The sequence below is a fragment of the Epinephelus fuscoguttatus genome, linkage group LG6 (assembly GCF_011397635.1).
Source record: "Epinephelus fuscoguttatus linkage group LG6, E.fuscoguttatus.final_Chr_v1".
In the NCBI taxonomy this organism is placed as follows: Eukaryota; Metazoa; Chordata; class Actinopteri; order Perciformes; family Serranidae; genus Epinephelus; species Epinephelus fuscoguttatus.
The window spans coordinates 3,611,730-3,682,329 of NC_064757.1; the positions used below are offsets into that span (position 1 = coordinate 3,611,730).

The 70,600-nt window shown below is 41.8% G+C and overlaps 3 protein-coding genes across 8 annotated transcripts; 2 read left to right on the forward strand and 1 right to left on the reverse strand.

Annotated features, from left to right (window-relative positions):
• Nucleotides 1-29,571: 29,571 nt before the first annotated feature.
• Nucleotides 29,572-57,314, forward strand: LOC125890251 (uncharacterized). 2 transcript variants are annotated; one of them, XR_007449520.1, is made up of 5 exons: nucleotides 29,572-29,638; nucleotides 39,338-39,373; nucleotides 39,869-40,007; nucleotides 54,529-56,989; nucleotides 57,168-57,314. XR_007449520.1 is itself a non-coding variant. In XM_049578804.1 (4 exons), exon 4 carries the CDS (start codon nucleotides 55,337-55,339, stop codon nucleotides 56,759-56,761), a length of 1,425 nt encoding a protein of 474 aa, XP_049434761.1. In that variant the 5' UTR covers nucleotides 29,572-29,638; nucleotides 39,338-39,373; nucleotides 39,869-40,007; nucleotides 54,529-55,336; the 3' UTR covers nucleotides 56,762-57,314. The 2 variants fall into 2 exon arrangements, 1 of the variants encoding a protein (XP_049434761.1); XM_049578804.1 differs by having other exon boundaries at nucleotides 54,529-57,314.
• Nucleotides 42,552-46,819, forward strand: LOC125890278 (uncharacterized). 4 transcript variants are annotated; one of them, XM_049578845.1, is made up of 5 exons: nucleotides 43,108-43,447; nucleotides 43,976-44,021; nucleotides 44,107-44,198; nucleotides 45,078-45,354; nucleotides 46,135-46,819. In XM_049578845.1, exons 3-5 carry the CDS (start codon nucleotides 44,110-44,112, stop codon nucleotides 46,348-46,350), a joined length of 582 nt encoding a protein of 193 aa, XP_049434802.1. In that variant the 5' UTR covers nucleotides 43,108-43,447; nucleotides 43,976-44,021; nucleotides 44,107-44,109; the 3' UTR covers nucleotides 46,351-46,819. The 4 variants fall into 4 exon arrangements, with proteins under 4 accessions (XP_049434804.1, XP_049434800.1, XP_049434802.1 ...); XM_049578847.1 differs by lacking the exons at nucleotides 43,108-43,447; nucleotides 43,976-44,021 and adding an exon at nucleotides 42,552-42,607 and having other exon boundaries at nucleotides 45,683-46,819; XM_049578843.1 differs by lacking the exons at nucleotides 43,108-43,447; nucleotides 43,976-44,021 and adding an exon at nucleotides 42,552-42,607.
• On the reverse strand, nucleotides 47,090-52,925 carry LOC125890240 (uncharacterized). 2 transcript variants are annotated; one of them, XM_049578781.1, is made up of 13 exons: nucleotides 52,886-52,925; nucleotides 51,734-51,921; nucleotides 51,192-51,411; nucleotides 50,082-50,193; nucleotides 49,783-49,867; nucleotides 49,539-49,645; nucleotides 49,250-49,447; nucleotides 49,071-49,157; nucleotides 48,672-48,925; nucleotides 48,400-48,528; nucleotides 48,164-48,304; nucleotides 47,932-48,052; nucleotides 47,090-47,613 (listed from the first exon to the last, which is right to left on the reverse strand). In XM_049578781.1, exons 1-13 carry the CDS (start codon nucleotides 52,919-52,921, stop codon nucleotides 47,396-47,398), a joined length of 1,896 nt encoding a protein of 631 aa, XP_049434738.1. In that variant the 5' UTR covers nucleotides 52,922-52,925; the 3' UTR covers nucleotides 47,090-47,395. The 2 variants fall into 2 exon arrangements, with proteins under 2 accessions (XP_049434738.1, XP_049434739.1); XM_049578782.1 differs by lacking the exons at nucleotides 51,192-51,411; nucleotides 51,734-51,921; nucleotides 52,886-52,925 and adding exons at nucleotides 50,274-50,542; nucleotides 50,764-50,829.
• Nucleotides 57,315-70,600: the final 13,286 nt, after the last annotated feature.

Sequence of the window (70,600 nt, forward strand, 5' to 3'; positions counted from 1 at the left end):
CAGATACAAATACGGATACAGATAATGATGTCTCTGCGCATCCCTAGTGGGAGGGAGTTCCAGAGGGTGGGGGCAGCAACAGAGAAAGCTCTGTCCCCCCAGGTGCGACGGTTGGTCCTAGGTATGGTGGGGAGGTTGGCGTCAGAGGTGCGGAGGGTGCAGGAAGGGGTGTAGAGGTGGAGAAGTCTTTAAGGTAGGAGGGGGCCTGGTTGTTAAGTGGGTGAGTAGGAGGATTTTTGATTTTGAATTGGATACGGTAAAGAACAGGAAGCCAGTGTAGGTTCTGGAGGACAGAGGGGATGTGGTCACAGGATATACTGAAGTTCACTGAGGAGATTGGAGGTTGTGTCGTAGAGGATACTGTTGCAGTAGTCGATACGAGATGTAATAAAAGCATGAATGAAGGTTTCAGCTGCAGGAAAGGAGAGAGAGGGGCGAAGGTGGGCAATGTTTTTGAGATGGTGGAATGCTGATTTGGTGACTTGCTTGATGTGTTGGTTGAAGGAGAGATTGCTGTCAAAGATGACTCCAAGGTTGCAGCAGTGGGGGGAGAGGGTGGCATTGTCGATAGAGAGATGGAAGTCTTTGGCTGTCAGGGTGAGGGAATTTAGACCAATTATGAGTAAGTCTGATTTGTCATAGTTGAGTTTGAGGAGATTTGTTTGCATCCAGTGTCTGATATCAGAGAGACAGTTTGAGAGGGTGGAGTGGGTCTGAGAGGTGATGGATTTGGTAGAAATGTTGAGCTGGATGTCATTAGCATAACAGTGAAAATGAAGGCCGTGACAACGGATGATTGATCTGAGGAGGGTGGGGGGGTTGCGGTAGAGGATGAAGAGGCGAGGACCAAGCACCGAACCCTGGGGGAGACCTTGGGACAAGGGGGCAGTCAAGGAGGAGCAGTTGTTGATGAAGATGAATTGCTTCCTCAGAGGAGTAGCTACTGAGGAACTAATGAGGAACTAACTATTGGTTAATGGTCAGTTCTTCATTAACTCATGATCAAATTTCACAGAGGGGTTAATCACGACTTAATAATTAGTGAACTAGTTACTAACCCGTCCATTAGTTAACCTTTTTATGTCCTAAAGTGACACATAATAAGTAGTCTTTCATTACTTCATCATCATCTTTACAATTAGTTCCTTAACAAATAAAATCACAGACAGCAGGATTCTTGAGAAGAGTTTAATTAATTATTTTCAGACCACATACACATTAATATGACCATCCATGTTATTCTGTACAAGGTGCTGACACACCAAACCGACATCAAAGAACTAGCGGCAACGAAAGCCAACTGTTGCATCGTCTACGTCACCTCACGTCACCCTGTGTCAATTGCATTTGAACACACCACAAAGACTACACCCAACGCTTGAAACTGTTACTCATTTATTTTGACACTGCCCCAATGTCAAAAGACTCTGGAGTGATATTTGTAATTTTACTGCGAACAATATTAAAAAATAATTTAAGCTGTTTTGGAGGGATGTGCTGTTTGGACTTTTTGACTTTAAAAGAAATATGGCAAAACCCAATGAAAGATTTATTATTAATCTCATCTTACTTTTGGCAAGATTTCACATTCACAAATGTAAGTTTACACATAGAAAACATTTTATATTTTTAATATTTTCTTGTAAACTCTTATTCCCCCTGGCATATGTGATATATGACATATATGTGTAATGTTGAAGATCTGCATTCTGTAAACTTCCTGTCTTAAATAAAGTTGTGGGGGAAAAAAAGAAGACTACATCCGACGGCCAAGTAGCACGTACGTTCTGCGCCTGCGTGAAAGGAAATAATGCAAAAAGGGAAACCGGAAGTCCGTTGAATGCATGAGATCAACAAAGAAGCGCGGAGTGACAGAGTGATACATCCTGTCAGCCGAGGGGTTTCCTATCTGTGCAGCCGAGCACCGCAGCACCTCCACGGACTATCACATCCAGACGGTCCCGGTGTTTCCTCCGCAGGCTCCACTTCACTCAGCTGCTCGACAAACCCGCTGCTTCTTCCCACGTTAACCTGAATAACAGGTTGGATCCAAACGGAGAGCCGGGGCTAACGTTAGCTGGGAAGCTAGCGGAGGCTAACTGGCTGTGCTTCCCTCCGGTCATGCTGCGGCTAACGCTCCGCTAGCCGCTCCCAGCTAGCTCCGGTTTGTTATTGAGGTTAAAGTGGGAAGAAGCAGCGGATCTGTCAGGCAGCTGAGTGAAGTGGAGCCTGAGGAGGAAGCACCGGTTAGCCCCGGTTTCACTACAGGCAGATTCACTCGCTACAGGGAAGAGGATATAACACCTGAACAGCCAATCAGAGTGATCTCTCTCACCGACAAGCTCCGCCGCCGATTCAGCATGCTCAATCGGCCGAAAATTTGGAATGAATGATGAACTAACTATTAGTTCTTCAGTAAGTCCTGATCAAATTTCAGAGGAGTAGTTACTCAGGAACTAATGAGGAACTAACTGTTACTTAATCATTACCTACCTTTTTTGTGTACCCTAAAGTAAAGTGAGACATCAAAATGAGTAAGTAATGATTCAGTACTCATTACCTACTCATTTTGATGTCTCACTTTAAAATGAGTAGGTAATGATTACTGAATCATTACCTAATCATTAGTTACTCTTTTTGTGTTTCATTTTGATGTCTCACTTTACTTTAGGGTACACAAAAAGAGTAACAAATGAGTAGGTAATGATTACTGAATCATTACCTAATCATTAGTTACTCTTTTTGTGTTTCATTTTGATGTCTCACTTTACTTTAGGGTACACAAAAAGAGTAACAAATGAGTAGGTAATGATTACTGAATCATTACCTACTCATTTTGATGTCTCACTTTACTTTAGGGTACACAAAAAGAGTAACTAATGAGTAGGTAATGATTCAGTAATCATTACCTAATCATTTTGATGTCTCACTTTACGTTAGGGTACACAAAAAGAGTAACTAATGATTAGGTAATGAGTAGGTAATGAGTACTGAATCATTACCTACTCATTTTGATGTCTCACTTTACTTTAGGGTACACAAAAAGAGTAACTAATGAGTAGGTAATGATTAAGTAATAGTTAGTTCCTCATTAGTTCCTCAGTAACTACTACTCTGAACTTTGATTAGGAGTTAATGAAGAACTTGCCATTAACTAATAGTTAGTTCCTCATTCATTCCAAATTTGTTTCAATTTTGTGCACCTCAAACACCTGTACTGTGAACAATGGTGTGATCAGTATACAGTACTTTACACGCAGCCCCCATGATAAATTCTTTTTAGCCTACCTAAAATGTGACACACTATCATATTTATTTCTAAGGCATCATCGTACAGAATAACATGGACGGTCATATTAATGTGTATGTGGTCTGAAAATAATGAATAAAACTCTTCTCAAGAATCCTGCCGTCTGTGATTTTTTAAGGAACTAATTGTAAAGATGATGATGAAGTAATGAAAGACTACTCATTATGTGTCACTTTACTTTAGGACATAAAAAGGTTAACTAATGGACAGGTTATTGAGTAATGATTCTGCACTGATGAAGTAACTAGTACAAGAACTGACCATTAACTAATAGTTAGTTCCTCATTTGTTCCTCAGTAACTACTCCTCTGAAATTTGATCAGGGGTTACTGAAGAACTGACCATTAACTAATAATTAGTTCCTCATTAGTTCCTCAGTAACTACTCTAATTTTGTGTAGCTTAGTTCCTCAGTAACTACTCATTAGTTCCTCATTAGTTCCTTATTAACTACTCTAATTTTGTGTAGCTTAGTTCCTCAGTAACTACTCTAATTTTGTGTACCTTAGTTCCTCATTATCTACTCATTAGTTCCTCAGTAACTACTCATTAGTTCCTCATTAGTTCCTCAGTAACTACTCTAATTTTGTGTAGCTTAGTTCCTCATTAGTTCCTCATTGGTTCCTCATTAGTTCCTCAGTAACTACTCATTAGTTCCTCAGTAACTACTCTAATTTTGTGTAGCTTAGTTCCTCAGTAACTACTCATTGGTTCCTCATTAGTTCCTCAGTAACTACTCTAATTTTGTGTACCTTAGTTCCTCATTAGTTCCTCATTGGTTCCTCATTAGTTCCTCAGTAACTACTTATTAGTTCCTCATTAGTTCCTCATTAACTACTCTAATTTTGTGTACCTTATTGTAACTTATAAGTGTTACCGTTATTGATGCTGTCAGGGTTGTGTCCAGGTTTCTTGATGATGGGGGTTACAGCAGCCAGTTTCAGTGATGAGGGAACAGTGGAAAAGTTGAGGGAGGAATTGATAATATATCAATCCCTGAGATAATTGGGGAGATGGTGGGGAAGCAGTGTTTTAACAAAGGAGGATGGGATGGGATCTAGGATGCAGGTGGAGGATTTCATGGTTGAGATTATTCTGGACAAATCAGCTGGGGAGATGGGTGAAAATCTAGAGAGTGGAGAGGTGATAAAAGGAGCAGGGGGAGGGAGGAGGAATGGGTGACGGGGGAAGAGGATAGGTAAGGTAAGTGTAGATGATATCAATTTTGGATTGGAAGAAAGGGAGGAAAGATGAAAAAAAGTGTTTCCTTTATCAAAGAAGCAAATGACAACATTTATCATGTATATCATATATTATTATGTATCTGTGCAAAGTCACTACAGAGATGCCTCCACATTCCTCTACTGAAGGGGGTGATGTCTGTGAACTTTGCTGAAATCTGAGATTAAAATGTACCCGTGCAACATAAATTTAGTATGTCAAAAATCTGAAAGCCAATCACTGTATAATATGGAAATGCTGGCAAAGAAATCTGAAATCTCTAGTGCAGAGCGGCCTTTTATACCTAATATAAAGAGTTTTCTTCAAGACTGTAGATGAGATGGGTGAACTCAACACAACACACTAGATAAAGTAGTTATATGAAGAATAAACACTTGTAATTTTGCCCATTTTCACATCTGTCCAAACACTGTGTGAAGAAATTAGGTACAGATGGGACAATGTAAAACTACATAACAAAAACAAAAACAAAAACTGCAGATGCAGGATTTCTAAATCCACACATTGGAGAGGAGTTCCAATGTTTGTCTTAAGTTCCCAACAGCACTTAATTTGAAACATGCAGCAGCCTTTGAGAAGACAGTTGGAGAAAGACTGACAGACAGACTGGCAGGAAGGAATGACAGCTTGTTTGATTATGGAGAAGCTGAAAGGGCCACTGCAGACCAGCCTGTCAAATATGTTGTTGTTCTGTTGCATGTAGCTTTTCTTCACCCTGGAAGCATTTCCTGATGTACTGTTTTTGGGCTACACACTGTCTAACACTCCTTCAGTTACAATACATGGCAGCTCCCCAGCTCCACAGTATACTGATGGACACTAGTACCATCTCAGCTCAAACATATGATGAATTACAGGAGCATATAAAAGGCATCTTGCAGGTTGTAGACCCCAGTAAATCAATGCATGGGGAAATTATTTAGAATCTAGATTTTAAGAAGAAAAATACATCTATTTTTACAGTAATACCTGGGGTCATTTTTGTTTTCCATTTTTGTTAGATTTTATTTTCCACAACCAAAAGGACAGATTGCACATGATGCCCAACCTACCTACTAGATGTCAAAAGGATCAGGAACAGAGAAGGGTTAGAAGAAATAATGGACATGGACTAGAGATTGACTTGCGGTGTGAAAAGAACCAGAAGAGAAGTGGGCAGGGGTTTTGTCAAATGACCTGTGTTAGCTAATGATAGCTATGTATTCAATCTATTCACATTCCAACTTTGTGAAGTTTACAATCACATATCAGGCAGCAAGGTGGTCCAGTGGTTAGCTTTGTCGCCTTACAGCAAGAGAGTTACTGGTTCGAACCCTGGTTGGAGGGTTCGAATATGGGGTGGCTTCCTCCCACAGTCCAAAGACATGCAGGTTAGGTTAATTGGTGACTCTAAACTGGGTGTATGTAATGAATGTAAGTGTGAATGGTTGTCTGTCTCTATGTGTTAGCCCTGTGATAATCTGGCAACCTGGGATAGGCTCCAGCTCAAATGAATGAATGAATATCAGGCTTTAGCAAATTAGTACTAGTCGTCTAAGACTGGCAGGAGTATAGGTACTTAGATACTGCCATGTGTCAGTTGTGTCTTGTGAAAATAACAAAGCACCAATAACAGAGCCATTAAATGCACAATCAAAACATTCATTAGGGAGAGGCTGGGGAATATTCTGAGCTGAGGCTTACCAGTTGGAGAGGTCAAGTAGAACAGGGAATGGGAGGTATCCCAAAGAACAGTCACCCCAAATCAATCACACACACACACATACACACACACACACACACACACACACACACACACACACACATACATGCACATGAACGATCAAGTGCAGGGGGTGGACAGATGAGCACAGCACACACATGAAGGTACAACCACCACCAGAAGAAACCAGCCCGCTGCACTTCAGGCTCTTAGCTTCAGAAAAGGATGAGGACAGGCTACAATCAATAGGGCTCCACTCAAACAAACAAACCAAACATCCATGTAGCAGTGGCCTAATGCTGAAACACTGGTTATCAGCAGTTAAAAAAGGCCCCCTGCCAGTGGTGTAACAGAACTCTAAACAAAGCAAAACATTAAAAAAAAAACCCTCCCCAAATGAGCAATATTCATTTTGCGTCAGATGGTCATACACTTAATGGTGCTTATTCTGCTAGTAAAAAGGGGCGATTTGGGCATGCATTTGGCATCAGGTGAGAGCTAAGAGGGAAACTACCTGTCTTTAAGACTAGCTAGTAATTGACAAAGCAGAACAAGACAACACCACATAGACCAAACATTAATCTCTGTTCTGCTACACAAGGATTTAGGGTGCTGTACCACAGGGATGAGGGAGAAAGAGAGAGAGAGAGAGAGAGTGGTAACATACATAACTGCACTGCACGTTGTACAGAAGCAGAGTCAACTGACATAAAACATCTTAAATCCTGCATTAACATTTTGTTGTTCTTAACTGATGACTTATTTTACAATGGAGTCCTTTGGCAGCTGAGCCAATTGAGAGCATGCATGTCCAAGACTTCCACTGGCTAAGCCAGCTGAATTCTTGGTGCTGACGTATTGCGGTAAGCAAGTTGTGTCATTTCCGGTGTTTCTGTGACAGCGTCTCTGTACTGCTCTGGTGGATTCTACTAGCCTGCTTTCTCACTTCAGTTGCTTTAACATTGCTTTAACGTCTACTTCAAGTCTTAACCCACACTGGTTCTGTTTAAGCACTTAATGTTATAGCTCTCCTCCTTTCTACGACTTTCTCGCTAATCTCTTAGCTGTTGTTTGCACGTTACCAGCCTTGGTAGCTACATTAGCTTTACAGTTAGCGATGGCTTCTCCCTCTGCTCTCTCTTGCTCGGTGTGCCAAATGTTCAGTTATGCCTCTGCCTCCTTTAGCGACAGTGGTAATTGTAATAAGTGTAGCTTATTTGCTGCGTTGGAGGCGAGGCTTAGTGAATTAGAAGCGCGGCTCCGCACCATGGAAAACCATTCAGTAGCTGCGGTAGTTAGCCAGCCCCCTGTAGCCGGTGCGGAGCCACATAGCATAGCCTTAGCTTCTGCTAACTGTCCTCCGGTAACTCCCGTTCAGCCGGGAGGTTGGGTTACGGTTCGCCAGAAGCACAGCTCTAAGCCGAAGCCCACGGCTCACCACCAGCCTGTTCACGTTTCCGACCGCTTTTTCCCACTCAGCGACACACCTGCTGAGGAGAAAACTCTGGTTATTGGCAGCTCTATTCTGAGGAACGTGAAGTTAGCAACACCAGCGGCCATAGTCAAATGTATCCCTGGGGCCAGAGCGGGCGACACTGAATCAAATTTAAAACTGCTGGCTAAAGCTAAACGTAGATTCAGTAAGATTGTTATTCACGTCGGCGGCAATGACACCCGGTTACGCCAATTGGAGGTCACTAAAATTAATATTGCCTCGGTGTGAATATGCAAAAACGATGTCGGACTCCATAGTTTTCTCTGGACCCCTCCAAAATCTGACCAGTGATGACATGTTTAGCCGCATGTCATCATTTAATCGCTGGCTGTCCAGGTGGTGTCCAGCAAACGATGTGGGTTTTGTTAATAATTGGCAAACTTTCTGGGGAAAACCTGGTCTTATTAGGAGAGACGGCATTCATCCCACTTTGGATGGAGCTGCTCTCATTTCTAAGAACCTGGCAAACTTTATTAGTAATTTAAATCCCTGACAACCCAGAGTTGAGACCAGGACTCGGAGACGCAGTGCTATACGCCTCTCTGAGCTTCTAGTTCAGTTACCCAGCCATAGTTTTCATAGTTTTATACAAACAGTGTCTGTCCCCCGACCACCTAAATTATTTAAATCTAAAATTAAACAAAGAGGAGTTGTGCATAACAACCTCATAAAAATTAAAACCTCTTCTGTGACAGAAAGACAAAACAGGAGAATTAAATGCGGACTGTTAAATATCAGGTCTCTATCGTCTAAAGCAGTGTTAGTAAACGAATTAATATCAGATTATCATATTGATTTACTCAGTCTCACTGAAACCTGGCTGTGTCAAGATGAATATGTCAGTCTAAATGAATCCACTCCTCCAAGTCATAGTAATACCCACATTCCTCGAGGCAGCGGCCGAGGAGGGGGAGTTGCAGCCATTTTTAACTCTAGTCTGTTAATCAGCCCTAAACCTAAACTAGATTATAATTCATTTGAAAGCCTTGTTCTTAGTCTTTTACATCCGACCTGGAAAACCTTGCAGCCACTTTTATTTGTTATAGTGTACCGTGCTCCTGGCCCGTATTCTGAATTTGTATCTGAATTCTCAGAGTTTTTATCCAGTTTAGTTCTTAAATCAGATAAAGTTATTATTGTAGGCGATTTTAACATTCATGTCGACGTTGATAATGACTCCCTGGCTACCGCGTTTATCTCATTATTAGACTCCATTGGCTTCAGTCAGGGTGTACATGAACCCACTCATTGTTTTAACCATACCCTCGATCTAGTTCTGACGTATGGAATTGAAATTGATAACCTAAAAGTCTTTCCACAGAATCCCTCGCTATCGGATCATTATCTGATTACTTTTGATTTCTTTTTACTCGATCACACGCCACTCAGCAACAGTTACTATACTAGATGTTTATCAGATAGTGCTGTCGCAAAATTTAGGAAAAGATTACTCCGTCGTTATATTCAATACCAAGTCACTCATTAACAGAGGTTTGCCGTACCGACTTTGATCATTTTGTCGATAGAGCCGTAGGCTCGCGAACAACGCTTGACTCTGTAGCTCCTCTTAAAAAGAAGTTAAAAAAGCAAAGAAAATTCGCTCCTTGGTATAACTCTCAAACCCGTAAGTTAAAACAAATATCGCGAAAGTTTGAAAGGAATTGGCGATTAACCAAACTGGAAGAATCTCGTTTAATCTGGGCAGACAGTCTCAAAACATATGAGAGGGGCCTCCGCAATGCCAGAGCAAACTATTTCTCAGCATTAATAGAAGACAATAAGAACAACCCCAGGTTTCTTTTCAGCACTGTAGCCAGGCTGACTGAGAGTCAAAGCTCTATTGAGCCTTGTATTCCTTTAGCCCTTAGCAGTAATGATTTTATGAGCTTTTTTAATGACAAAATTCTAACTATTAGACGCAAAATTCATGACCTCCTGTCCTCAGATAGTACCTATCTAACCTCAAACACAGCTGTAAAACCTAATATATATTTAGATTGCTTCTCCCCAATTTCTCTTCAAGAATTGACCGCATTGATTTCTTCATCCAAATCATCAACGTGTCTCTTAGACCCCATCCCAACTAGGCTACTTAAGGAGGTCTTTCCTTTAGTTAACACTCATATATTAGATATGATCAATATATCCTTATTAACAGGCTATGTACCACAGTCTTTTAAGGTAGCTGTAATTCAACCTCTACTAAAAAAGCCCACCCTGGATCCAGAGGTGTTAGCCAACTATAGACCAATATCTAATCTTCCCTTTATGTCAAAGATCCTTGAGAAAGTAGTCGCAGACCAGCTGTGTGATTTTCTCCATGATAACAATTTATTTGAGGAATTTCAGTCAGGATTTAGAATGCATCATAGCATTGAGACAGCACTAGTTAAAATTACAAATGACCTTCTGATTGCTTCAGACAAAGGACTTGTCTCTGTACTTGTCTCTGTACTTGTCTCTGTTCTCTGTAAAACAAGTACAGAGACAAGTCCTTTGTCTCTGTACTAAGATCTAATAAAACAAGTACAGAGACAAAGGACTTGTCTCTGTACTTGTTTTATTAGATCTTAGTGCGGCGTTTGACACAATTGACCATCAAATTCTACTGCAGAGACTGGATCACTTAATTGGCCTAAAAGGTTCTGCACTAAGCTGGTTTAGATCTTATTTATCTGATCGTTTTCAGTTTGTTCACGTTCATAATGAGTCATCCTTACGTACCAAAGTTTGTTTTGGAGTTCCGCAAGGTTCTGTGCTCGGACCAATCCTATTTACTCTATATATGCTTCCTTTAGGTAACATCATTAGAAATCACTCTATAAATTTCAATTGTTATGCGGATGATACTCAGTTGTATTTATCGATGAAGCCAGAAGAAAGTAATCAATTAACTAAACTCCATAATTGCCTGAAGGACATAAAAACTTGGATGAGCACCAATTTCCTGATGTTAAATTCAGACAAAACTGAAGTTATTGTTCTTGGCCCCAAACAACTCAGAGACTCTTTATCTGATGACATAGTTTCTCTTGATGGCATTGCTCTGGCCTCTAGCACTACCGTAAGAAACCTCGGAGTAATATTTGATGAAGATTTGTCTTTTAATTCTCATTTAAAACAAACCTCACGGACTGCATTTTTTCATCTGCGTAATATTGCGAAAATTAGGCCTATCCTGACCCGAAAAGATGCAGAAAAATTGGTCCATGCTTTTGTTACCTCTAGGCTGGATTACTGTAACTCTCTGTTATCAGGTAGCTCTAGTAAGTCCTTAAAAACTCTCCAGCTAATTCAGAATGCAGCAGCACATGTACTAACAGGAACTAAGAAACAAGATCATATTTCTCCTGTTTTAGCTTCTCTGCACTGGCTCCCTGTAAAATCCAGAATTGAAGTTAAAATCCTACTGTTAACTTATAAAGCTCTAAATGGTCAAGCTCTGTCATATCTTAGAGAGCTCATAGTGCCATATTATCCCACCAGAACACTGCGCTCTGAGAACGCAGGGTTACTCGTGGTCCCTAAAGTCTCCAAAAGTAGATCAGGAGCCAGAGCCTTCAGCTATCAGGCTCCTCTCCTGTGGAATCATCTTCCTGTTACGGTCCGGGAGGCAGACACTGTCTCCACATTTAAGACTAGACTTAAGACTTTCCTCTTTGATAAAGCTTATAGTTAGGGCTGGTTCAGGCTTGCCCTGTACCAGCCCCTAGTTAGGCTGACTTAGGCCTAGTCTGCCGGAGGACCCCCCTATAATACACCGGGCACCTTCTCTTCTTCTTCTTCTCTCTCTCTCTCTCTCTCTCTCTCTCGTATTCTATTACTGCATCTTGCTAACTCGGCCATTCTGGATGTCACTAACTTGGCTTCTTCTCCGGAGCCTTTGTGCTCCACTGTCTCTCAGATTAACTCATATCACAGCGGTGCCTAGACAGCGTGACGTGTGTGGTTGTGCTGCTGCCGTGGTCCTGCCAGATGCCTCCTGCTGCTGCTGCCATCATTAGTCATTAGTCATACTTCTACTGTTATTATACACATATGACTATTGTCACACATGTATACTGCCAGATATTAATACATACTTTCAACATATTGTACCACAGTAGCCAGAACTATAACTATAATATTATTACTTTCAATAATGTTGTTGTAAGCTACTGTCATTACCTGCATCTCTCTCTCTCTCTCTCTCTCTCTCTCTCTCTCTCTCTGTCTCATTGTGTCATGTGGATTACTGTTAATTTATTATGCTGATCTGTTCTGTATGACATCTATTGCACGTCTGTCCGTCCTGAAAGAGGGATCCCTCCTCAGTTGCTCTTCCTGAGGTTTCTACCGTTTTTTTTCCCTGTTAAAGGTTTTTTTTGGGGGAGTTTTTCCTTATCTGCTGCGAGGGTCATAAGGACAGAGGGATGTCGTATGCTGTAAAGCCCTGTGAGGCAAATTGTGATTTGTGATATTGGGCTGTATAAATAAAATTGAATTGAATTGAATTGAATTCCTGTTGTCTCCCCACACACCTGAATGGCATACAATAAGATAAATCATGTGGTTCTCGGTTTTCCAAATATTATTGCACCAAAACAAGGCTAACATGCTAATTTAGCATTTGCTAATTAGTACTAAGAACAAAGTTGAGCTGAGGCCAGTGGGACTGTACCTGCCCCCCCTGTAATCTGATTGGCCACCCATCTGCCCCTCCAATTGTCATTGACTCGTGGTAATGCCAGTCATTGTGTAAAGCTCATTACCACCGCAGCATGTTAAAACAGAAGCAAAGCTGAAACTTTGTGTGACTGGGCTGTGTTCTGAACACATGAAGGCTTTTATTTTGGAAAAAGGACAAAGGAAGTGGCTCCGCTAATGAACTTGTGTAACATCATCAGTCTGCGGTGGTGTGTCTTGTCACTCTGCAGTTACACCTCCAAAACACTAGTTGGCGGTGGAGGTTTCTCTGAAGTGCTGTGAAGTATAGGCTAGTTGATTCAAAACACATTAAATATGGCTTAATAGTGACAATTTGAAAAACAAGAACACAAATTGGCTTCACTATAATTCGCAGCATTCACTGACCTTCATTATCTGGACACATTTTCCAAACAAATAAAACATGCTAACATTAATAGCACAAGCCTATGGCATTTTACATTGTATAAATTAGCCTAGCAGCTAGCAATTTTCCTTCTCATATAAAGCCAGGGACAACAGCAACATTTAACAAAGCTAACGGCACACAATTTGGCTCCATTACAACTCACAAGGTTCTCCGACAAAAAAACTGTCATACTAAACACGTTTTCCAAGTAAATACAACATGCTTACATTATTATCACCAGCCTATGGCATTTTACATTGTATAAATTAGCCTAGCGACAAGCGGTGATTTCCCCTGCTCATGTGAAGCCAGGATAAATCCCAAAGTATAAATTCATGAAGGATAAATCACACACAAGATCTATAATTCTATTTTAGTGGAGGCATTAATGTCTTCACAATGAATTGTATATTATCAGTGAAATACAAGTAAATACAAGCTTCATTTCCACTGAGGGAAGTGTTTTCAGCTTACAGAAACAGACAGGTGTGCGTCACCACGATGCATAGTTATGGTGGTGCACGTCAGGCTACAGCGCAGACTCTATGCAGAAGTATAAACTGGCAATGTGATGCACCCGGGTGCACAAGAGTTAAGAACAAGTAACACGTTCTTTAAAATTGTCACTATAAGCATTAATTTCTGTATAATTAGGGTCCGGGCAGCTAAGCTGCCAGGATTCCTAGGTATTCTTCTTCTTCTTTCTTCTTCTTCTTCTTCTTCTTCCTATTCTTCCTCCGAGGAAATCATACTTCCCATGGGTGAAAACTCACCAAACTTTGCACAAAGGTCCAGTCTCTTGCCAGATATCCTCAGCTATAAACTCAAGCCAATAGTCCTGATGGTGGCGCTACAGCCAACCTGATCTCACAGAAATACGTGAAATGACCACGACCTCTTAACACCGCATTCTGTGGTGGCAGCATGTAATGGGTTGAAATTACATGCTGCCACCACGAAAACAATGCCAATGTAAAGTCAATTAGGGTGCTCTCCCGTGGTGGACACACGGATTCACGTCACGTCAACCTCGTTTTCCTCAATGATATCTTTAACATTCCTGTACACACACAAAAACGCGGAAGTGTCCTTGATAACTCAACAGTATGACAGGTTAATGTCAAGGCCATAAAATAAAATAAATGTATTTTGCCAGCTTTTGATAGCGTAGGGCTTTAAGAACATTGTGCTGTGGGCGGATGGGGCGCGTTCCACTACTGTTTTGTAGCTGCTGTCCGCCGTCTGTGGGCTTAATGCCATTTCAGATTGCCATTCGTCTGCCATAACTGAATCCAAACGTCACTAATAAATAAATAAATAAGAAGATAAAAATAAGGCTGAGCACGGAAGAACCAGAGAGGAAACACCATCACATGGAGCCATCTGCCCCTGGCAACCCGGCCACCCTCCTCTCCACCAGGGAAGAGCGGACCCCAAGCCAGCGCCACAGAACCAGCAGCTGCCCCGCTGGTTATACCTCCGACCGTGGCAGCTGTCACACAAACCGCTGCTGAAAATTATAGCCTACATTTTGATACAGGTAGGCTATATACATATTGCAAAACTCTGTAAAAGTACACCAAAGCATATTTTCGTTTCCAAATATTTATTTGAAAATGAAACCATTCATACGGTCAATATAAAACATTTTGTTAGTAATAAAAAACAAATGTAATCTCAATGTGACCACGCCAGCCGGCGGGACTGTGGCTGAACCACTTCCAATGTTCATTCATTCATTCATTCATTCGCGTGTTCAATGTGTGCGGGTGTGTGTGTGTGTGTGTGTGTGTGTGTGTGTGTCAGAGAGGAGTATCAATAAAAAAAAAAAAGTAATTATTTCGGTGATTATTTCTTTGATTCTTCCGTTTTTTTTAATTAAAATGCGTAATATAGCCAACAATATTATAGACCAAATGTTAATCTAATTATTATTGTAGAATGTATTTAGCAAATCATCACTCTCAACTGGAGACAGCAGCAAAAAAAAAAAAGGTATTATAAAAAGCCGACAAATAGTGTTAATTAATTGACGTGAGACATTGCAGAGGTTGTCTCCTATAGTCTGTAATTTTTTTTTTTTTTTTTTTATCATAACTTCTCGGAAATTACTCAAAAGTAGAACATGCTAAAAGTAAATACAATAATAGGCTAAATAGTATCTAAGCAATAATAAAGTGTCTAAACAATAATAAATATTATCTAAGTTATCTATTAGGCTACCATTCCACTCTGTAAATAGATTTTAAAATTTCAATATAATTTTAATATTATTTTTGCTTATTTCATTATTGTTATTATTGGTTTTACTTTTTAGTAGTATTGTATTGTCTGAGGATGACTCATGTTAGTAACTATCTACAGTAAAAAAAGAAAAAACAAGCAAAGAAACAAACAAAACTCATTTTATACACTGGGCCTTCGAAGTGCTCTCTGAAACTACACCTGGCATGGCTTGTGTTTCCAAAAAAATGAAAAAATCTAAACTTTGTCGTAGAGCTAAACCAAATACATCATTGGAAAGGTCTCAACCTGGAGAGTAACATATGTCAGTATGAAGATTCTACATGGCTCCTGCTTTCAGCCATTGACCTTTGAACCTTGACCTCAGTGCATGTTTGAGGCTTATAACTCAGCAACTAAAGGGGTACAGACATGGGACCAACTGTTATAGAGCTCTTGACCTCAGCTATCATGTGAGTGTAGTCAACAACTGAGGGTGCTGTCAGATATGGATAAAATATGGATAAAATTAATTTTCAACCATTTAGAAATTAGATATTTAAAATCTGATTTCACAAATGTGTTTACCATCCCCTTAAAGTCCACACTGTACTCTCAATTCAGTATTTACAACTTCCAAATCTGGGAAAAACAGTTAGATTTTTAAAAAACTACAATTCCCTGGGACCGCGCCATGCAGTTTGATACATATCAGCAACATAGTTGTAGTTCTTCTGATTTGCAAAGTAGGGCTCTAAATAGGGTTGTAAAAAGATATATCTACTGAATATATCTAATATCAAGTAAAGCCGAACTAGTTATTACACTCCACTTAGATGAACTATGATAAGAAAAAGTAAAGATGTCGGCTAATTTTCGATATTTTAGCTAATACACTAGAAACGGCGTTTTTGGGACAGTAGGTTCGTTTGCGGCTTGTAAAATAGGGTTGTAAAAAGATAGATCTACTGAATAAATCTAATATCTAGTAAAGCCAAAGTAGTTATTACACTGCATCTAGATGAACTATGTTAAGAAAAAAAGCAAGGATGTTGGCTGATCGTAGCTATTTTAGATAGTACTCTAAAAACGGCGTTTTTGGGACGGTAGGTTTTTTGCGGCTTGTTGTAAAACAGGGTCGTAAAAAGATACATCTACTGAATATATCAAATGTCTAGTAAAGCTGAACTACTAATGACACTGCACCTAGATGAAATATGTTAAGAAAAAGTAGGCATGATGGTTCATTTCAGATATTTTAGCAAGTTCTTTAGAAACGGCATTTTTGTGATTGAATATTTGAATAGGCTATAACAAATATCTAGAACAGCCCAACTATCACGTTATTACCATTATTATTATTATTGGTGGGAAATTATAACAGAGGAATGTATTTGCCGTTTTAATATCAAGAACACTTCCGCGTTTTTGTGTGTATACAGGAATGTTAAAGATATCATTGAGGAAAACGAGGTTGACGTGACGTGATTGAATCAGGGAATCCGTGTGTTCACCACGGGAGAGGACCCTAATTGACTTTACATTGGCATTGTTTTCGTGGTGGCAGCACGTAATTTCAACCCATTACGTGCTGCCACCACGGAATGCGGTGTTAAGAGGTCGTGGTCATTTCATGTATTTCTGTGAGATCAGGTTGGCTACTGCAAGCGTCTAAAGTTCAAAACTTTGAAAATTCATAACAAATCAACCATACATGCTACAACTTCACAACTTTCATCAAACTGTAGCCCCAATACTGAAGAAACTTTTGTACACTTAAACCTATTAAAAATTATGAAGTTCTTCACTCTGTTTTTTTCAAAAACTGTAAAACCTCTTAAACCTATCTCCTCCCACAATTTTTGCTCAATTGACACCAAACTTGCTACAGAGCATCTTCAGACTGTCCTACAAAAACTATGTTTCTCAGATTTTTGATTTATCAAAAACTGAGCCTACAGTGCATCAAAATGTTTGACTGTAAACAGTACTGTAAACATATACATGCAAATTCTTGCTAAATAAATCTTCAATGTTCATGAAAAAAATGGCAAAATTCTAGAGTCATGGTAGATGATGTGTGGCAAATTTCAGAATTTGATCTCAAAAACTGAATTTTTGACAGCATTTTGAATTTTGCTCTAATGTGAACAATTGGAGTCAGTGTAAAAATGGCAATTTTGAACTTCAGTTTTTCACTTATGGAGAAAATCAATCATTGTTACAAAAAATAATTACCAACATCTCCATGCTGTCTAGATGCAATATGTGTATTTTCAGATTTTTGTCTTAATAACTGAATTTTTTACAGTGGTTTCAAATCTGCCTTTCAGTGCACGGATGGCTGCTAAACCTGCACGTCTGGCTTAGTCATTTTGTGAAGCTACACATGAATTGTCACTGACTAATTAGCTCAGTGAGATAGAAGTTGATCCTGAGTCTCAGAGGCTGTGAGTTCAAGCCTCAGCTGATGCAAAAGGCAGATTGTGTTGCTAAATTCCTAAATGTCTTCCAATTCTTCTGCTTGTTGCTCAGAATTGCCTAAAAATGCCCGGACCCAACCCATCGCTGCGCAGCCTCTATAATTATAATTAGATTATAATTTAATGTTGACACTGATAGTGGAAAATTCAAAGGTCATAGGCATCTTCCTTACAAGGAGAAAGATTTAATGTGGCCAACAAAAGCAAGATGAAGACATATACAGTGTGTAACTGTGCAATCTAAAGAAAGTAGTTGTTAGTACCTAACTGTCAAAATGTTGAAGAGAGAGACGTCAGTGGCAGCCTTCATTTTTGTTACTTTTGGGTTTGGGTTACTTTAAGTTAACCTGCGAGACAGTGGAGCACAAAGGCTGCGGAGAACAAGCTGAGTTAGGGACATGCAGTAGTAGCAAGATGCAGTAACAGGACATGAGTGTTACCAAAAGGGAGAGAGAGAGAGAGAGAGAGAGAGAAGGAGAGAAGGTGCCCGATGTACTATAGGAGGTCCCCCGGCAGACGAGGCCTAAGTCAGCCTAACTAGGTACAAGGCAAGCCTGAGCCGTCCCTAACTATAAGCTTTATCAAAGAGGAAAGTCTTAAGTCTAGTCTTAAATGTGGAGACGGTGTCTTCCTCCCGGACGGCAACAGGAAGATGGTTCCACAGGAGAGGAGCCTGATAGCTGAAGGCTCTGGCTCCTGATCTACTTTTGGTAACTCTAGGCTAACAAAAGCGTGGACCAATTTTTCTGCATCTTTTCGAGTCAGGATAGGCCTAATTTTCACAATATTACGCAGAAGAAAAAACGCATTCTGTGAAGTTTGTTTTAAATGACAATAAAAAGACAAATCTTGATCAAATATTACTCTGAGGTTTCTTACGGTAGTGCTAGAGGCCAGAGCAATGCCATCTAGAGAAACTATGTCATCAGATAAAGAGTCTCCGAGTTGTTTGGGGCCAAGAACAATAACTTCAGCTTTGTTTGAATTCAACATCAGGAAATTGGAGCTCATCCAGATTTTTATATCTTAAGGCAATTTTTAAGTTTAGTTAATTGATTAGTTTCTTCTGGCTTCATCAATAAATACAATCCGCATCCGCATCATCCGCATAGCAATGGAAATTTATAGAATAATTTCTTATGATGTTACCCAAAGAAAGCATGTATAGAGTGAATAGGATTGGTCTGAGCACAGAACCTTGTGGAACTTCGAAACAAACTTTAGTATTTAGAGATGATTCATCATGAACATGAACAAACTGAAAACGACCAGATAAATAAGATTTAAACCAGCTTAATGCAGAACCTTTTAGGCCAATTAAGTGTTCCAGTCTCTGTAGCAGAATTTGATGGTCAATAGTGTCAAATGCCGCACAAAGATCTAATAAAACAAGTGCAGAGACCTTTGTCTGAAGCAATCAGAAGATCATTTCTAATTTTAACTAGTGCTGTCTCAGTGCTATGATGCACTCTAAATCCTGACTGAAATCCCTCAAATAAATTATTATCATGGAGAAAATCACACAGCTGGTCTGCGACTACTTTCTCAAGGATCTTTGACATAAAGGGAAGATTAGATATTGGTCTATAGTTGGCTAACACCTCTGGATCCAGGGTGGGCTTTTTTAGTAGAGGTTTAATTACAGCTACCTTAAAAGACTGTGGTACATAGCCTGTTAATAAGGATATATTGATCATATCTAATATATGAGTGTTAACCAAAGGTAAGACCTTCTTATGTAGCCTAGTTGGGATGGGGTCTAAGAGACACGTTGATGATTTAGATGAAGAAATCACTGCGGTCAGTTGTTGAAGAGAAATCGGGAAGAAGCAATCTAAATATATATTAGGTCTTACAGCTGTGTTTGAGGGCAGATAGGTACTATCTGAGGACAGGAGGTCATGAATTTTGCCTCTAATTATTAGAATTTTGTCATTAAAAAAGCTCATAAAATCATGACTGCTAAGGGCTAAAGGAATACAAGGCTCAATAGAGCTGTGACTTTCTGTCAGCCTGGCTACAGCGCTGAAAAGAAACCTGGGGTTGTTCTTATTTTCTTCTATTAATGCTGAGTAATAGTTTGCTCTAGCATTGCGGAGGGCCCTCCTATATGTTTTGAGACTGTCTTCCCAGACTAAACAAGATTTATCCTGTTTATTTAATCACCAATTCCTTTGAAATTTTGGCGGTAATTGTTTTAACTTACGGGTTTGAGAGGTGTACCAAGGAGCAAACTTTCTTTGCTTCATTAACATCTTTTTAAGAGGTGCTACAGAGTCGAGTGTTGTTCGCAGCGAGCCTGCAGTGTTATCGACAAGATCATCAATTTTGGAGAGTTTAAAGTCTGTTACAGAGGGACATGGTATTAAATTTAAAGCCGATGGAATCATTTTCTTAAATTTTGCTACAGCACTATCGGATAAACACCTAGTATAGTTACTGTTGCTGAGTGGCGTGTAATTGAGTAGAAAGAAATCAAAAGTAATTGCTAACATTGTAGGCAACTGGACTTGCTTGCATTTCTTGAAGACGTTTCACCTCTCATCCAGGAAGCTTCTTCAGTTCTAAATGACTGGTACGAAGTTGCAGGCTATAAACCCTGTGTGGTTGGGAACCCTTGCAGAGTTGTAGGGGTCACGTGAGCTCTTAGTTTCAGAGTCGTTAAGGTCACAGTGTGGGTCGTTGACCCACCTGGCCACCATGTGAGTCGTTAGGGTCAGGTGGGAGAAAGGGTGACCATGTATGTTTGTCCAGTGCACACAGTCCACTTCTGCTCTTTGTTACTTTTTGTTGGCACTCCTCTGGGGAGGGATCCCAAGAATGCATTGTAGGTGGGCGATAAGTAGTGTCATAAGCCACCACCTCTGTTTAACGATGATTGTTCCAGCTTGACGTAGATGGCTTCTTTTTCTCCTCTTTTTAAATTTTATACCTTTATAATTATGATTTTGTCTAGTCATTTCATTAACTTTTATTGTATATTACTGTATTGTTTGATTTGATGATTTATGGATACATTGCTGCTTGTTTTTTTACTGTGTCTTGTAAGGTGTCCTTGAGTATTCTGAAAGGCAGCTATAAATAAAATGCATCACTAGAATTATTATAATTATTATAAGACAGCCATTTGTTTCCTCTGACGGCCCGTGCATCAGCCAGTTGTTCCAACCATGCTCTACAGTCATGGTGTTACACATGCAAAGTATCATGCTGTGCCTGTGGTCCCAGTGGTGCCCCGACCAAATGTAACCGGTGGTAGCTAGTGTTGTCTGCGTTGTGTTTTAATGATGCCCGGACCAAGATGTCTTTGGAGACGATCTCCGTTTAATCTGATGAAGAGTAAATGTAACATAAACGTCGGTCAGACATGCTCTCTACTCCAGCTCCTCTCACACATCGTGCAGTGACAAAGGGGCGTATCAAAAACACATGCATGGAAAACATACCTGATGAAGAGTAAATGTAACATAAACGTCGGTCAGACATGCTCTCTACTCCAGCTCCTATACAAATTCAATGATATAGAAACTTTTTAGCATACTCTCGGTAAGTTTATGTTAGCAGAGCAACTTTTACATGCATGTATTAGTGTGGCTGAAACACGGAAATGTCCGGCAACAAAGCTGCTTACCTCTCACACATCGTGCAGTGACAAAGGGGGAGAGGTTAGCGCCGAAGACATAATATATAGGGGTGGGGACCCACAAAAACAAACGGAGGGGTACAGGAACTGAGTCTCAAACGTTCCACATAACTGGCATGTCAGGTTTTAACTATTAACAGAAGTTTTGTGTAATTATAATGCTTAAACATCACAAATAAATATTTCAAACATTTGTTACTGCTGTATTTGACCATGTTACACTCTCCCCCCGAGAATTACACAAAATTCTGGGTAGTGAAACAATCCACATTCACAAAAACATTGGCCAGAATAACACACAAACACAACAAAGTACAGTGAACCAGCAATATAAGCCTCCTAGTTAAAGGATAAGAGAATCAGAGCACCGCTTGGCGCCTAGCAAGAACTCATAATACTCCATAGACAAAGTGAGATGCCTTATACACCACACATACTTAGGCCAAACAACATGTGTCACAGAGGAAATCATCCACACAGCAACAAATCACCACAATAATACAGGCTGGCATAAGAACATGTCTTTAAAAAAAACAAAACCACATGTCAGTAGCATGTAACCTTCAATCATTTATCTCACACATTAATAACAACACTGGGGCTTGGGTCAAACCCCGTAACAGACTCAAGCTGTGCCATGGACTCAATTAAACGATAAACTGGCCTAATGACTCTGCCGAACCGAGAGGTAAGTCGGCTATCTTCATGTGGAGCCCGAGGTGGGTTGGGAGAAGCAGGCAGTGGTTGTGGCAGGGGAGCAGGGAGCGCTGCTGAGGAATCCATAAAGGAGGCAGGACCATCAGAGACAGGAGAAACTGGCACAGAGGGAGACGGTGGACAGTCAGAACCAGCTGACCCATCAGTGGAGGCCTGTTCAAGGACCCACGAGGCGGTGCGGCCCTCATCCCAGCCAAAATCAGTCGAGAGGGAACCAGCAAGGGATGGATCAACTGTTGCAGCCGCAGTCCCCAACCCAGACATCTCAGTCCCATGCCAATCAGTTGCAGGAGTGGCACTAGCCAAACTGGCAGCAGGTATGGGTACAGGAGCAGCATCACTATCCAAGGCGTCATCCAAGGGCAGAAAGTTAACCTGGAGTAACAGGTTCCGTGGACAACACGTTCATTGCCGTCACAATCCCTGATCCGATAGATATGCAAGGCAGGTTTTGAGGCCACCACTGTGTAGACAACAGGCATCCACTTGTCAGAAAGCTTACATTTCCCCCTGACACCTTTGTTTGCCAGTAGCACCCTGTCACCGAGACAGAGGTTGACCTTTGACCCGTTTGTTGTACTGGTCACACTGATGTCTCTGCTCAGCAGTACAGTTCTTCTGAGCCAGTGCCATTGCACAGTGTAGGTCTTCCAAAAGGGACCTCACATAAGCATCATAGTCGCACACGGTCTCATCACGCAAAACGTTCTTAAAGAGAAGGTCAACTGGCAGCCTGGGGACCCTGCCGAACATCAAATAGAAAGGCGCAAACCCGGTGGTTTCATGAATGGTGCAGTTGTACACAAAGGTCATGGTTTGGACCATTTGCGGCCATTTCTGTTTGGAACGGGGGGGTAAAGATCTCAACATGTTGCCTAAGGTGCGGTTAAACCTTTCTGTACCACCATTACCCATAGGATGGTAAGGAGAGGTATGGGACTTGTCGACTCCAGATAACTTCAGCAGCTCAGCAACCAGCTCACTTTCGAAGGTGGCACCCTGGTCAGAATGGAGACGCTGAGGGAAGCCGTAAATGCAAAAAAAGTTGTCCCACAGCTTTTTTGCCACCTTCCTGGCAGTCTGATCCTGACAAGGGAAAGCATGTGCTAGCTTAGTAAAGTGATCGGTGATCACAAGAACATCTACAGATTTGTTCTTACTGTCTTCAGCTGACCAAAAGTCAACACACACAAGTTCCAGAGGAGCAGAGGTCTTGATGCTCTCCAGTGGAGCTCTCGCGGAGGGCTCTGGGGTCTTGCCGAGAATGCACCTGTGGCAGCTTCGCACATGATCACGGACATCCTTTCCATGTCGCACCAGAAGAAACGCTGGCGAGCCAGGAAAGTGTGCGGGCTGACCCGGTGACCGGCATGGTCATGAACGCCAGACAAAGCATCAGCCTTCAGGGTCTCAGGCACGACAAACTGGAACCTCTTCTGTTTGGTCAAGGGTCTTTGTGACCCTATAGAGGATGCCATTCATCAGTGTCAGTTTATCCCACTGCTTAAGGACTCTCAGAGTTGGCTGACTCTCATTGCAGCGTTCGCGTCTGGAGGGCCTGCGTTTCCTGTCGACATAATGAGTAACCCTCGAGATGACTGGGTCCTGTCGTCCTGAGACTGGAGGTCAGCGAGGGACAGGGAAGGCATCACATCCCGGCCAGGAGGTACCAAGGAGGTGAGATGGTCAGCAAGAGAGGCGGCACGCTGCCTGGGCACTGAATCCCACTCGCCAAAAGAAGACAGAACAGAGGAGACATCATCCTCAGACATTGAACCATCAAGGGCAGCAGAGAGAGACGAACTCCCTAATGACTGTGGCTGGCAGGTGAGGCGGAAGGAGTCCTGCACACATTCATCACTGACATCACAGGACTGGTCCAGCAGCACAGAATAAGGCTCGCATAACAGTCGATCCCTTAAGGGCTTCACAAATGGTTCTCTACTGAGAGCGTCTGCAACCACATTCAATCTGCCGGGAATGTGTTTGATTTCAAAGGAATATGGAGCCAGTTTGGAGACCCAGCGCTGCTCACAGGCATCAAGCTTGGGCTTGGTCAAGATGTATGTGAGAGGATTATTGTCCGACCAGACAGTAAACCTGTGGCCCTTGAGCCAATGACTGAACTTATCACACACCGCCCACTTGAGGGCCAAGAACTCAAGCCTGTGAGCAGGATAGTTGGCTTGGCTGCGACTGAGAGATTTACTCGCGAATGCGATGGGTCTCGCCACCTCCTCGTCGGCAGGCACCTGGGACAGGACAGCACCCAGACCATCAAGGGAAGCATCGGTAGAGAGGATGAAAGGCCTATCAAAGTCTGGGTGTGCCAGCACCACACTGTCAAGGAGGGCGCGCTTCAGGTCTCCAAACGCTTTCTCGCAGGCAGGAGTCCAATCCTGAGGCGTGAGTTTCCGGAAGGTACCGGCTCTCCGCCGACCAAGGGTGCCTTTAACACTCCTCTTCTTCCCCGCAGTCAAGGCGTAGAGCGGCTTTGCGGTAGCAGAGCAGTCCGGAATGAAGTGCTGATAGTACAGCACCATCCCAAGGAAGGATTTGACTTTCCGCTGAGATGGAGTGCAGCTGTCAACATCCATTAGGTCCTCCTTCCTGAAAGCTGATATAACCTTGACTTTCTCCTGGTCAACTGAGACACCATTGCAGTCGATCACATGACCCAGAAACCGCACAGACCTGTGCAGGAAGTAGCATTTCTTCTGCGACAGCTTTAGGTTGTTGGCTCTGAGGCGTGAGAAGACAGTCTCTAGTCTATTCAAGGCCTCCTCTTCAGATGGAGCAAAGACGAGTAGATCATCCAGGTAACAGAGGAGACTGGAGAAGTTCAAGTCACCGAAAACACTCATCATCATCCGCATGAAGGATGCGGGACTGTTGCACAGCCCCTGGGGAAGCCTATTGTACTCATACAAGCCTAGTGGTGTTGTAAAGGCTGTGTACCGTCTGTCAGACTCATGGAGGGGGATGTTGTAAAAGCCCGATGTGAGATCCATGGTGCTGAAAAAGGCGTTCCCCCCAAGGGCGGCAAGGCAGTCAGCCTGGTGGGGCAGTGGGTGGGCATCCTTGGCTGTCTTGGCATTCAGCCAGCGAAAGTCAGTACAAATCCTCAACTCTCCCAACTTCTTCCACACCAGGACCAGTGGTGAGGCATATTCACTGACTGACTTGCTGATAATGCCCTTCAACTCCATCTCAGACAGCACCTCTCTCAGTTTGTGGTAGTGTGCTGGTGGGACACGGTGATAGGGTAGCCGGAAAGGGCGATCGTCAGTGAGGTGAATACGATGGACAAACCCCTTCGCCTCCCCACAATCCAGCTTATCCCTGGAGAACACATCCTGGTAAGAGAGCACAAGTGCAGCCAGCCGCCGTTTCCATTCGTCCGACACCTTGCAGCCTTCCATGTTGACATCAGCCAACCCACAGTCCTTGAGCTGTTGGACAGGTTCACAGGTGGTATCTGGTTTGGGAAATGAGTTGGCTGCCTGCTCCGATTGTGGTCTACTGACACCCTGAGAGATGTGAAGGTCCTCCACAGCAACACAAGGGAAAACATCCGCCACTTTGGCATTGCGCCGCAGCGTCACAGGTTTCTTTGTTGGGTTGAGGATCTTCATCGGGACCCAGCGATCTCCCCACATAGGTGCTACGACCCGCCCAACAATGATGTCTCTTGGGGCCGAACGGGACGACGTCGGTTCCACAATGATAGTACTCCCTGGTGACACAGGAGCGCTACCAGGCAACTTTCCCCAGACCAAATACTCCTGCTGAGGTGCAAGGGTGATAGCCTGTTGCAGTCTGACGGTGCCGACCTTCTCAGGGAGTTCAGGTCCAGACCAGCGTGTGCAGCAACTGAGCAACTGAAGAAACTGCTCACACTCTGGGTCTGACGTGTTGGAACAGATGAGTTCCCAGTACTTCTCATCAGACCTCATTCTCTGTATTATGGGCCTGATAACATTGCTACCAATAATGAGTTCATCTCTCTGCCCTGGAACAAGGAAGGTTGGCACAAGGAATCTACAGCCGAAAACCTCAATGTCCAATTCATAGATACATTTGGGTTGTGTTGTAAGGCCACCACAGCCAACCAAGACCACCTTCTCAGGCACTGGCTGAGGACTCAGGAGAACACCAGCAGCTCTAAGCTTGAACTCCGCCTCTTCACTGAGTGTGCATGACATGCTCCCTGAATTAAGCATCCCTCTCAAAGAAGACTGGCCACTGATGGATACCGGAGCATAAAACAGTTCACTAGCTCCTTCCACTCTATGTGACCCCACGACAATCACTGTTTTGTCATCAGGAAGACTATCACAACATTTCACATATGCTGACAGTGGATCATGCTCTTCGCTGAGGGTATCACCAGCACTGCCCATGCTACCCCTCTCATCACACGGGCAAGCTAGTTTAAATCAGCATTGCTGGAAGAAGGGGGAGGTGCGGCTGGGGAACGGGTGGACTGTGGGCATGGGTTGAGTGGTCGGCTGAACCACAGACTCTGCATGTTGTGGGAAAAGAACCCTGCTGGTTACGGGGCCGGCCAGCCTGGCGATGGACCGATTGACGATTCACAGGCTGATGGTCGACTGGTTTTTGGCCGCCCATGAGGGAAGCAGAGCACAAGGACAGAACTTTGTCAAACATAGCCACAAGCTGTTGAACACCAGGGTCCTTGTTAGGTGGGTTAATGGCAGTTGGAGCTGGATCAGGGACAGCAGCAGTGGGCAGGGGTAATGAAGCAGGCATGTAAGGACTCACCGGTACATTGCCCAACTGAGCCTGGGTTGGCGTCGAGGAAGGCAGGGAGGTTGAAGGGGGCTCTGGTTGGCATGTCACCAAGGCAGCCTGAGGCACACGAGAAATAGGGGAGTGACATGAATCAAACACAGGACTCTGACTGTAAGCTGAAAGGTCTGCTGTGTGTAGAGCCTTGGATGCCGTCCTCCGCACATTTCTTGTGTGGCTATCCAAACGCTCCTGGATCTCAGCTGCAGTCCACATCTCAGGTGCTTTCAGCTGGAATGACATGGCAAGACTAGTATCGGGACAGTGGTTAATGAACATCATGACAACTTCCGCACTGGGGTCCTCCACAGACCTACCCCGCCTCCGGAGACACTCATCTGCAGCATCAATGGACTTGTTGAGGCGGATCCAGTAATCCATAGCACTCTCATTAGCATGGGGAATGGTACTATAGAAATCTCTCATAGGCAGACTGGAGTAAGAGAGTTCACTAAAGTTACCCTTTAATATGTCAAACACAGCTGTGGGCAGGTCTGTGTCTCTCAGTCCAGGGCGGCTGCGGAGTGACACCTTCACCACATCCCTAGCCTTGCCTGTCAGTCTCGACATTATCAGTTCAAACATTTCAGTATGAGTGTCACATTTAACCCTGTTCAGGTAACATCTCATCATGTCCTCCCATTCATGAACAGAGAATGTATCAGCGTGATCACCCCTGAAGTAAGGTGGAGGCTTGGTGTCAGACTGCACAACAACTTTTACATGTGACTGATCATTATGACCAGATGACTGACTAGTAGGAGACTGGGGCTGGATAGTGCTTGACTGGTGAAGAGTGCTTAGGCTCGCTGAGATGTTATCTCCAATCTGTTTAGCCAAATCTGTAATCATGTCTCCAAAGGCATCAACAGGGGTGACTTGTGTAGGCCTTGGGTCTGATAGGTTAATTGGTGTGGAACTAGCAGTGGGGGCCAAAGGCGTGTCAACAACTGACTGATCAACCGTATAGTTGAGAACACTGGATAACATAGGCCTACCCCTACCAAAACTCAAAGAAGGAATCGGCTGACCCCTTCCCAGCCCAAATGTAACATCATGCCCACAACCAGCCATAGCGTGAACATGAAATGTATCTCCCCCTGACATCACGATATTCCCCAAACAAAAGGAAAACAATTAATACCTCAAACTCAGAGTGCACTGTAACCAGCTATGTATCACACAGCAATGTGGGTCTAAACAAGGAGCACAAAATCCCAAAAAGCAATAAAAAACAAAAAAAACGAAGGGAAATCCAGTTAGCACTGATTTAAAGTAAAGAGACCCTTCAAATAGTTAAATAAAATAAATTACAAGTCCATTTACCACATCCTTTCATGGAACATAAAATTCTCTTCCTATACTCGGTTTCCCAGTCTTTTCCCTTTAAATGACAAAAATTACCCTTTAACGACCAAAGTCAGCCCTTCATGCACTCACTGGCTGTAACAGTCTCAACAGCACAAACCAACATGAAATAAGACTGCCAAAGTGACAAAAGTACAGTAAAAACAAAAAAAAAAACGCACACTTCTAAGAAAGTGCACAAGTGTCCCTTTAATCCTCGGATTTGATTGACACACCTCGCGCACACTCGGGAGCGAGTGCAGTTCACCGAGGCCACACAGCAGGGAGGAGGAGGAGAGGAGAGGAGACGGCAGCCTGCAGCTGTATCCCGGGGGACCAGACGAGCGCTGATCGGTGATGCAACGGGTCAGACGGCACCAAGTGTAACCGGTGGTAGCTAGTGTTGTCTGCGTTGTGTTTTAATGAGGCCCGGACCAAGATGTCTTTGGAGACGATCTCCGTTTAATCTGATGAAGAGTAAATGTAACATAAACGTCGGTCAGACATGCTCTCTACTCCAGCTCCTCTCACACATCGTGCAGTGACAAAGGGGCGTATCAAAAACACATGCATGGAAAACATGCTGAGTGTTGGTATTTACATGTTGAAAAGAAACTTTCCCAGTACCTACAAGCTATTATAGCAATGAAAAACAACCCAAACTCAATTCGAGCACAGTCTCCTGATGACATGATGTCATCAGACGTTACCTGAATTTTGCATATTGCACATATTTGTGGTGGTTGACAAGTCCTTTACACTTCATATTGATTTTACACACAAACACACATAAGCATCATGTAATAGTGTGTTTTGGTATTCCAGCTAACTTTAAGCCCTTGTTCAATAAGTAAGTTGGTACGTTTCAATTGCTGGCAGTGAGACGACACTCAATGATTATGTTAGGTCAATCATAACCTTGGTGTGAGACTGTTTCCAGTTCTAACAAAGGAGGATTAATTTATTTACCTTTATTGTCATGAGAACATGTTGAGTATTTTGGTCAGTGAACACTCCCTGCCGCGCCGTGGTACATGCGCATTAGAAGTTCTCTCTCAGTCTGCATTTGGAGCTGAGAGAGACAGGTATGTTGACGGAGCAAATTAGCTTCTAAAAGTTGTCCTAGTGTTTAAAACACAGCATTGTAATGATATTTCGAAGAGCTATGTAAGACAGTTGTAATGCATAAAGCACAAGTCCGTACTGTAAAGCGTTTTGACGTTACCTCAGAAGCTAGCGTTGCGTTGTTTCCAACTGTGTTCCTTTGAAGTGCCGCTGCTCGCATCAAGTCGCGCTTGGCGACACAAGGTATTATGGGAAATGTAGTTTTTCTCTGGGATTTGTATAAAATGAATGTAAAGTGTATTTTTACTTGTCTAATGTTGAGTATGTGTGTGTAAGTTAACACAAGGTCAATGTGCTTACTCTGTGATAAATTAGACATGTGAGACAGGGCATATTTATTTTTGTCATTTGTTCTACTTCGTTATTGTATGCATCCTTACAGTATTCTGAGAGGAGGGAAGGATGTGAACTGATGCAGTCCCTGTCACATGTTGTATCATTACAGGTATGAATGGAAAAAAATATATAACCACTATACGATCATTTCAATTCATGCTTGATCATGTTGATCATGCTGTTCATTTTATTTATGTTCTATAGAAGTTGTATAAATGTTTTGTTGTGCTCAGTCTGCATTTGGAGCTGAGAGAGACAGTATTCTGAGAGGAGAGAAGGATGTGAACTGATGTAGTCCCTGTCACATGTTGTATCATTACAGACTCATTCAGTAAAAGAGAGCCGTGGTGTCGTGGTGATTTTGTGGTGTGTTTCAAACGTGTTACAATCAGCACTATTTTGTTTCATGAGGAGATCAGAATCAGTGTAACTAGAGTGAAAACTTTGGCTCTATTTATTTGGGCAAGTTTCATCAACAAAAAGTTAGACTACACAACAAAAAATTAGCCCCTACTCCGATCCAAGCAGTATTATTGTGATGACAGAGCACAGCAGTTTCAAAAGGCTCATCTCAACCTGCAGTGACTGATAATAATAATAACTACGCTATTCCAAATATTATTCTGTCAGCTGTGATAAAAGATGTCTAGTGTATGTTATAAAAGTTTATATGTGTGCATATAATCAAACACTTTTAACAGAATGAAACATTATTGTAACAACTTGTAATAGCAGAAATAAATATAATGTCTGATTAACTAGCACCCCACAACAGTAATAAACATGATCTCTCAAATAAGTGATAGCATTGAGGAATATATAATATTTTTAGCCAAGCACAGGGCTAAAAAAAACCCTAACCCATGTGGCGGCTTTTCACCAATGTAAGAAGTGTTGCCTGATCCTCACCTGCTGCGGCAGATAAAGGAGTGGGCTCGGTGCATATGAAAAGATTCATACATATTGAAAACACAGCAGGTCTGATCCCGCCCTCATTCATAATCCATATTCCTTAAGAGCCCCAAGAACAAAATAGCTCTTAGTGCTTAGCTTTGGAATTCATTACAATACATTCTCCCACTGTTGCTTAGTTTGGACCTGACTGAATGCAGAATAGGGTTCGAGGAATAAAGCTGGGTGGTCCACATATAATGTGATTATACATGCAAAGCATAATGCATTTAGAACAAGGGACGCTTTTTTAGAGGACAGATAGATAAGGTCAGATGACAAAAGAGAGGGATTGGCAAAATGTGAATAGAGGAGCCACAGTAACATTATCTGGCTCTGTTCCAACATGCAAAGTATGGCTGATGTTGATGAAACATTGCTCTATCACTTGGCTTTAGAACGATTTTATATTATATCAAGAATAGCCTACTCAAAATGACCCAAAAACATGAACCAAGAAAGAACTAGAGTGTGTGTAATTGCTGAATAATGTTGCTCTGAAAGAGGAGAGGCACAATGATTGATGACTGAATGATGATCAGTAATGGAGAAAACAATTCACATTTATTTCTGTGACTGACAATATATTAAAGATTTGGCCCAAAGCCAGTTTATGGAAGCATTTGCCTTGGCTATTAATGTGTATTTTATGAAGAAAGAAACAATCTAAATTAAAGTTTTTATCAATCAGTTCTCTTCAGACAAAGAAAAACTCCCCAAACCCTGTAATGGGGAAAAAATGGAAGAAACTCAGGTAGAGCAACAGAGGAAGCTGGTGCAAGTCCATCATGGGCCAGGGGGTGTGTGGACTGATTTAACTACTGTAGCAAGAGGCTAGCCTGACACGTTACAATAATTAAAAAATAACAATAAAGTCTAGAAGATGTAAAAGTATGAACTAAGATCTCTGCATCAGCCATTAGGCAAAAAGACCAAATTTTTATAATGTTGTGTAGATGAAAGACAGTGATCTTAGTTATATCTGTAATGTGGTAATCAAAATGTACTATAACAATTTGGGACTGATCATCTTAGACTGGTCAAACTGGATCAAAGTGTGTTTTTTTTTAAGTAGACATTTAATGACAGCAGTCTTAAAGCTATAGTGCATAACTTCTGTCGCCCCCCAGTGGATAATGCGTTATTACAGCAAATAAGCCGGCACTTCCATGTACACAGAGTAACACTCGCCACACACCGTGTACACAGAGTAACACTCGCCTCACACCGTGTACACAGAGTAACACTCGCTTCACACCGTGTACACAACGCCTACACAACATGGCGAACGCCAGGCTGCTAACATTACGTTCATAGCACCATTTCCAAGAAAATAATAAAGTACTAGGTCCAGTACATGTAACGGCAACACATACTACTCATAATATAATTATAAACAAGACAGAGGGATGTTGTATGCTGTAAAGCCCTGTGAGTCAAATTGTGATTTGTGATATTGGGCTTTATAAATAAAATTGATTGAATTGATTGATTGATAAACCAAGTCACTTACTTATCCAACAGCAGCAAGGCAACATCCGTGTCTGCCCTCAGCCCAATTTCTTCCTTCAGGGCTCTCCACCGAGGAAAAGCGACGCCAATACAAATCCTTGTTTGCCTTCTCCATTGGTCACTTTCCTTCTTTGCTAACGGACCTTTAGCCGAACGTCCAGGCTTTTTCTTTGTGGTAGGATCCACTTCTGAACTGTGTCTCGGTCGCTTCTTTGGGTTCTCCGCCATGTTGCTTTCTCTTTCTACCTGCGGTCTACCTCTTGCTATGAGACTCTCCGCTCTTCCTCCCCCTCCCTTCTTGTTGTAAGGTAAAACACGGCATTTCCTGTGCGCCAGCGCGGGAATGTCGCCGGTCGACACGCAAACTAAAAATGATATATATTGAAAAGTAAAGTGAGATGTTAGAGGAGCCGATCGGCTTAATCGGCATTGTGTCATCTCCTCTAGTAGTGGCTTGGCTGAAACAGACATTTACGGACATGTAGAAGTTAGGCACTAGGGTATAGCTTTAAAGCTAGTGGGGGTCATGCCAGTCGTAAAAAACAAACAGACAATAATCAATATAATGGGTTCCAGAAATGGCCAGGGTTCTTTAACAAATGTAGCTCGTAGGGGGTCCAGGAGGCAGGTGGTAGCTAAGTTCAAGAAATTCTAAGGCCATTTGCAGGTCTTCATAGGGTCTTTACCCACTTACACAATTCCACTTTATCTTGTCAAAAGAATATTCACAACTTGGAATAATTTGTATGAAAAGCCCCTTTAATTTTTATGATCTTACAGACTGTAGGAATATGAATAACTTACAGGGTAAGAGGGCAGACATAAACAGTCACCACTTTTTCTCTATCTCTTGCTTACAAGGCCAGTAAATCTTAACAAATTACTCTGTTCTTTAGTTGTCATGTTGCCAGTATATAATTGTGGAGAATCTAATTGAGATAACAATGTGTAGCATCTTCTTATTGACAAAGGTTTAACAATTTATATTTGTATGAACCATCTACTCACCTAATTAAAGTTAGCTCAAGTGAGTAGCCAACAACCTGGTTCTATACATTCAAAATGAACTGCTTGGCAGCCAACCCCCCCTGCCATCTAATTAAGACAGGTATCTTATCTGTCAAATGTGTTGCCACACCTGGCTAGTAAAAGGAACTGGCAGTTTAACTGGGACTCAGCTTTTAATTGAAATTGTACGGTAATTACATAACCCATTAGCCTTAGCTGTGCTAATTAGCAAATGTTAGCATACTGACATGCAAAACTAAGATGGTGAATATGCTTAACATAAGCTAAACATCAGCATGTTAGCACTGCCATTATGAGCATGTTAGCATGCGGACATTAGCATTTAGTACAGCTTCACAGTGCTGCTAGCATGGCTTTAGACTCAAAACAGGGACAGTTTCAGTTTAATATATCAGCTAAGTGTTCCAGTACATCTTCCCCAACTCTATTTCTCTTCTTCTCATTACTGTCACGATGAAGAGTAACAACCTTTTCCAACAGCTTCTCATGCACTTGTATGTACAGTAAATTTGTCCATACTGTATAAGAGACTATGGATGTGTGTGTGTGTGTGTGTGTGTGTGTGTGTGTGTGTATGTGTATATACATTTCCTCATGTGAGTGGCGGAGAGCTGATTAACAGAGTGGTGAAGAGCTGAAAAAGAGCACATCCTGAAAAACACACCGCATGCAAATGTGTTTGTCACTCTGACAGTATGTCTCAATTAAGGCCCGAGAAGCCGAGCAGAGCCGGTCTGAGCTGCCAGCTTCGTTGACCCCCCACCCTCCAACACACACATACACACATTATGTCCACACACTTCCTTAAAGCATAGTGAAAACTGAGAAGGACAAAGAAGAAAGAGAGGAAACTGAAGGGAAGGGGAAAGAGGAAGCCTTCAGCGATGTGACAGCGGGGGAAATTCTTGAGAGGAGTCTGTATAGTAAATTGACAACTGGAGATCCACGGCGAGGCGGGATGGTAATGATAAGACTGGCTGGAGCACACGCCACTGATGCCAGCGCAAGCTGTAATGACAACAATAATGGCAAACAATAAACACTCAGATCTGACATCCCACCGCAGGCCCCCCCCCCCCCCACACACACACACACACACAGCTGACGGCCACTGTGGCACAGCTCTTTACTAGAGCATGGTTTACCCTGCAGAAAACACGTACATGTTAAAAACACACCAGAAAAACTGAAACAAACACAGAATATACTCAGTGTACATATAAATGTAGGCTGTGGATCCACACCAAACACATCAAGTGCAAAAATACAAATATAATTAGGCACACATTCTGTGCAGCTGCAAACAGCTAAACACATATCCACACAAACTGTACAACTCTGCACGCACACACACACACACACACACACACAGATGTACCACAGAATTAATTTCCCGCACACGCAGTTACGTACACATTACAGAGACAGAACATGCAATGATGAACACATTGTGTGTGCAACTCACATATTAAAATACACACTGAATAGTACACACATAAAACACAGATAAACAGACACATTTAACAGTGTGTAGCTGCACACACACCAACAGACTTGCACTCTCTCCAGCACCACTGTAGCAGGGAGCTGATGGCGAGGAGAGACCGATGATGGCTGATGTGGTGGTGGCTGGCTTGGTAGCCATTTAATTAATCTCTAGACAGACAGTGGCTTCAGAGAGAGAGAGAGAGAGAGAGAGAGAAGGAGAGAGAGAGAGGGGGAGAGAGTGAATATGGAAAATCAAGATAGAGACAAAAGAAGCGACAGCCACACAGGCTGTGTCTGTCTTTCTGTCAGCCCTCAGGACACATCAGACGCTGAACCTCAGGGGCCCAGTCTCTGTCTTGATGGAACAGTCCCAAGTCTTGGTTTATAGAATATGCAAGAATGGAGGGATGGGTTCAAGTTTGAAGGGTGGCTGCGTGGCTGCAGTGAGCTCGGGGGTACATGGAGTTGCTCAAGAGGAGACCCTAACAACTTATCTTTGTTTGTTTGTCATGCTGTCTGTCAGCTAGAATGCAAATGTAGGGCTGGGCAATATTAAATCAATTGAAAATGATATCTTAATATTTAAATATGTATATATATATATATATATATATATATTTCAATCAGGAGTGAGACAGGAGTAAGAAATAAAGTTCAAATTTAATGCTAAATATAGGTGTACAGATTAACAGATGATTGTGCTGATAAGATTTTAACAAAGTCTTTGGCGCTTAGACACCACAGGGAGATTATCTGAGATCTTGGGCCATCTAAATGGCAGTAAGATAAATCCCCCCATGGAGTCTAGACACTGGTGGTGGTGGTGGCTGATGACTTTGTAGATGAATGATGAAGCAAAATGAGGCTGCATCCAAGGAGACTAGGTGGTGATGGGGAGGTAGAGGGTACACACAGCAGCAGCATGAAAGGACTGTGGGCTGAAAAAGAACTATATTTAAAATGAGGAGCAGTGAGATGATAGGCTGACGGAGAAGGTATGTCACTGTGCTATTGGTTAATTGTAGATCAGCTGTAGAAAAGCTGATGACTCAATTGACAGCCCCGAACGCTGACAGCCAGAGATAGAGAGTGAGCATGCTTACGAGGGGTGACTAGCAGGGTGAGGAAGAAAGTTACAGACTGTTGGGGTCAGCATTTTCAGGGTGTCATACGGCAGCACCAATTATGTTGGGAACAACAATATTAGGCCTCACTAAGGGGACACCATTAATGTTGTAAATTGGCTATCGGAAATAATTAATAATTATTAATAATAATTAATAATTATGTTGACTATTGTGACTTCATTAACATTAAATCACCTCGTTGGGCACCATTCCAGTAAAGGAAAAATGATAGCCAGTTAAAGATATCAGTCTCATAAAATAGGCTAAACTATTAATTTGGAGTTTTGATTAATAATTAAATTATAGCAATAATAAATTAACAGTAAAGCCTGAAGGATTTCGGAGTTCTTGACCCAGCAGAGGCTGACTAAGCAAAGCAAAACCAAACACACAAATTCTAACTAACAAGCTTGGTGTGTATATATGTCTGTGTGTGTTTGTGTATGTATGTGTGTGTGTGTGTGCGTGCGAGAGAGAGAGAGAGAGAGAGAGAGAGAGAGAGAGAGAGAGAGAGAGACAAAGGCGGGTGTGGTGATCAAAGAGCTGTTTGGCCTAACCAAACAAACAAAATGGCTGACAACGGAGAACTACAAGATGGCCGAATCAAAGCTGGCTTCAGATCGGGAGAGGTGTTTGTCTGATCGTGTGGTCACGACAAAGACAAAGGAAAAGAAGCAGGAAATCTGAGATGCCTCTTTGGGTGTAGCTCTGTCGAAAGCCTATTTGTTGATGAGTCTATGTGGATGTAATTTGCGTTGCAAATGGTCTGGATTAGTGCAGAGATTTGTTAGTTGTGTGCAAGAATCTGTTTGTGAACAACATTAGCAAACTAAACACTTAGCTTTGGTGAAGACAACTAACCAATGACCTGACTGCAAACAATCACAACAATAACTCAATGACAGCATTAAATCACATACAACAAGTTAAACAGTCTTGCTTAGCCTGTAAATCTGTGATAAAGCTATGCCCAGTTGTTACGTTACCGCACTTGGTGGTGTGCTGCTTTGTTAGCCAGCGGAAGAGCTGTGGTTCCAGATGTAGTCTTTGGTGTGTCCTTTGTTCCAAAAGTGGAACTCTGAGGAAGGTGGTCGCTTGAGGTCTTTACAGAGTTAGACACTGGGTGCTAACTCAATGGTTCTCCTTGTTGCTAGAAAGCTAGTTGCAAACCTTGTGCTTGCAAGTCGAACTTATCTGGTTAAGGTTTGCCTGTGCCTTGAGTATGGGCAAGTTGTGGTCCAGGAAAAAGAAAGTCTGTGAGCAATTGCCCTCCCTTTCGTGGTTTGGAGCAAGGGAGCAAGGGTCTGGGTATCTGGTCTGGTCCAGGCCCAGCCGAGAAAAGAGGTGTGGGCTGCTCGGCAGCTCCCAAGTAAAAGAGAGATCATCTGAAGGGAGCAGACCTTTTACAGATGCCTGTGACATCACAGAGTCACATGTCATTGTAAAAGTCCTGTCCAATCAAGTTTTGAGACTTGTGTCTCACTGAGGTGTGAGATGACCTCCTGTAGAGATAATGTCAAATAGCTGTTTTTGTTTGAAGAACAAAGAGCATGCAGAGAGGAAAAGCCTTCACACGTCCAGTTTAGAATTTAACAAATGACAAATCATCTGTGGTCCTGTGACTCCAAACAAGACTAAGCATAAAAAGTATTGTCTTCCTGACTGAACTTTCGCTAGAGCTTCATGTGTATAAGATGCTCAGTCTGCACAGTGAAGTTCTTATTAATGATGTGTTCTGAACAGTATACAAGAAATCATAAATTACTGAATAATAGTTATATAATTTATGATTTCTTGTATACTGTTCAAGAAATCATAAATTACTGAATAATAGTTATGTAATTTATGATGTCTTGAACAGTATACAAGAAATCATAAATTACTGAATAATAGTTATGTAACTTGGGTTTTTTGTTGTTGTTGTTTTTTTGTTTTTTAACCTCACCATGTGCTTGTCTTTATGTGCTGTCATTGGTTGCGGATGTTCACGTCCACTGACAAAGGAAGGAAGGAAGGGTGGGGGCTGCTGAGTGAATTTTTACACCTTGCACAGCTCTACAATGACATGATATTTTACCCATTTTAAATAGTCAAATTTACAGTAAAGTTGCAGTGATCGACAAAATTGCAAAGTTGCACAGAATTCACAGGGATTGGCTAAATCTGTGTTAACTGTTGTGATTGCAACACGCAGGGGAATGTAGTCAGACATTCAGTCAGATGTTTTAGAGGATGGAGTAAAATTATTTTATTTTTACTTTAACATAACTGTGATAACATTTTGCTTCAGCCTCCAGACTTGTTGGAAAGCACACAGAAGCAGATTAGTGTTGGTTACTAGTACCATTACCAGTAACTGCGGCAGTGCCATGCCATTGTTCCAATGGCGGATTATAGAAGAGACATAAGAGTACCCAACTGCAGGCAAGATGGCGGACAAGGGCGTTGCCATATATCCAGTCCATACCGGAAGTCCATACCGGAAGTTAATCTTCTTCGTGTATACATACCGGATGTCCATACTTGAAGTTGTATACATACCGGAAGTCCATATGGGAAGTTCGTTTTTAAGTCTGTCTTTTTAATATTATTTCTTTTAGCAATGCATATACAACAATTATTTATGTATATATATATATACATCTATATATATATAAAAAGTTTGGACACACCTTCTCATTCAATGCATTTTCTTTATTTTCATGACTATTTACATTGTAGATTCTCACTGAAGGCATCAAAACTATGAATGAACACGTGGAGTTATGTACTTAACAAAAAAAGGTGAAATAACTGAAAACATGTTTTATATTCTAGTTTCTTCAAAATAGCCACCCTTTGCTCTGATTACTGCTTTGCACACTCTTGGCATTCTCTCGATGAGCTTCAAGAGGTAGTTCAAGAGGTATATATATGTATGTATATATATTATAAAAATAAATAATAATAATACAATTATTTTAGCAATTATTCTAAATACAATCATGTTTTGTTTGGAATAACATTGACCCCAACAAGTTAAACCATGGACACAACAAATGTCATACTTACTCTTACATCAGTATGGTTAATTGTAACTATTTAACTATTAAATGAACGTAATAATTAGATTGTCATATTGTCAGATGTATTCTATTATATTTCAGGAACACATGTAAACACAATATTACACTATTGTTCTGGCAACATAAAGAAGTACTTGGAGTTCTCTTTTTTTGTGAACAAGTTTTTATTCTAGATATCAATAATAGAAAAAATGGAAAAACAGTAAAATAATTTATTTGTTTGGTCTATAAAATGTAAGAAAATGGTATAAAATGTCAACCACTGTTTGCCAATGTCTTTTAATGCGTGTGCGTGCGTGCGTGTCGGTAGATATTCAATGTAATGATGTAGTTGGCCGCGCGTGCGTGCGTTTCATGGCGGGAGGTAAGTCGTAGTTGTGTCGCTCTCTGGTGATAAATGTTCATAAAAGTTGTTATTTGTGAATATTTGAATGCGGCCAAACTGCTGTATGCTGCTCTGTGTAATGTCTGACTCATCCTGTGTGAGTCATGCAGAGACTTGAGTCTGTTAAATTAAGTTTTACATAAGAGAGAATATAAATTGGAAGTGCTATTGATATTTTTAAGTGGCACAGCCAATTATATACAGTATGTTGCTTAATGTGTGTGTCTGTTTGTTGGTCTGGCTGTTTGTAGCATCAGAAGGCAGGAAGTGACCTTCCAGAGAAGCAGGTGCGTACCAGGCTCCATATGTCATGTTGGTTGCTCTCAGGGTATGTTAGTAACAAATTGTATAATACTGTGTATACTGTTTTTATGCATGTCAGTACATGCTGTTATAATACCAGTGCTATGAGTGCTTGCAGCAGCACAAAAAGACCTTATACTTACATTATTTTTTTTTTCTTTTTTGTGAGTACTCCAATATTGAAAACATTTCCCTATAACAAACACCCTGTCCTTGCCAACCAATGTTAGCTAAGGTTATGTAACTTTTAATATTATGTAACAGATTAATATAGTCACCACTTTTGAATTTCACCAAAACATTCTTCTTTTATTAAAATGTTGTTTTGTTTTAAATCGTGTGCACGTGTATGTGTGATTTGTAAGTTTTGTGTAAGAAAGAATACAAATTGGAAGTGCTATACATATAATATTTTTAAGTGGCGCTGCCAGTTATGTTGCTTAACGTGTGTGTCTGTTTGTTTGTCTGGCTGTTTGTAGCATCAGGAGGCAGGAAGTGACCTTCCAGAGAAGCAGGCGCATACCAGGCTCCAGAAAAATCCAAGCGGGAGAGTGGAACCTTTAGACTGGCCACAAGCCTCTGGCACTGGGCACTGGGCTGTCTAACCAGAGCTCCTCGGTACATTTAGCCACAGTAAAACACACTTTCCTCAACAATCGAGCATCAGATTCAAAACAGATTAGATTACACCACTGAAATCAATGTGTCGTGTGCTTGCTAACTGAAGCAGACTTCAGCCAGTCAGTGGCATTCTCAGCCCTTCGAAGTAAGCCGAAGGTAGTTTGTTCAAAGATGCAGTAAGGTACCGGTGCAAATTTTGTGGTCTTCACGCCCAAAACTTTAAAGGTGCTGTATGTAAGAATGTGGCCAAAACAGTTACTGCACTCAAATTCAAAATACTGCCACGAGTCGTGTCCGCCCCCCCCTCCCCTACAGATTCGAGGTTGCTGGACAGCAGCATGCTGGAGACTGATTTGTTTGCCCATGGGCGGCTGCCGTGGCAGGGCTGCGTCGCCGCGTCCTTGATCTTCAGTTTTCCAGCGGACCGTTTGAGCAAGTCCGGCTTCTCTGCTGCTAACGCTGCTGCCGGGATACAGCTGAGGAGACTGCTAATGCTATGTACCGGGACACTGTTAACACTGCTGCCGGGATACAGCTGAGGAGACTGCTAATGCTATGTACTGGGACACTGCTAATGCTGCTTGCCGTGCTGCTGTAGCTCAGTCGTAACTGTAACTGATGCTGAGACTCTACTGACTGTGTGACTGGTAGACATCGGTGGGTGGTGCAAAAGGCCAAAACACAAATTCAAAACATAAACATGATTTGCGGACCGTAAAATTTTTTTTTAAATGCGAATATTCTGGCTGTACTATTGTTGTCGATGAGATCAGTATGTTATATGAACATTATTCCTTAGTCTCTGTGACATATTAGGAGGATTTTATGACTATTTGCTTTAGATTTCTTACATATAGCTCCTTTAACTGTGCATTCACACCAAAAGCATCATGAGCGTCATAAGCAGTCGGCAGCCATTCATTTTCAATGTACACTTGCTACGAAGGGCGTCTGGAGCGTCGGCAGCAGCAAGCAGCGCGATGCCAGCGACCGGAGCGTCACTGTGAAGTTGAGAGAAGCTCAACTTTATGCAAATGAGCAGCGACGCTGCTGAAGCAGCAGCGAGCAACAGGCAATTGCAGACCGTGAATATTCTAGGCGGGACAGTGAAAGAAAAAGAAAGAGAAGACAAAAATGGAGGAGAAGTTGATTGTGGCGGTCTCCAGTTTCCCAGAGCTATATGATGTGTCTCTGTTTATTTACAGAGACATCCAGAAGAAGTCAGATGCCTGGAAAAGGGTATCTGAAATTGTTGGTTTGTCTGGTAAGTAAAATAGGCTCGTGTCGATCCTATGAGTCATCCTGTGCACAACTGATCAGCTGAACACATCTGCAGCACAGCTTGAAAGCCCTGCCCCTTGGCAGCCTTCTGCAAGCCCTGCCAGAGCTGCCAGGCAGCACGATGACAGCGACCTGAGCGACCGCTGGCGCTCATGACGCTTTTGGTGTGAATGCACAGTAAGAAGTTTTGCGTGCATGTGAAATCACAGACGTGGCGAACTATAGATTTGCATGTGGGATAGATGAGTGCCCAAGTACTTTTAAAACATAAGGTCACACCGAATGCAGAGCGGGTTCAGTACAGGGGTAATCTGACCTGTCAGGTTTCTGGTTGTACATATGTGGCAGATAGTTTTTCTTTATTATGCTTGCACCTCAGATTTCACACCAGAGATGGAAAGAAGATTTCCTGTCCCTTTGAAGGCTGTTCCAATAAGTTCAGTGTTAGATTGTCTTTTTCTTCCCATGTGTCAAGGAAACATAAGCAGATATTCTCAGCAAAGCAGACAAGTCAGGATGAAATTGACAGTGCCCAAGCCCCAGATGAGATTGAGCCTCCATCCATAAATGATCATGAAGAAGGTTTTGGCCAAGACACAATGTTAAACAATTTGGCTCTGTTTTATTTGAAAATGCAGGCCAAAATGCTTTTGCCTGCCAGCACTATACAGTGCATTATAGAAGAATTTCAAGATGTCCACAGCTGTTGAATGAGAGAAATTCTTGCAAAACTGCAAGAGAAACTGGCAGTGTTAAACTATGGGGTGAAATTAATGCCAAAACTCCACAAACAGGCAATAGCGTTTCATGCATGTTCACCGTTTTGCAAACAAACTTACTGTGTTTTGCAAATACAAAACACAATTCACAAACTAATGTATTTGTTTTGCAAATAGGAAATTTACCTATCAAACAAATACACTATGCTTCTGACACTAATAATGTTTCTTCAAGAGAAAAACAAAATCCTTCACCTAAAAAAAAAATACCACTACAAAACAATTATACGGCTACAAAACAATTTTACAACCACAAAACAATCCTACAACCAGAAAAAAATCTACAAAAAAAATTCACGCGCGTAAAACAATCCTACGCCCAGAAAAACAGCCACGTGACTTTTGGCAGTAGTATTCCTCCTGTTTGTTTTTCTCGTGTGCACTCTGATCCACAAACAAATGTCCCGCAATTGGCACTCCACAACACTGGGTGGCGCTGTTGAATCACTATAAGGTCTCCAGCGCCATAGTACCAGAGTGAGACCCGGTCCCAGACCCAAAATGGAGAACCGAGGAGGAGGGAACGAAGCTCAACCTGTAAGTAACGCGTTTGTTTTATTATCCCCTCATTTTCAATCATGCAACATTATTGAAATATTATGAGTTGGTGCGTTATGCTGCACCAAGAAACGTGGGAGCGCTTTGTGTTCAATTAGGTCCAGACGTTGCGCTCCTAGCATTGCAGGCTAACGTTAGCTCTCGGTAGTTTCCTTTTCCATGACTGACGGCGTTGGTAGCTAGACGAAAGGATGGGGTCAGGCTCAGAATAACAATGGTTAGATTGGTATTAGTGTTGTTGATGATGTTTGATCACTTGACATAAATATGGGACAGACTGCTTGCTACAGGTGGCTTGGCTGACATTAGCCTTGTTCAAGTTTAGCCTCCGTGTTTAATTATGTCTTTGTTTAATGAGTGGATTATAGTCATAGTAAATGATAATAAATATGTAGGCTCATTGTGTTATCCTTTTTTTTAATCTATTTGTTATTATAATATTTTGCTGGTCAATACATAGAGCGGTACACGTTATGTAAGTCAATGTAACCTTTGTCTATGCATATCCGGTTTCTGTGAAAGAGATTATTATTATTTTTCTTTAATCAACCATTATTTTTGAGCTCTCAAACATCCCCCCTTTTCCCTTCTCTCTAGGAACTGCTTGTACAAACTATGTTACAGAGACTCCAGACTCGGATTCAGCATATCATCAGTGAATATGAAATTATTGAATTTGTGTGTTCTCAGGAGGCTGTTCTTTTCAGTGCTGTGTCTGCCCAGGTCCTGATCCCAAAAGCCATTGTAGATGCACTTACAGAGCTGCACAAGTTGGTTGTTGAAGAGAGAGACAATCAGGTCCCCATAATATTTGTGCAGGTTTGTCATGGAGCTACCGGGCGTCCAAGATTCGATATTTCTCCAGATTCACTGTTACATTTCATCAACCAAGAGCTTCCTGTGCCCCGTATTGCTAACTTGATGGGAGTGTCCACTCGCTCTATCTATAGGAGAATGAGAGAGTTTGGCTTTTCTGTCAGCGCACGCTATAGCACCTGTTCAAACATGGAGTTGGACCGTTTGATCACTGAAATAAAAAAAGAAATGCCTCATGCTGGGTACCGCTTAGTTAAAGGAAGCTTGAAGGCCCGAGGATTCAGAATGCAGTGGGAGAGGGTGCGGGCCTCTATGCACCGCATGGACACTGTTCGCATGCTATGTCGGTTGAACCAGTTAGGGTGTGTTGTGCGTCGCACCTACTCAGTTCCTGGCCCCAAAGCTCTGGTCCATGTTGACACCAATCACAAACTAATACAGTATGTTTGGATTTGATGCAATATAAATGAAAGATATTTCATTTATATTTTTTTGCTGGCTGTACTATAATGATGTCTTTGGTCTAACCAGGTACAACATTGTCATTTTTAGTGCTGTGGATGGCTTCTCAAGAAAGGTGCAATTCATGTGACATAAAAAACATTTAAGAGGACTGTTGACAAAAAAAAAAAAAAATTACACCTTGTTAATGTTTTCTATAGATCATGTACCTGGGTGCAGCAAACAACAATCGGTCCTCAACAGCACTGGCATTCTTCCAGCAGTCAGTGGAAAGACATGGATTCCCATCGAGGTAAATAGTACAGGTTCTGTGGTTCATGCCTTGACTTAACTCACCAAAATATGTCAATCAAGCAGTTGAGTTTGACTATAACCCTTTATTTATTTATTTGTTTTGCTAAATGTAACTACTTCATGTTTAAGTGTTAAGTTGTTGTGTGTATTCTCACACAAACTTGACATTGCACGGCTGATGTTCTCTGTCAAGGGAACTGGAAGGTCAAGTTTCATTGCTGGAAAGAGCGTGCACAATCAAAGGCAGGTTTTTGTTACACTTCTATTTCTATAGACCAAATATAAAAAAAAAAAAAAACGTTTTGGATACTTTTGATATAATGCTCATTTTCAACTCATTCAACTCTCTAATGTTTATTATTTATTTATTCATTCTTTCATTCATTCATTTATTTTTTTTGACCAAGAAGTTGCAGACTTCTTTGTCTTCCACCTGACAATCTTGCAGCATTGGTCGATGGTGGTATACCTATATATCTGATCATGAAATGTAATTAAATCTGGGTGCTAAGGTGGTGGATTGGCTAGAGCCACATACAGTACACCAGCTAGTTTTTGACTCCCGGCTGGGGGTTCATGCACCCCCACATGTATCCTCTATGTAGTCTTTCAACTGCTAAAACAAAGTTGTCTATCTATGCAAAATAAAATATTTTATGAAAATAAACAAGGTAAATATTTATCCAAGTCTTTGACATGCAGCACATAGTGACTGAAAAATAAGGTTTTAAATTAAGAAAAAAAAAGAATATTCAATTAGTTGTCCTTTAGTTTTCTTAGAGACCTTTAGGTTATATCTCTGGTTAATTTATGCAGTTGGAACACATGCATAAATCTATGTAAAACATATCTAATCTAAATCAAATTCTCTTCCCAGAATTGAACGACTCTGGAGAGACGTGTGGTGTGCTGTGACCAGCGTCTACTATAGTGTGCTGCACTCGCTAGAGGAGGATGGTTTTCTTGAACTATCAAACATTGCACACCTTTTCAGCTGTCATTATGCATTTCTGCCAAGACTACAAGCGAGTCTTGATACCTTCAGCAGTGGATGGGACAACCACCCACTCAGAACTGAGGGTAACCTGACACCCAATCAGCTGTGGGAGATGGGGAGCATTCAAGATGCCATGGAAGAACCAGAAAATGCAGAGGTAAATAATAAATGTCACATTTTAGAGAATATTAATTCACAATATGTATAATAGTTATTGAAAGGACTACTAGACTGTTATTGGCCAATTTAAGCTAAAATTTGGGGGCATAATGTGCTCCATTGTTCAAATTTGCTAGAGAGTATTATATGCACAAGTTGTGTGAGAAGATTTTAATTGAATTGATCAAGTATATTCAATCAGATTTAAAAATAAAAATGCCAATGTGTTTTTAAGCTCTACATCCAGCAAAGTGGGTTCCTCAGGCATTGTGGTTCAATTTTCATTCATTCATTCATTCATCTTCTAACCGCTTCATCCTCTTGAGGGTCGCGGGGGGGCTGGAGCCTATCCCAGCTGACATCGGGCGAGAGGCAGGGTACACCCTGGACAGGTCGCCAGACTATCGCAGGGCTGACACATAGAGACAGACAATCATTCACGCTCACATTCACACCTATGGACAATTTAGAGTTATCAATTAACCTAGTCCCCAATCTGCATGTCTTTGGACTGTGGGAGGAAGCCGGAGTGCCCGGAGAGAACCCACGCTGACACGGGGAGAACATGCAAACTCCGCACAGAAGGGCTCCCACGCCCGGGATCGAACCGGCAACCCTCTTGCTGTGAGGCGGGAGTGCTAACCACCACACCACCATGCCGCCCTGGTTCAATTTTCTTTTGAAAATTTGAGAACTTTTGTCTTTGTTTTGGGGTCCTTGGTGGTTTTGGTAGTGAATGTTTTAAAACCACTGCTCAGCAATCTACATGTCTTTTCAGGGATTGTACTTACCACATTTGGACTGGGAGGACAGTGGCCTGCTGGATGAGCCACACCATGGGGTCACTGTTCCAGATACCGGCAACATACTGAGTGCTGAACAAATGGCTGCACTAAGGGCAGCCATAAATCCTCTGAGACAATCACAATCACATGGTGCAGACATCTACTTAGCTACGGTCCAGTATGTGCAGTACTTATTAGGGTTACAGTAAGACTGTTGGTGATGTTTGGACTGTAGGGTGTGGCGGAATCATGGTTGAAAGTTTTTTGGGGTTTTTTGGCTTATGTTTATTTGTCATTGCGCTTGTTGTGTATAATTGCTTCAAAAAAACCTGTAAATAAAAGGACAATGAAGATGATGGTTCTGCTTCATCCCTCCTACACACTGATGCCTCAGTTAAGATCATTCAGGTGAGCAGACCGCTTTTTTCATATTCAAGGGCCTGATACCAAGTAAAAGGGGTTGTCACCATTGTTGATGGACAGTTTCAATTTCCTTGTTTTATTCAGTAACAATGAAGGCCTCTTATCTTTATCGTCTGTCCAATCAGCTGGTGAGGAAACAAAGGCAAAATTGATGTCAAAGAGTTTAACAATGTTCAGATGATGTATGATGTGTAAGTTTTTCTGTGAAAGGTGCTTTATGTATAAATTTATTACCACTGCTTTATGTGTAATACATGTTGGGCTGTTTGTTGAAAACTCTGTACAATAAACATGTCATTCAATTATTTCAAGAATGTTTTTATTTTGTTTCAGAGTAATGACAATTTGTTTTTCTCTGTGCTTTGCAACTGTGCTTATGTCACAGCAGGCAGCCAAGGTGAAAAAAAAACCTTAACAGAACAATAACCAGCTTTTAAAGAGGAACTACGCACCTTACCTTCATTAAACAGCTTCAGAATTACAATTATGGTTAAATTAAAGACTTGTAACCTGTCAGAGGCAGAGAAGAGGCTCTCTGTCTTCTACGTAGCACCTCTTTGCCAAAAACCAACCTTGCAAGATCAGTGCCTCCATCCTAGCAGCACCATGCCTTAATGCGCCCTGCAAACTGAAATCTCTTGTTTATGACAAATGAAACTATACAAATATACCCTTCCTAACATTGCATATATAACGTTATCCACCGCTTCATGGATTTCCCTCTTGCCAGCTTCATTGAAAACAAACGCACATAGCTGGAAGGAGGGTCAGAAAAACAGTGGGGAAGCGACCAGGCCTGCATAGTTCCCCTTTAATGACACTATACTGCCACTACACTAATCCAAACCCTGTGTCGGAAGTTTGAAGGCAGGCAATCAAGTCTTTCTTAAAGGTCATGTAGTCCTTGTAGCGGGCAGGAAGACGGAGAGTCTCAAAGCATGTGGACGATTTTGGTAGGCTGGAGTCTACGACCTCCACTATGAGGGTAGCTGTTGGAGCCTCCCATCCAACCCAGAACTTCACAAGTGCCTTCAGTTCATCACTGGATGCTGAAAAACAGAAATGTTTAAAATATGTCAATGCTCATAGTGATGAGCATGCTCTCCTTTTTTATACATTTTGCTCATGGTTGTCATGTACATCTTAGTCAAGAACAATGCTTTCCAAAAGTTTACCTGAAAAGTATTGGTTAAGATAGTTGATGCCAACTCATCGATATTATTTCATCATTACTGTTTGACTCCAGTTTTCAATATTTATTTTTAAAAACAAGCTCGAGCAATTCTTCTTTCATAAATTAAGAATAAAAATGACAAACAGAACCAGTGTCTTGTTTGTACATGCATCACTCATATAATAAAGTATACCATTTTCAATGAACTGCCGTAGGTAGCCAGTGATGCAGCTCTTATCCGACACAGAGCATTCATCATTGTCATTGTCCTCGGTCCCGGTCATTTTGGGCCACTTGATGCATTCGAGAATGCACTGCACATAAAAACAACAAGCAGAGAAACAAACTGGGATAGGCAATTGTCCTGGTGGATTTAACAATAAACTTTCAGATACTACCAAAACTGCTTATCTTGTGCTTTTTACCTCTGGGGTCAACACAGAACTCATCTCCCGAGGGAAAATCTCTGGAGCAACATCTGGGCGCGCACAAATGAGGGGCCACACCATGGTTTCTTTTAGGCCTTTTCTTATTTGCTTTACTTGCTTCATCGTCCGTCCAATGACCTAGTGGGGAAACAAAGACAAATCTTTACACGTATAGTGGTTTAAAAGAGATATAAATGTTGTCAAATAGTTAAAAAAGAAATATATTCAAATACTGCATGATGTAGAAGCCTCTCAAAGAGCCATCTTCGGTTGTTTTGGGTCATCAATGGAAGGTCCCATGCAAGACACAAGGTGTCAAGGCTCTCCTTCTCCTCTGCTGACAGTTCAGAACTCCCTTCAAGCTTTAAGACAAAATATGAACACACTTAAACCCAATAAAGAAGAATCTATTTAAAAAAAAAAAACAGAAACACAAATCTGTAAAAACCTGAATTTACCATTAGACAAAAAAACCAATTTTTTTTTTAGTTTGAAGAATACACACCAATGTGATCTTCTCTCGTAGGTCCAAGTCTGGGCAGTCATTAATTTTTATGAGGGCGGTTTCAGGTGTGCCGCCACATAGGACGTGCACAATGGCAGGGCTTAGTCCCGTCAGTGCAGGACCTCCATTTAAAAAGCAATGACCGATCATGCGGCCTGCCATTAGGCACAGGTCACTGTCCACAATGAAAGCAGAGGAAGAGGGAACAAGGTGATCCGGCTCGCCGTCAAATAGATTCGTGGCACCAGCATTTCCTGGCAAACAGAAGAAATTCCCTGATCAGGTACCTTGTATTCAAAGTTTTACTTGGCCTCTACACATACAGCATTAATTGGAGAGATGATGGCAGTAAAAATATTGCAGCTAAATCAAATATGGCAATGTAATTGAGGACACTACCTAAATTGATCTTAAAACCATATTTGAGCTTCTCCATGATTCTGGACAACACGAAGCGGTTCACTCCCTCTCCGATTGCTGGATCACCTATTAAATATAAGAAATACTCAGGGTTATTTGTGAAAATCAAACTGCACATAAATTGTTAAATTGAATAAAAAGAGAGAAAAGAGATGGACCTTCAAGTCTGCATTGCAGAGGATTCACCCACTCTGCGCTGCATGCTTTATAAAAAGCAATCAAAGCCATTTCCTGGTCTAACTGGCTGCTCCTAATGTCAATACGCAAATACAGTGGCTTCCCTGATGCGTGGATTTCAAGTGCTGTCTTCCTGTACACCTGAGCAGCCTTTGCCTGGTCTGGTATGGTCTTCCAATCTAGAAATAGATGGAAAGTTTAACATAGTAAGCCATTAACCAAAAATTTGAACATGAAACACTCAAATGGTGTATCAAATAGATTACAAACCCTCAATTGTGTGGTCTAACTCGGAAGGTCTTGCGGCCTGATTCTGAGAAGGCACAGTTTGTGAGGATGCACCACATGGTCCTTCCGTCGGATCTAAATCCAATCCCCTGCTTTCAAACAAGTGCTTCTCCTTAGTTGATGGCATTAATGACATAATTTCTGGGTTTTAGCTTACTCTAATATCTGAATAGGGTCTAGGCAGAATCTAGACCTTGTAAATACAGGGAGTAATACAACAACTTACATATCATTGCAGCCGCTGGCATGCATCTCAATGACTTGAGCAGGGTACATGACCTGGCAAATGGGACACGGCATCTCTGTAGCATCTGTGAAAGCAGAGAAGACAAGAAAAATAATGAATCAAATGTTATCAAGGACTTACTGTTTTGTTTAGAAATTATAAATAACCCAAAACAACTGATTTTACTATCTATCTATCTATGCATATTCCCTGTTGGGCTTGCTTAACCCATCATTAACCAATAAACCGTAAAAATATGTTTAGGTATTCTTGTGCAATGACAGTGTACTTATACTTACTGCTCTGACTGCAGGATACAAATGCAGCATCATCCTGATCTTTCTCAACAGCAGCACCAACCCCAGCACCAGCACCATTATCTTCTTCGTCTTCATTGTCATTGTTGTCTTCCTGTCAAGTAGATTAGGTTAGGTTGAAAATTTTTTTAAAAACATTCACTTTAGCTAAAAGTGTTATGTTGAAAAACTTACTTCTTCAGTACAAGATTTGCGACTACATGAGGCTACATGCAGAGCCAATGCCTGTAGTGGTAAACATTCTCCACAGCACTTGCATTCTGACTTTGGCATCTTGCTAAACTCGGGGGCATCAGCTGGGAGTGGTGTTGTGTCGATGTTGTCTTGCAGTGGAATGATGAATAGTGTGATTTTTCCATAACTGGAAACACTTTTTAGGAGCTTGCCATTGTACCCTTCCGACTCTGGTGGGACCATGGCGAGTTTTCTCTGGCCACTTCCTCCTTCATTGTTTTGAACAGTGGCAAAATGATCAAATTAATAGGGATCAAAGTAAAAGAAAGTTATCAACTGAATACTCTATCCACATTTGGGGCATGTTAATTCTGAACCCTGGAATATTATCATAGATATCTAGCAACACTGATTTAATTCTACAGTTTTAAAATAATCCATTTCAGATGTGTCAAAACACACATCATCACAAATTATGTTGTATGCCTACCAGTAGCCTTGTAAAACAGCCATCCCCTGGACAAACTCTTCAGCTTTGGATACTCACACTGCAGCATTTCTGAAATCTTAATAGGACAAACCATTGGCAATTACTTTTGGGGGAAAAAAAACACATTTTCTCTTTAGTTTAGTGGTGAGGAAGTATGTGCCACGGAGAGCAGTGTGAATGCAGTTTTTCCTTCTAAACAAAGAGTTCAACAGGTGCTTTCACTGATTATCTAGCCTCGCTCTACCAGGCTCTTCATAGAGCGGGAAAGAGCCTGGTATCGGTCTACATTCTGGTTCTGGTCAAGAGAAATCACCAATTCACCTAGGCAAAAGGGTTGATCAAAATAGAATGTTAAATTCTGGCGTACCGTTAATTCCTGTCTCCCATTTTAAAACATTTTTATCATTTATAACATTGACAGGTATTACCTCTGAATGGTTGCTGTTGTCAGGAACCATTATAACCCTCTTTCCCAAGCCTGCCATCAGGAGTGTAAGCTCCTCGGTGCCCTGTGGAGTTCGGGTTGTCAAGAGGTTTGGAAGCAAATAGAAATTAATCTTTGTTCCTCTTGGGGATGACGCTGCGGCTGGTTTTGTCGCTGAAAACCTGCGCTTCCCAGTGCTCTTCCTAAAGAGAGCAGGAAAAGACCTGTAAAGAAAATGGAAAGGCAAGTCATACAAAATCTTAACCCACATGGAAAGGCAAGGCAAGTTTATTTGTACAGCCCATTTTTACACAGTTTGTCACAAAGGGCTTTACATAGTAACATAATACCATAACATCCTCTACCCTTAGACCTTCACACTGAGGAAAAACCCTTTTAACAGGGAATCGGAGAAACCTCAGGGTGAACAACAGAGGACCGGCATGCAAGGGATGTTGTTGTTTACAGACAAAACCAGTTCACAACAACAACATATAGAAGCGGCATAGCCTATACACATTATAGATACAATGTTGTTTTTCTAACTTAGACATCTCCTGCTGCACGTTCTCCTGAATCGTTCTGCGTTCCTGGCTGGACTGTGGGGCCTGTCCCTGTCCCTGTCCCTGTACTTGGCCTGGCACCTCAGCCACCTGCCCAGCTTGCTCCACATTTGCTGCCAATGGGGAAAGCAAGTTTCGGGCAGCAGCGGCGATGTGGATGTAGTCAGGCTTCTGGACACACACACACACACATACATTCATACATACATACATACACACATACACACATACATACAAACAAGAATGAAAAAAAAAGACTTGAAACATCAACAATATATGTACTTAAATAACATGGATTGGCACAGGGAGACTTGCAGCTGCTACAGCTAACGTCACCACTACTCCCGCCACAGTTGCCTATAAAAACAGGATGCACACTGTTCTAGCTTCACTGCAAACTTAACGTCGTCTTCACTGACTGCTCAGTCCGTTGGCCAGCCCCTCTCTCTCCCGTTACCGTTCCTACCGTTATGTCATACACCGCTTGTAAAATTGGTTAGTTTGTGACCGCTTGCGACACGGTGAACACGGAGGCTAAACTTGAACTCGTGAAGCACAAGGCTAATGTCAGCCAAGCCACCTGTAGCAAGCAGTCTGTCCCATATTTATGTCAACTTGTTCAAGTGATCAAACATCATCAGCAACACTAATACCAATCTAACCATTGTTATTCTGTCAAGTGTAACGCCAATTCCGATGTTTGATCTGTCACTCTGAGCTAACTGAGCTAAACTCTTCGTTTACATATTCTGCCTGGTCTGAGCCGCATGTGTGCGGCTCGTAATGTTACGGTTGTAGTGATAGCTAGGGTAATAACATCTGCCATGTGCAATTCTGAATGTTAATTTTTCAGAATACATACCGGCATTAGTAACATTACAAGCCAGAGTGACAACTCAACGTAACCTGAGCCTGACCCCATCCTTTCGTCTAGCTACCAACGCCGTCAGTCATGGAAAGGAAACTACCGAGAGCTAACGTTAGCCTGCAATGCTAGGAGCGCAACGCGTCTGGACCTAATTGAACACAAAGCGCTCACATGTTTCTTGGTGCAGCATAACGCACCAACTCATAATATTTCAATAATGTTGCATGATTGAAAACGAGGGGATAATAAAACAAACGCGTTACTTACAGGTTGAGCTTCGTTCCCTCCTCCTCGGTTCTCCATTTTGGGTCCGGGACCGGGTCTCACTCTGGTATTATGGCGCTGGAGACCTTATAGTGATACCTTATAGCGCCACCCAGTGTTGTGGAGTGCCAATTGCGGGACATTTGTGGATCAGAGTGCACACGAGAAAAACAAACAGGAGGAATATTACCGCCAAAAGTCACGTGGCTGTTTTTCTGGGCGTAGGATTGTTTTACGCGCGTGAAATTTTTTTGTAGATTTTTTTCTGGTTGTAGGATTGTTTTGTGGTTGTAAAATTGTTTTGTAGTGGTAAAATTGTTTTGTAGTGGTATTTTTTTTAGGTGAAGGATTTTGTTTTTCTTTTGAAGAAACATTATTAGTGTCAGAAGCATGGTGTATTTGTTTGATAGGTAAATTTCCTATTTGCAAAACAAATACATTAGTTTGTGAATTGTGTTTTGTATTTGCAAAACACAGTAAGTTTGTTTGCGAAACGGTGAACGTGCGTGAAACGCTATTGCCTGTTTGTGGAGTTTTGGCATTAATTTCACCCCATAAATAGGTCCATCTTAAAATTTAAACACTTGGGAAGTGATTCTCACAATAAGCCAGCTGTAGTATATATTGGTGATAGCATTAAAAACCCAATGGATTCACAGGTCTGGCAGTTGTGTCTCCAGCTAAGAGACATAGTGGAGCTCATTTGTGCTCCCAAAATTAATCATAATCAGGTTGCATACCTAAAGGTAATGATAGAGGAATATGTGTGTCTGAGAGGTGCCACATTCCCTCTTCATCCTCTGAGGCCAAAGCACCACTATTTGTTGCACTGTCCGGACCTCATCCTGCACTTTGGTCCACTGATTCGTTTGTGGACCTTAAGGTTTGAGAGTAAGCACTCATATTTCAAGGAGTGTGCCAGGAAATTACACAACTTCATACACTTGTGCAAAACATTGGCAGAAAGGCATCAGTTGCTTCAGTCTTACCTTTGTAGCGGCCAGTTGTTTACTCCGACAATTCAGGCTGTCGGTGAAGCAAATGTATATGATGAGAACTTATATAATGATCTCATTCAGAAAGCAGTAGGGACAAGCGACTTCAGAGGCATCGGCAGTGACATACAAAGTAACCAAATATAGCAAAGGCCTCATGGACCACACTGACCGTGGTTACGTATTTGGGAAAATATCCCAAATTCTCCTTAATCGCACACAAGTGCAGTTTGTTGTCAAAGTGCATCAGTCAGTGCGTTTGGTTGAGCTTGGACTTCACTGTCTACCTGATTCTGAGAAAAACTATCTATGCGTCAGTGCTGACAGTGTATGTGACTACCATCCACTTCCACTATATCAGGTGTCAGCTCTCTCAGTTGTTTCCCTGCACCACTCAGTGTGTTTTTCATAAAGTTCCCAAACAATTACATACCACCATTGTGGTCAAGAGTTAATACATATGACTAAATATGACTATGACAATTATCACTATAACCTACAGTATATTTTGAAGAATATAACATTACATATAAGAAAAGGGGTTTATTTAAGGGTAGATTTATTTAACACAGTGGCTACAACATTTCAGGAAGTCCAGTGATTTATTTATTATTACATGTCTTTCATTTTCCCCTTTCTCTCATGTACCAGAGTTTGGGAACCCCTGGCTAAAACCATTGCAGGTATGGATGACGAAAGCCTTCCGCAAAAACTTGGGAAAGCCTTGCCTGAATTGGACTTTGCACAGCTGAATACATTGCTCAAGCGCCTTGGAGAAGAACTTGGAGTGGTTACAGAAGATGACCTTTAGTATGTGGAGAGGGATGATATACAGCCCCTTTTAACTCCAGTACAGACCCGCAGACTTCTTAAGGCCTGCAGGGGAATGGGTAAGGAATACATGAAAATACATGAAAACATCAAACATGAAATGTGTGGAATCTTGTAATAACTTAAGGGTCATGATTGCTGTTATTCCTTATTGATTTCTTTATGCGATTACGTTGCTATGTACATTATGTTTTTTTTATATTTTGAAGCAGTTGGAATCTGAATGTCTTTTTGTTTCTCTTTTAAAAATCAAATAGACACATGAACACAGATTCAACAGGGAGCTCCCTGGAACTTGTCACAGTCACCAGTTCACTCCTTTCATCACAAAGTTCCACTAGTCCTGTCCTCTCTGCCATCTCACCCCTTGACATACAACCACAGGCTGGTCCCAGTTCTTGGATCACCAGATTTGTTGTTCCATGGGAGAAGATGTCCCCTGCACTCTCACTAGCTGACCACCATCCCTCTGCCTGTACTGTCCTCGTTTGAATGCCTTGCATTCAAATGCAATCCTCCTCTGTCCTTGACCTTTCTTCTTATTTACCGCCCCCCTAAACCCAACCCAGCTTTCCTCCCAGAGTTTTAGGACCTATTCGGTACACTCTGCACAACCTCTGCTAATGTCATGATACTTGAAGACCTTAACATTCATGTGGACACCCCCTTGTGTCACTTTGCTGCTGAGTTCCTCCATCTACTTGACTATCTTAACCTGCAGCAACACGTTGATGCACCCACTGACTCAAGGGGGCACACACTTGACATAACAAACTCTGTTCCCATCATGAACTTACAGGTACACGATCTAGGGCTGCCAGACCACAAAGCCGTCGTCATGGAGCTGCCTTTCTCCCTCTCACCCTACTCTAAATCGAAGCGGCAAATCCGCTTTACAGCTATGAAAAACATCGACTCAGACGCCCTTGCTTCAGATCTCAGGTGCGTGTCTTCTGGCTCTGTTGCTCTCTCCTCAGTTACTGAGACAGTGGATTTCTACAATCAGTCCCTGACCAGCCTCCTAGACAATCATGCCCCCGTCAGGACCTGTACGGTCACCTTTTCACGCTCAGCCCCTTGGTACACTAGCGAGCTGTGGAGGATGAAATCAGCTGGACGTATTCTTGAACGGCGCTTCAAGGCATCAGGACTGACTGTACATAAGCAGGCCTATAGGGAACATCAAACGGTCTATGCCAAATCTCTCAAAGACGCACAGTCCCAGTTCTATTCCAATGTCATCAACAAGAACCCCGGCATCTGTAAGCAGCTCTTCTCCACCATCAGTCACCTTCTCAAACCACATACCAGCTCTCACCTGGATGCCACAGTGGGAAAGTGCAATAACTTTATCAGCTTCTTCAGGAATAAAATAACAACCATCCGCTCCCTCCTCTCCAGTGCTTCTAGCCCCTCAGCTACTCCGACTCATATGACCGACCCACTGCCTGGGCCTTCCAGACCTTTCAGCCATTTTTCTTCTGTCACACAACACGAGGTTGAAGCCATAGTCAAAATAATGAAAGCATCCACTTGTGCACTGGACCCCCTCCCCACAGCCCTGGTAAAGTCCAATCTTCCTGCCATCAGTCCCCTCAGTACCCAGATGATAAACCTCTCCCTTCAAGCTGGTCATGTCCCATCTGCACTTAAAACTGCTGTCATTAGGCCACTGCTTAAAAAACACACATTAGATCCAGATGTCCTTGCTAATTACAGACTAATTTCAAACCTTCCATTTGTCTCAAAGGTGCTGGAAAAAGTAGTGGCTGCTCAACTCCACAACCATCTCAAAATTAACTGTCTTTATGAAACATTTCAGTCTGGTTTCCAACATGGCCACAGCACAGAAACAGCACTGGTTAGGGTGACCAGCAACCTGCTGATGATGGCTGACGCTGGCTCCCCATCCCTTCTGATTCTCCTGGACTTGTCCGCCGCTTTTGACACTGTCGACCATAACATCCTGTTGCACCGTCTTCACACCATCGGCCTCTCCAATTCCATCCACAACTGGTTCTCCTCCTATCTCATCGGGAGGACTGATAATTGAAACCACACCATTGAAAATTTTTATGTCGGGGCTTCAGGACACTTGGATCACTACGGACAAGCAGTATGGAGAAATTTTTTGGTTTCATTTATGTGTTTTTGGACGTTTGACTCTGGGGCACCGTAAGCCTCCATTAGGTGGAGATGTGTTGCTATCCCCTCTCCCCTGGGATCTCCGCAAGTGATGTGATGACTCTAAAACTTCACCTGAGCCTTCCTCGGCATATGGGTGAGTAGATAATGGCTGAATTTTCATTTTTGGATGCACTATCCCTTTAAGGTCTGGATAGTGTGGCATTTGTTAAATTGAAAATGTGTAGTTTACCAGCCCTTGGCAGGTGAACCACAAAGTTAATTGATTTTTAAACACGTCTTCTCCATCTAACTCTCTCCTTCATTTACATCAGAAAGACACTCTCCACCGAAGTCCTTCCAACATCCCGCTGATCGACCCCAACCCCCCCCCATGACCAAACAAAGCTACATGGCCTCCCCTGCCCCCTTGCAAATTCTTTATGTCAAGAAAAAAGACAATCTGTTAATATTGTTTGTTTTTGGAGGAAAAATAATGTTGACCTTTATAGTTACAGTAAATTTAGTACATGGCATAAAGTTGATTTAGTCTTTAACTCTTTGAAAAGTGTTCATGTTTCAAACATTTGTAAGCACTTATTGTTCATATTGTAAACTATGAATTTTATTATACTGAATTAATTGTGCTGAAATAGTACAACTGTTCCCAGTGAAACTATGAATTGTATACTTGAATTTGATACTGTTTTTATACTGTTTTGATAAAAAAAAATGTTGATGTATTGCAAAATTTTTTGTATGTTAATGTTTTTAAATAAAGAATTTGAATTTGAATCACTGTAAATATTTTTTTCTACAGTAGTCTACAGGCCACGGCATTTCAATAATATACATCAATATTTTCAGTAATATATTTCTTACTGTAAAACCATATAACATTAAGGATACTCTAAGGACTAAGTTATACAGTAACTTTTGGCAGCACTGTTGCCTGCTTAATACTGTAGCAGCTGTTTGCACTAACTTACTGGGAGCACGATTACCTGCTTGCTACTGTAGCAGCTGTTTACAGTAACAACTGTAACAGTCGTTTACAATATTAAGCAGGCAACGGTGCTGCCAGTATGTTACAGTAAAACAGCAAGGCTAGCAGTGCACCAAAATGGGCTGATATGAATATTATTGTAATTTTATTGTAAACAGTGACTGGTGTTGATTTTCGAGGGCACTGACAGCAGTTGCTCTACCTATTTGTTTATCAGGATAGACACCACCTTCTGAAAAATAATCTAATATATCTGGACAACAAGCAAGTGCAGTGTTCATGCCATTTTCAGGAACTAACTCACATGGATGACAAGAGTTAAGAACCGAGGCTTTATTGAACTCTAGGTTTTTTGTCTCCAACTTTTAACTTTCAACTTTCAAACATCATAGGGTAGGTTTTATAAATCTAATAACTTGTTCATGGTGGAGGGAGGGTTGTGCATTTTCTGTCACTCAGGGAGGCTCAAGAAATCACAATCACAATTAAGCGAACAAAACAAACAAAAAAAAAGAAAAAAAAAGTCAAAAACAACATAGTCAGACCCCAGCCGGCAAAGAACAATCCCTGTAGAAATAAAAAAGCTGCATGAGAGAGACATGGATCAACAGAGGATGGGCAGGGGCCCCACAGACACTGCTTACGCATAGGGCCCAGAATTTGGTGTTACGTCCCTGACTGTAACCTTAGGACCTCATCAGCCTCAGCTGACTTGAGTGTCTCATACTATTCACAGTAACTGTCCTCTGCTATTGATCAGTGTGCTTAGAGATATTTTCAGGACAATTTTCATTTTAATTACTATTTTTTTTTAAAACAAAACAACAAAAAAAACAATAGACAAAAAATTGTATTTTATTTAGAATCTTAATTTGTTTTTAATAAGAATTCAGTTCAAGAATTTGTTTGTTGTTATTTGTTGTTAAAGCCTCAAAAACTGCATTTATTGTCCTACTGTGGGATGATTAACCCAGTGGAGTTTAAGGGCTTCTCATACACAGCCAGTGTAGTAAATCTATTAAACTGCATCACATCATTCATATCAGAGATTGACCACACTAACTGGATGACATGTTTTTAATAGACCAAAATGATGAAATGTGAAATGATGCGAAACTGAAATCCAAAATGGCAGAGAACAGAATAAATAAGAAGGTATTTACTGTATGTGGAGTAAATCAAGCACTTCTCCATGGGCAAAAAAGCTTTGTTCAGGAGGTGGATATGGTGTATATTTACAGGAAAAGGTTATGCTGTAGCTTAACTCTATTAAGAAAAAAGCTGTTACTAAAATTTGAAGAGTAATGGTTTGAGAACATTACGTTGATGCCTAAATTAAAGTGTGCATATAAAACAGAAGTTTGGCCCTGAACCATCTGTAACAACCTGTTTATCTAGAAGCCAAAGATCTTTAATGCACAGCTGAGAGCTGGTGTTCTTCCATTGAGAACAGGCGATTCAACAATATTCAGGATGGAAACAAAATATGTGAGTTGTTTGATTTGGGTGAAGTAGAGAGTGAGTTTTTTTATACTGTAGACCTACAAACTGATGACTTAAGAAAGTTAATGTTCTGTGTCATGTAAACCCTGACATCTTCTGGTGCTCAGATGACCTAAAACTAAAACTAGAATGACCGACTTTCACAGACGAAGGAAAGGGTTCAGACAGCCGAGGAAGAGCCCATGGAGGACAACACAGCTATTCATCCTGACATGGGGGAGCTACAAGTGGATGCGGATATGGTTAGCCTGCAAATGATACTGCAAGATCTAAGAGACACTCTCAGAGAGATACGAAAGGACATTAAGGCAACTAACAGCAGCGCTGACGAAGCCGAAATGCGAATTTTATAGACAGAGGAAAAAGTGCAGGGGCTGGAGGAGGCTACAAGGGAACTGCTAAAGCTACACGCAAGTTGGAAGATAAGCTAATGGACCAAGAGAGAAGAGCAAGTCGGGGGAATATAAGAATTCATGGCATAGAGGAAGGGTCGGAGAACAACTCCACGTCGATGATAACATTCGTGGAAAATCTGCTAAGGGACAAACTGGAGTTGCCTCACACCGACGACCTCAAGACTGAGCATGCGCATCGTGCACTAGGACCAAAACCACCAGTCAACTTCCCCCGAGATCCATAGTTATTAAGTTCTCCAGCAGCAAAACTAAAGAAGAAATCCTGAAACTGGCATGGCGACAAAAGCGGTTTCTGTATCAGGAGAGAAGAGTTTTTGTGGATCACAACTATGCATCAGAGACCCTCAAGAAGCGCCGGGAATACGCTGAGGCGAAGAATGTGCTGAGAGAGAATAATATATGGTTCCAAACTCCTTTTCCAGCCAGAATGAGGGCGTTTTACAAGGGAGAGACATGCTTGTACAACTCGGCAGAGGAGGCTATGAAGGACATGGTGAAGAGAGGTCTGTCCGTGATGATATATAAACCACGGGCAAGCTGGGCTGACAGAGTTTAAAACCTGATGTGGAGCAAAATCCGGTCTCCAAGAGGAGCAGAGCAGCACCCAGAGGCTCCGCGGGATGGTTTTAAAAAGAGACTGGACGTTTTCAGAGGGACTGACCGGTGAACTTGTTTTGTCTTTGCACGGATTTTCCATAGTAAGGAGGCATGGTAGTAGTGACTGTGGAACTGTAGCAGCATAGAGGGCGCTGCTCTTAACTGATCACAGCTGGTGGCTGATCACTGGGGCGGCTTAGTATAAAGATGGCAGTCCTCCACCGTCTCTTTGTTTTGCGCTCCCCTGCCGCGTCACTTCCGGTCCGGAGGTGTGTGTCTTCTCAGGTAATGCCACTTGCTGCTGCTTCGCTTCGGTCGTTTGGTCTCCCTCTCATTATGCTAAAAGCATTTGTGTTTTACTGCAGAGCAGCGACAGAGTGCGCCATGCTCCATTGTCCCGCCTGGCTGCATTTGTATTGGTAGGTGCCCTCTCTCTCTCTCTCTCTCGGTTATGTTGTGATCTCAAGTGGCTAAATGCTAGTGTGGTCGCAGGTGAATGCCAGTAGCCGTGCGGGTTTCTTCTCTCCCTCACTCTCCGTGTGCCTGTCAGACTCTGGAAAGGTAGGCTGTTCCTTCTTTCCAAATTTCTTAAGTTTATCTTTTAGCTTAGCGATGCTAATTTTGCTTTTATATTAGGAAAGTCTCATCAGCTGGCTGAGTCCACCGGTGGTGCGGACGTGATGTCACCACCACCAGCTGATCGGAGCCGCTGCTGTTTTGTCTCCACTGTGTCCTTGTATTGGCTGCTGCTGTCTCTGCTTTGCTTCGTTTGGTCCCTGGCTGCGTCTGGCTAGTTTGCACATTGGCTGCCGCTCTCTCATCCCGCTTGCTGCTTCCCACTGCATCGCTGAGGTTTGCATAGTGGCGCTGCTTCACGGCTTGGATTGCAGTGGGCTACTGTGCCGCTTTTGACTACAACCATCTGGGCTGTGTATAGGACTGAAACATTTTAATTCCATTAAGTGTAAGATTGTGTGGTGTTACTCTTATTTTTTTACTTGTTAATTTGGCCCAGCCCCTTAATTTCTTATTATTACAATAGCCAGTTTTGATTAATTTGATTTCTTCGTGTGATTTAAATATCTGTTTAGGGGCAAGTGTTTATTTTTGTTATATTGTTTATGTCTGCTTTGTTGTTTTGGGCAGTTATTTTGCTTAGTTTACTGTTTCCTGCCTACTTTTCTTAGTTAGTATATTTTGTCTTATGCTGTGATTAATTTCTGTTGTAACTCTGTGTTTTATCCCCTTTTCAGTTGCTGCAGGCCGGTGGTGGTGGTGGTGTTGGTGACCTGGGTGGTGGTATCCCTCCCTTTTTGTGTGCCGTGTCTTCCTGGGGTCGTGGGTGATTTCACAAAGTGTGAGTGACTGTCACGTATGCCTGGGTGTTCAATTTATTTAGCTTAATAATTTCTTTGTTTGGTGGATTCCCATCCCCCTCGCTAGCTCCAGTCCCACCAGCAGGCCTCAGCTCCTGATTAGGTTTCCCTCCCCCTTCCTTTTGGTATGAATGGAGTTTTGTAGTTTTTAACAAATGTATTTTTTGGAATAAAGTGTACCTATTTTTGTAAAGAATTTGGAACCACGTCTCTTGCCTTTTGAGTGGACAAACCTGTGTATCCTATTGATAATAGTGGCAATAATTCTTTGGGTGAAATTCCCAAAGTGGCATTGTCAGGCAACCTAACGTGTAACACATTGTATTAGTAGAACGCTCTGCTCGATGAGCAGATGATTGGGGAAGATCTGACTTAGCTAAAAACATGGAACACTTTGAAAACTTAAAGGAGGGCCCTCCACCACAGCTGGGGACGCATGGAGGCGGCAAAAGATCTCGGCTCCTTCAGGGTCATCAAAGAGATCTCAAAACAGCAAGTTCAATTTAAGACATTGGTAAAATGTATTAAGTTCACGTTTTTCTGGGACTGTTCTATTCATGTTCTTTTTGTGTTCATGTTTTTATAGACCGTTTCAAACTGGACAACATAAATATTCTAAATGGGTCCCTTTGTACTTCCTGTTTGAATGTATGTTAATGTAGAAGCTGACAGGAAGTAAACAAGGACCAAAGTTGTTGCCCTAGCAACAGAATAGCAATGAAACGGTCCATAGAGTGCGAGTGGAGGGGGGGTAGTAAGATTAAAGGTGGCACCTGATTTATAATGGAAAGCCAAAGAGTTCCACTTAGGTTGGCTTCTTACATTGTGAAGGGTGTACTTAACCCAGTAAAAAGAAGTAAAATTCTAGGCAAAATGAAAAAAGACAAGGTAGATATAATATTTCTGCAAGAGACCCATTTAACTGATTCCGAGCATGCTAAACTTAAAAGGCAGGGCTTTAACCAGGTTTATTCATCGTCCTATAAAACAGGACACAGATGAGGGGTGGCAACACTGATTTCGAAAAGAGTAATTTTTGAAAAGATAGCAGAAATCGCGGACAAGGAAGGAACGTACAATATGGTTGTTGGAAAACTAGAAGGATCAGAAACCACTCTCTTAAATGTATATGTACCTCCAGGTGCAACATGGGGGTTCTATAGACAAATCTTTGATCTAATGATTATAAAAGCCCAGGGAATGGTGATTTGTGGTGGTGACTTTAATCTGAGACTGGACCCAAAGTGGGATGTGTCAAGATTAACTCAGACTCAGAACAACACAGTAGGCAAAAAGGTGAGAAAGATGATAAGAGAGATGGGCATTTGTGACGTATGGAGGGAGTTCAATCCTACAGCTCGAGACTACACATTTCATTCCTCACCACATAAAACTTATTCAAGGATTGATTTTTTTTTTTTTTTTATGTAAGGTCATGTAAAATTGGAATAATGGACACCTGGATTTAAATTTAAAAAATAGTAAAAAATACTTTTTCCTGGAGACTTAGTTTAGATGTACTTAAGGGAAAAATAAAGGAAGAACTTCAAGAGGAAATTCAGTTATACATGTCAGAAAATGATAATGGAGAAGTGTCCCCACTTATGGTATGGGATGCAGATCAGGCTGTTTTGAGAGGGAAAATCATTGCAAAACTGGCATTACAAAAGAGGCTCAGATAGGAAAAATTGGACAAACTAGAAAAAGAGTTAGGAAATTTGAAAAAAAAAAAAACCCAAAAAAGATACCCAATTGGACATTACTCAGAAAATTAGGGAAATTAAAAATCAGATCAAAGAACTGTACGAGGCAGACATACAGAAGAAACTAACCTTTTTGAAACAGAGGTATTATGAAGTAGGTAGTAAATCAGCTACATTTCTGGCATACAAATTAAGAAACAACAAACAGAGAGGGTAGTACATAAAATTAAAGACCCATTCACCAAGCAAATGAAACATGACTTTAAGGACATTCACAGTTGTTCTGAAAAATATTACAAAAACCTATATGCCCAGATGGCCCGTAAGGGGGACAAGTCACTTGAATCTCTGCTGGCATCACTTAATCTCCCAACAATTACAGAAGACCAGAATAAAGTCTTACTGGCCAATGTGACCACAGGAGAACTGCAAGAGGCAATCTCTAGACTCAAACCTAATAAGTCTTGGGAACTGCCCATTGGTCCGACAGCCCATTGGTTCAACATGCCATTGTTCCGACCATATTAAACCCAGGATTTAGAGTGCATCATAGCACTGAGACAGCTCTAGTTAAAATTACAAATGACCTTCTGATTGCTTCAGACAAAGGACTCGTCTCTGTACTTGTTTTATTAGATCTTAGTGCGGCGTTTGACACAATTGACCATCAAATTCTACTGCAGAGACTGGATCACTTAATTGGCTTAAAAGGTTCAGCACTAAGCTGGTTTAAATCTTATTTATCTGATCGTTTTCAATTTGTTGACGTTCGCAATGAACCATCCTTACGTACTAAAGTTTGTTTTGGAGTTCCGCAAGGTTCTGTGCTCGGACCAATCCTGTTTACTCTATATATGCTTCCTTTAGGTAACATCATTAGAAATCACTCTATAAATTTCCATTGTTATGCGGATGATACTCAGTTGTATTTATCAATGAAGCCAGAAGAAAGCAATCAATTAACTAAACTCCATAATTGCCTTAAAGACATAAAAACTTGGATGAGCACCAATTTCCTGATGTTAAATTCAGACAAAACTGAAGTTATTGTTCTTGGCCCCAAACAACTCAGAGACTCTTTATCTGATGACATAGTTTCTCTAGATGGCATTGCTCTGGCCCCTGCCACTACCGTAAGAAACCTCGGAGTAATATTTGATGAAGATTTGTCTTTTAATTCTCATTTAAAGCAAACCTCACGGACTGCATTTTTCATCTGCGTAATATTGCGAAAAATTAGGCCTATGCTGAACCGAAAAGATGCAGAAAAATTGGTCCACGCTTTTGTTACCTCAAGGCTGGATTACTGTAACTCTCTATTATCAGGTAGCTCTAGTAAGTCCTTAAAAACTCTCCAGCTAATTCAGAATGCAGCAGCACGTGTACTAACAGGAACTAAGAAACGCGATCATATCTCTCCTGTTTTAGCTTCTCTGCACTGGCTCCTGTAAAATCCAGAATTGAATTTAAAATCCTACTGTTAACTTATAAAGCTCTAAATGGTCAAGCTCCGTCATATCTTAGAGAGCTCATAGTGCCATATTATCCCACCAGAACACTGCGCTCTGAGAACGCAGGGTTACTCGTGGTCCCTAAAGTCTCCAAAAGTAGATCAGGAGCCAGAGCCTTTAGCTATCAGGCTCCTCTCCTGTGGAATCATCTTCCTGTTACGGTCCGGGAGGCAGACACCGTCTCCACATTTAAGACTAGACTTAAGACTTTCCTCTTTGATAAAGCTTATAGTTAGGGCTGGCTCAGGCTTGCCCTGTACCAGCCCCTAGTTAGGCTGACTTAGGCCTAGTCTGCCGGAGGACCCCCCTATAATACACCGGGCCCCTTCTCTCCTTCTCTCTCTCTCTCTCTCTCTCTCTCTCTCTCTCTCTCTCTCTCGTATTCTATTACTGCATCTTGCTAACTCGGCCATTCTGGATGTCACTAACTCGGCTTCTTCTCCGGAGCCTTTGTGCTCCACTGTCTCTCAGATTAACTCATATCACAGCGGTGCCTGGACAGCGTGACGTGTGTGGTTGTGCTGCTGCCGTGGTCCTGCCAGATGCCTCCTGCTGCTGCTGCCATCATTAGTCATTAGTCATACTTCTTCTGTTATTATACACATATGATTATTGTCACACATGTATACTGCCAGGTATTAATACATACTTTCAACATATTGTACCGCAGTAACCAGAACCATAACTATAATATTATTACTTTCATTAATGTTGTTGTAAGCTACTGTCATTACCTGCATCTCTCTCTATGTGTCATATGGATTACTGTTAATTTATTATGCTGATCTGTTCTGTACGACATCTATTGCACGTCTGTCCGTCCTGGAAGAGGGATCCCTCCTCAGTTGCTCTTCCTGAGGTTTCTACCGTTTTTTTTCCCCGTCAAAGGGGTTTTTTGGGGGAGTTTTTCCTTATCCGCTGTGAGGGTCTTAAGGACAGAGGGATGTCGTATGCTGTAAAGCCCTGTGAGGCAAATTGTGATTTGTGATATTGGGCTTTATAAATAAAATTGATTGATTGATTGATTGATTGTTCCGAAGTCTGTTCTGAAATCATCATGATGCCCTGTGGTCAAGGTCTGGTTAGGTTTAGGCACAAAAACCACTTGGTTAGGGTTAGGAAAAGATCATGGTGTGGGTTAAAATGAAAAAGAAAGTGACAAACACATAAGCCGTGAGCCTGCTCCGCCTCAAGCCTTTCCCAGCTGACCCAGAGCCGGTCACGCTGCACCATACGCCCGCCGCGAGCCGTTCAGCACCGCGGACAGTCGGACTAATGGGATGTCGAACCAATGGGCTGTCGGACAAATGACATGGACCCATAAGTCTCCAGGTTTCGATGGGTTTACAGCTCAATGGTATAAGACTTTTAGTGACTCTTTATGACCATTGTTACAGTGAACAATCAATTGGGTCCTTAAAAAAGGAGAGATTCCTCCATCTTGGAGGGAAGCGATCATAACTGTAATACCAAAAGAAGGGAAAGATAGGACAGATTGCTCTAACTACTGCCCAATTAGTTTGTTGAACCAGGATTATAAACTCTTCACATCAATTCTAGCAAAACGCTTAGAAATAATACTTTCAGATATTATACAGTTGGATCAAACAGGGTTCATTAGACAGGCAAACACAGGACAACGTTAGGAGGATATTACATGTAATTAACTATATAAACAAATACAATTTAGAGCCAGTCTTGTTAGAGTTAGATGCAGAGAAGGCATTTGACTCTGTTGATTGGTCTTTCTTATATAAGATATTAGAGAGGTTCCAATTCCACGATGATTTTGTTAAGACAATACAAGCTTTATACTATAAACAGCTAAAATTCAGATTAACGGAGGATTATCAAATATTTTTTAATTAGAAAGGGGATGTTGACAGGGTTGCCCTGTGTCCCTGCTTTTGTTCGCCATCTTTATAGAGACCTTGAGTCAGTGGATAAGACAGAATGAGAAGATAAAGGGGATCATGGTGTCTCAAGAAGAACACAATTGCCCTGTTCGCAGATGATATTTTGATATACTTGGGGAATCCATTCACTTCCCTTCCAGAATTGCTCATAACCCTGAGGGAATACGGACTGTTATCATGCTATAAACTAAACACCCACAAATCTCCAATTTTTGACATTTAATTATTCTCCTAGCTAATCCATCAGAGAGGAGTTTAACCCTATGGGCCCGAACGACGCAAAGTGCGTCCAAATTCACACCTGTTCTTCTTTATTGATTTTCTCATAGCAAGAAGCCACGCATATCACGTGAAACAGCGGAACCGTAGCTTTCCGACAAGCACTCTTCGGTAGTCAAATGTTTTCACAAGGAAAAACAATGATAAAGTTACACTAAAATTATGTATAACAAAGCTTTCATACAGCTTTGCACACACATTACTCTTGGATGGATTACTCACGAATGCAGGGTCACGCAGAAATGCAACGCATATCACATGAAAGCGCAGGACCGGGGCTTTCCGATGATATTAAACACATCATTGTGCTGTCATCCCATCATGCTGTAGATACAGATCAATTGTCTACAAAATAAAAACCTGCCGAATTTCTTTACAATCCATTATACAGATCTTGTTATCACTTGATATAGTGAGGAATAATATTATTACTATTTTTCTATTATCTTAGATGTAAATACTGCATGTATCTTTCAAATAAAACACATTTTTGACTTGTGAATGAGTCAGTGGAATTTCTTGCAATGATGAAAAAATACTGGCAATTATGTTCACCTGGCACAAATCACATGTTTTGGACAGCTGTGAAGTGACAGAATGTCCCAGCATCATGGTTCTCATATTGCCAGATTCCAGAGAGTCTCCCCTCTTCATATATGGTAGAATATGTCTTTTTCCAACTTGCTATGCTGAGATACATGTAAAAATGTAAGAATTTAGTAACACAGATTGTTTTTTTTTTTCATTGATATAAAAATTAATATAAAATACAGGCACATAGAAGGACATGAAATGATGGCAAATCTGGTTAGCCCAGATTGTCCTGAAAAAAAACAAGATGATGGGGCCAGGGCCGTTGGTGTGTGTCTCCACCACAGGAACCACCCCCGAAGGGCAGAGTTCCGGAACTTTTACAGGGGCTAAACAAGTCCCTGCCTCGGAGTAGGTACTCAGAACGGCCCCGAAAAACTCCTGGCTGGGGCTTGGGGGTTACTTGGTGCTGATTGGATATACTCAAGGTGGAATGTGACATCAACAGAAAGCAACAAAATAGCCGGCATTTTTAAAACTCAGCAGACGAGGGTTAGCTCGTTCATAGCTTCCACTGCCATGTAAACAAACTCAATAAACGGTCTGTGAAAAACATATTTTTTCCGGCGGATATCTTAGTTACAACATGATTGAGCTAGCAAAGCAGTTTTGTGTTGCTATGTGTGATATTTATTCAGTTTTGGGAAATCACGATGTCTAGAAAGCATCAGTGGCTGCCGCTGACAGGGACAGCTAACAGCAGCACAAAGCTAACATCAGGACGTCACTTTGGACGCCCACTTTGTGAGTTTAGTGAGTTATTACAGACACCGCTATCGGCTAACAGCTAACAGCGTCCCTACGCCACTACGTCGCCCCGGTCCAAATGGTCGCGCAACGATTACATCACATCCAGAGCCCGGTAACTTTACAGGAACCTTCCTCCTACTCTGCTCTCTCAGTGGAGACACGGCGGTTGAGAGGGCCGAGCGAGAGGACGTTCCTGTAGTAGTTCCTGCCCTGCATATAGTACCAGGAACTTCTTCAGTGGAAACAGGCCTTTTGAGGGGGGCACACTGCGACACTTCCAGATCTTAAAAATCGATTCAGTTTAACCAATCAGGATTTTTATAGATTTTTGCAACTTAGACATTACCTAGAGAAAATAATGAGAAAGGAAGAACTGCAACAAACTAATTTAGGTATAGTGATACCTGTCTGACGCTTAACAGATATTTCTACCCGGCTACAGGTCAGACTCTGGACGTAGAAACATATCAAAGATATATAGTAGTAGGGGAGGATACTGTATATATAAAGGAGAAATGGGAGAAGGAAAGTAACATCACGATGCAGATGGAAACTTGGGCAAAAATAATCTTACAACAGTGGAAAAATACATCTGCTCTGTCTTGGAGAGAATTTGGGTGGAAACATATAGTTAGGTTTTTAAAAGTTCCAGCTCAAAGCATTTCTCTGGGAGGAAGTACATCCTGCTGGAGATCCTGTGGCGAGAAAAAGGCAACACATTTTCATGTGTTTTGGGATTGCCCGGTCATTTCAAAATATTGGGAAGAAATTAAATTCACCATGGAGAAAATCATGAAAATAGTGATTCCATCAGGGTTTTAGACCTTGGCCTCTTGTTTCACAGACTGGGCGAGGCGCAGGCGCAGCGCACCTGCGCTTCACCAACTGGGTGTGGCCAGGCGGATTTTGCAAGTTTTGCACACCCTGCGCACTGGCAGAGCTACTCCTCTTTCCCACCTCCGTCCCTCCAACCTGCGCAAGTCGGAAAAAGGGAGGAGAGAAGGCGTGGAGTGGGTTTTACACACATCACACCAATCAAATGAGCCCCTCTCCTCGCCCTTAAATGCGCCGCGCAAAGGTGTAATGAGAGTTTACTCAATTCGCCATGGCAGAAGAGAGCAGCAGCATCAGAGGGCCAAACTTCTCCCAGGAGGAAACTGATGTTTTGGTCCGGGAGGTCCTAGCTCGCAGTGTCCGAATATACAGAACTGACCAGCGGAACTGCGCAGACCTTCACGGGCTGATGATGCAAAGGTAGCCTAGTTTGCAGCTGTGTTAATCAAATCAGGTTGGGTTTCCATTACGCGTGCCAAACGGTGCCAGTCCCCCTGCAGATAGTTGCATTGAATAGTGGTTTTTGTGGGTATTTAGTGCATCGTTAACGTGCCTGATATTCTGGAAACCTGCCTGTGAGGTTTTGGTGACGTGTGCGCACTGTCCACTGGTCAACTTTGGCTTACACCGGCTGTGCTCACCCTGCGATGACAGTAGACGTGGTTTCAGCTGGCGAGCTTTTAGCGCACCTTCAACGAAGCCTTTTGGCACGAAACTGTCACTGCGCCAAGCTGGATCTGTCAACACCTCCCCCTGCTGTGCTGCCACACCCATCTCAGCGCACCTTGGTCTGCCAAACTACCAAACTGAGCGCACCTCGGGTTGCGCTGCTATAAACTAGCTCTGTGCGGGGAACACCACCCTGTGCTGCACCGGGAAACTAGAGCCCCTTATGTCTGTGATTAAGACCAGACAATATGAAGGGGTCTAAAAACAAATATCTATAATATTCTACTATTAGCGAGTAAGAAAGCAATCACAAGAAAATGGTTGGCAAAAGATGCTCCTACAGTCGAGGACTGGATCAAAGTTGTTCAGGATATTTTTATAATGGAGAAGCTAACATTCATTCTTAGGATTGAACAAGATAAGTTTGAAAGTTACTGGAAAATCTGGATAGACTATATGGCAACATACAGGCAAGATACTGGGTAAAATGATAAAACCCCCCTAGTTTTTGACTCCACTCATCTTGTTGCGTTTTCTTTCTTTGTTTCAGCCATTACACTATTCTCAGTCAGAGTTATACATGTATGTAGAAAACTATCTTTATTTAATTTATTATT

Coding starts and splice junctions, on each gene's coding strand:
- LOC125890278 (XM_049578843.1), top strand. CDS start 42,572: ATGGAGAACCGAGGAGGAGGGAACGAAGCTCAACCT. Junction 42,608..44,106: donor GAGGGAACGAAGCTCAACCT/GTAAGTAACGCG, acceptor TGTTTTCTATAG/ATCATGTACCTGGGTGCAGC. Junction 44,199..45,077: donor AGACATGGATTCCCATCGAG/GTAAATAGTACA, acceptor TTCTCTTCCCAG/AATTGAACGACTCTGGAGAG.
- LOC125890240 (XM_049578781.1), bottom strand. CDS start 52,921: ATGGAGAACCGAGGAGGAGGGAACGAAGCTCAACCT. Junction 49,646..49,782: donor GCCAGCGGCTGCAATGATAT/GTAAGTTGTTGT, acceptor GTTTGAAAGCAG/GGGATTGGATTTAGATCCGA. Junction 49,448..49,538: donor GTTAGACCACACAATTGAGG/GTTTGTAATCTA, acceptor ATCTATTTCTAG/ATTGGAAGACCATACCAGAC.
- LOC125890251 (XM_049578804.1), top strand. CDS start 55,337: ATGATACTTGAAGACCTTAACATTCATGTGGACACCCCCTTGTGTCAC.